The sequence below is a fragment of the Telopea speciosissima genome, chromosome 10 (assembly GCF_018873765.1).
Source record: "Telopea speciosissima isolate NSW1024214 ecotype Mountain lineage chromosome 10, Tspe_v1, whole genome shotgun sequence".
In the NCBI taxonomy this organism is placed as follows: domain Eukaryota; kingdom Viridiplantae; phylum Streptophyta; class Magnoliopsida; order Proteales; family Proteaceae; genus Telopea; species Telopea speciosissima.
Window position 1 is genome coordinate 53,392,464 of NC_057925.1, and position 55,264 is coordinate 53,447,727.

Here is a 55,264-nt window from a genome sequence, read left to right on the forward strand (position 1 = left end):
ACCGCCTATTTTTAGCAACTCTGCCGCCTTTGAGTAAAGCGTCAGCAGTACATGCTCTTGGTGACAAAATTAGTTGGTCTTTTGTCTTTACCCTTCGGCTGTTGGCACAGGCCTCGGCCAAAGAGGGGCAAACTATAGACGCTGATTTTTTGTCACCCCCTAATTGGCGATGATGACAACGGGACATGGACAATGGACGACGCAATCTCCCTCTTTTCAGACCCAAAGATACCTGACTCATAAGACCAAGAACCATACTGAGCACAAAATGACCCATTTTAAGCCCAAAAACAAGAAAAAATGACACTGCGCTCCCACGGCGCCGTGGACTCTTCTCACGGTGCCGTGGACGCCTTTCCACGACACCGTGGGGATGTGTACTAGATTTTCACGGTGCCATGAGGGGGTGTGACATCAGCTTGCTGACGTCACCCACGACGCCGTGGAAAAGTCCCCCACGGCGCCGTGGAGGACTTATCTGGTCAGGAGAGAGAAAGGGTCCCTCCCTATAAATAGGAGGGTCCCCTCCCACATTTCCCAAGGAATTTTGGATAGAGAGACCCTCCCCAAGTGATTTCTAGCATCTTTTCCTCCCTTTTCACTCTCATTTCCCCTCCTTCTCTTATGAGTGTGTGAGTACTTGAAGTTTTCTTGTGGCGGACAGATCTTTCGATTGTCTCTCTGAGTATAGAGCTCCTTTGCTCCTTGGCGTTGTTATCCCGTCTGTGCACGGATAACCATCAAAACTCCTTTATTACAGACGTTATTCTGTCTGTTTACCCCTCTCCAAATCATTTGAAAGAGTCGTTACTCTTCCAAGAAAGATTCGGCGTCAGTCCATTCGTCTATCTCCCCTGAGCCAGGGGAATACAACCATACATGTATAATTACTGCATTTTTGTTGATTCAATGTAGTCCTTTCATATTTCATCGTTTTAGTCCGTATTTATCATGTATGTAATGTAGTTTATTATGCTTTAGTTCAATTCATAGCATCTAAATGTAGTTCATAATATCCCCCATCCCCGTAATAAAAGAGAGAGAACATTCGTCCTAATGTAGCATCTAACATAGAGAGACCGGCTTCGGCCGGACGAGGTGGGTGCCTAACACCTTCCCACACTCGTAACCTGACCCTTTACCCGAACCTTTGATCGGACCATATGAAGTCACGTAGCCCGATTCCGCTCACCACGGGTAGGGCTATACTTAATGGGTCTTAGGCCCTAACCCTAGGTGGCGACTTCTCATTATATTAGCATATTTTAATGTATGATCCCAATCCCCAATTTATTGATATTATACATTGACAATGTTATCCACATCTATACACACACACATGTATCTCCCAAAACCCTATGTCGCCATATACCACAAAGGGCTGAGGAAACCTTCGTCCCGAAGGACCGTGGTACTTACAAATGCATATTGGGATTCATCAAGCAAAGAAAAAATCTAAAAAAGATGATGCCTAAATGATGGAAGCTTGGAAGCAACTAATTGAAACTTTGCAAGATTAAATGCTTGAAGATTTCAAGACTTTGAAGCATATCGAAGGAAAGCATGAAGATGGAAATTCAAATAAAGCTTCTCTAGACAATGAGAGGATCTCAAAGTGATCAACATGAAACTTGAATAAATTTAAGTTATCATTCAATGAAAAACTGAATCATTTTAATTGGATGTCCACAATAGGAGATATGTCCCAATCAACTAGGATGGCTAGTGTCGTCCAAACCACTGTTTTTGCACTACTAAAAAATTCAATGCATTTTAGGAGGTCGTGCATTTTGAATTGGCCCAATCTCAAAACATGAAAGTTGTGACTCTTGAAGTCATATTAATTTGGTTTAATAATAAATTAAATCTAAGTTTGAATAATAATTTACCAAAAAAAAAAGTTTGAATAATAAATTAATGGTCATTTTACTAACTAGGGTTCGAACAACAAGCACGCGGAATAACCTTGGGTTTGACTCTAGGAGTTTGAGGTTGACCGCAAAGCAAAATTTTTGGCAAAAAAAAATATAGAGCTATTTGAGCAACGGTCATATGGAGTTCGACTGCCTCTGACAAAGGTTGCCTACCAATAGTAAAAAATGTATGTAATAGCTAGAAAATGTTCTCTTTTTTATGAGGCTATAAATAAGCCACTTGAGGGATTTCTTGTGGTGTATCTTACAAAACTTTTGGGACACCCCCTATAGGGGATTTTGGAGATATCATGAGGGATACACTTGGAGGACTCGAGAACATTCATGTGCCATATTTGGAAAAATCTACAAAGGGACCTTGAGGAGAGGAACCAAGTGGAGTATGCTTTAATGGAACATCAACCTGTAAAAAGTGTTCCTAATTATGTTTTCTATTGCATATATACCTTATTGTGAAAGATTTTGAAGTTGTGCTATGATTTATATTTTATTCGTATCAACTTAAAAGTATCGGCTTGGTTTTCTCCCATACCCTTGAGCAGGGCACAAGAAGTACTCAGCTCATCCCCGACAAAATATGGAGTTTCTTCTTTGACTTGCGCTACTATGTAGCTTAGTTAAAGATGAACATTCTATAGACACCACATTTTGTCATCCTGAGGGACACTCGCAGAAATTAAGTATAAAGACCCCCTAATCTAAAAGACTAACTAATTTAGTACCCTCCCTTGAAGCAGTTTTGGAAACCTGACCTAAATGACCAAATTGACATTCATAGGGTTTGACTGATCCGATGACCTTAGAATGTGCCTAAACTTTACAAGTAGATATTTTTGTATCATTTAAAACCCAATACTAATAATCAAACAAAGAACGACGCATGTGTATCATCATTTCATACACAACACTTTCAGACGAGCTTTTATGATCCTATGTAACAATGGTTTAGTAGTGAGCCGAGAAAACAACTGGGTTGACGTTGTGAACCAGCCGTGAAAACAAATCCTAACGGGTTTGAGTACGAGCCTTACCAAAAATACTTGGGTTGTTTATGAACCTGTGAAAACAACGCGTAAGATGTTACTGGCACCATTGGAATACCTCTTGGGTTCTTTGTATGCAAGCTTGTTAAATTGCCTTTTATATCTCTCAGTTCTTCCAAGAGAATATCTATTCTTCATCCTTCTCTTCCTTTTCTATTTTGAGATGCAAGAGATCATACTCGAAAACATATCTTCTTTAAAAAATATCAGATTTGATATGAGAAATCTTGTTTGAGAGATCTCTAAAGGCAGGAATTTGATTTTTGATATGGCCAAAGGCAACAGATGCATTGATTGTTAAATCCTCAATCATATTGAATCCCTTTTGATGCTTGATGATAAGTTTGTGTGTTATCTCTTCCGACATATCTCCATATTAAACAACCTTTTCAAATTGATTGATGTTGTACTTTTGAGGAATACGAGATCCTTGATTCTCTTCAATGTAGAATAACCTTTGGGAAGAACAAGAGAGACAATGCCCAGTATGAAGAGTAGTTATAGGAAGGGAGAAAAATCAACGTGGTTTAAGGGATTTTTCTTTTTTGGGAAAGTAAATAGTTCCGTAGGGAATCCTCAACTTTGAAAGTGAAGAATCCTCCATTTCTTTTATATTGTTCTATTATATAATGCTTATTGATTAAGTTAGATTATTTATACTAACCTTTATTTTTACATGTATAGTGGTAAGTTTTCATTCATTCTTGTATATTTTATTTATTTTATGTAGATTATGGCATGGTGTATGTTTAGTTTCATAATTTTTTTTATTTTATAAATTATCAAATAAATAAGATATAACCGGGTGGGTAAGGGAATCTAACATCTCCTTGGTCTATAGGGGTGTCAAAACAAACCCGGCCATCCCGATCGGGCCCTAACCCGCCCTAAGCCTGGACAGGGTTGGGCCAGGCCTTTGTTCTAGACAGGGTGGGACTGGGTTTAGTATTTTGCTGGTCTTGGCGGGGCCTGGGTTGAGGCCTTGGCCCTGGCAAGGCCAGCCCGATCCTATATACACAATATATTATCTGTATAATGATCTTTGTTAAGTGGGTTGGGCTATGTATTCATATATATTATATGTATAATGGGCTTTGTTAAGTGGGCTGGGGCTATGTGTATACATAATATATATATGTTAAGTGGGCTCACTGGGTTGTTATGGGCTGTTTACTATTCAGGGCCAATCAGGGTCGGGCTAGGCTTGGGAAAATCCTGCTAGGGTGGGGCTGGGTTGAGGGTATGCTTGACCTTGGCAGGGTCAGGCTGGCCTTGGGTTTAGGTTAAGACTGCCAGGGTTGGGTTAGGGTTAAGGCCAAGCCCGGTCCAGCCTGAACCATTGACACCCCTAGTCTGTAACCTAGCTTGAAAATGATCTTTCAGTCAAAGCGATTTTAATAGTCACATGTGTTTAATGTGGGTACTAGACCCTAATCTAGATGGTAACTCTCTACTCCTCTAATCTTCACAATGCCAGAATTGATACTAATTATTCAAAATCTATATTCCAACTAAAACAGCAAAGTAAAAATAAATGGAATTCAAATCACAGGTTTCTCCATCGATGACCTTCACAATGCCAGAATTGAATACTAATTGTTCAAAATCTATATTCCAACTAAAACAGCAAAGTAAAAGTAAATGGAATTCAAATCACAGATTTCTCCATCGATAATCTTCACCATGCCAGATTCTACTTCAACCGCATTGGCTTGGATATTAGTTTTAAGATCATTTAGAGGGGAAAAAGTTAAGGTTTCCTACTCCATGCAGAATAAGAAATTTACCTAATATGTGTCCATTTATTACTACATTATAGGTGAGATTGAAAATTTTGTGAATGGGTAGACTTTATGGTCCCAATCACATGTCACATTTAAGCAGAGACATGTTTGCAAAGTGGTAAAATAAAACATTTAAAAACTTAGGATTATAAGGAGGGCAATTGACTACTTATAGAGTGCATGGATGTACATAGGAGAGCATATGATTAAACTGAAGGTTGAAATTTGACATGTAGATTAAGTAAGGTCTTCGTTGTCCAAAAAACTTTTCGCATTTGTTTTTGGGAAAAGGTTCTATGAGCCCCCCAGAGCAGGGTACACTAGCACTTCTATGTTTATCTCTCTCTTCCTCACATAGAATGGCCTTGTTGTCCTCCAATGTATGATAACGTTTTATCGCACCTCATTAGTGCATTCCCCATATGCCACTTTCTAGGAGAACCATCTATCTTTATTTATTGGGGGAAGTTTTATTTCACCATGTAGTGAAGGATTTGCCTCCTATAACATGGGGTTGATAATACAATAATACCCATGTATTGTAGGGGGATCCCCTACAGAGGCCATCCCACATGGAAATGGATTTCCTCCAGCCGTGGCGGGAGCTGGAGGGTCCAACCCCGCAAAACGACAGCAAATATAGGGGTGGGCTGGTCATTTCACAAGTGGGTCCCACCTGGACCCCACCTGTGAAATGACCAACTCCCCTGTTTTTTGGGTGGTTTTCGAGTGTTGGATCCTCCAGCTCCCATCACGGCTGGAGGAGAACCAGATCCATCCCACACCCTGAGTCAAGGGACTAGGTGTGGGAAAACTTGGTACTTTGTTTTTTTAGTAGTTGAGGTCTTAATATCAAAACTGTCACTTATTGATAGGGTAGACAAAAAACTAGTTGGTTGGAAAGGTCATCTCTTAACTCATGTTGTGAGAGTATTATTGATTCGATCAGTATGTTCTCTCTTTGATCATCACTTACTTGATGATGTGTTTTTCTTTTCCAAAAAGCGTTTGTTCCAAACTTGGCTCTATTAATGTTAGATTCTTATGGCGAGGAGATAGTAAGAAGAAAACTAGTGTTAGTTTAGCTTGGAAGAAAGGTGTGTATCCCAAAGGCTGAGGATGGAGTAAGCTTGAGGGATGCAACCACCCATAACAAAGCTCTTTTGTTAAAGTTAGTGTGGAGACTATTAACTGCTACTGAGGGGCTTTGGTCTTCTATCCTTCGCACCAAATATTTTCACAATAAACCCCTCTTGTATGAGGTTGTTTGTAGGAAAAAAAGAGTCTTGGTTTGGAACAATTTAGTTAGAGTTCTTCCCTTACTCAAAAGAATGGTATAAAAAAAAATTGGTAACAGTGAATCTATTAGTGTTTGGACTGACCCATGGATCCCGACCTTACCTAGTTTTTCAATAGCCATGTCGTATAGACGACACCCTTCTGTCTATGAAGATAATGTCATCTGAAACTGTAGAATGTACCCCTATTTCTATGTTTTTGCCTTCTAATGTGGTGAATGCTGTTATTAGAATTCATCTCCTTAATATGGGTTCACAAGAGTCTTGATTGTTTGTTCCTTTTAAATCGGGATGCTTCTCAGTTAAGTTGGATGTCAAGTTCATTAGAGAGGGAATACCACTGATGGGTCCCAAAATGTGATGGAGATTTGTTTGGAAACCTAACATCCAATCAGAGTTCAAAGTTTTTGGGAGGGTCATTCTTAGGGCTGTAAACGGATCGGATTCGGCTCGGATAGTACTATATCTGCATCCGCATCCGATTAGCTATCGGACGGATTCGGATAAGGCTAAACGGATACGGATACGGATACGGACACGGATATGGATCGGATATTTTATCCGTTTACATGTAAATATAGCTTTTCGGATAGCTATAGCCTATCCGTATCCGTTTAGCTTTCGGACGGATTCGGATAGTGCTAAACGGATACAGAAACGGATTTCGGCTATTCATTTACACCCCTAGTCATTCTTGAAGGACCTCTTGTGAAATAAAAAATGGTTAGGACGCTTTGATGAGATTTGCATCTTCTGTAATCGTGACTCTGAAGCTCTCATTCTATTTTATATGGCTGCATAGGAATTAAATTATTTCAAATCCCCCTTAATCCGATGTAGCCTTTTAGAATATTAATAGATGGGTAGGTGTGGCTAGTATGTATCCTTCCCTCTTCCATGGTATGAGGTATGATTTTGATCCTTTATCTTTGTCACACCCAACTCAGACTAACCCGGGTTATGTGACTGAATGTCTCCAGACATCCCCAAAACCACCAGGATCCCAGTTCAGTGGCCTACCTCACAATAATAATATGCATATGCAATATGAAATGAAATCCTACAATGCATTCATCTAATGCAAAAAGAAAAGCTATAAAATTTACATGATTATACTTCTATTATGATGAACGAACAATTGCAATAGGCATAAACAAATATAAGGAATAAACACTCCCAAAATAAAGGCAAACAAAAAGAGTCCAAGGGCGGCCAATCTCCTGTGTGCTTGGCTGATAACCACAACGCCAAGTTGGAGGAGTCGGTCCAAACTTCTAGATGCACGATGCCCTTTGAGATAGCATCATTGACACCTTGTTCAATGGCTTTTGCTTCGGCTTCCAAGGCTGAACATAGTTTGGCATAGTCATATGAAACAATATGTTTTTTAGCGGATACAAAACAACAAGTCGCCCAGTCTACTTCATTTGTTGATTGAAAGAAACTTCCATATGTGATGATAATAGCATGACCATCTGTTGTATTTGGTTGGCCTTGGTCGGCTAGGGAATAAAATTGGGGGTTGAATGCACTAAGGGATCTTGACAGTGACTATTATGCCATTTAGAGATGAGTTGGATAAGATGCATTGGGTTCGGTTTTTGTGATTTAAAAACAACATTATTCCTTTCATGTCAAATGAAAAATAAAACTATAGAACCAAGAATAAGGAAAAATTTCAGGTATGTTTTTGAAAAAACTTGGTTATGAAATAAATTCAGAATTAAGTATTTGAAAGAAGAAGTTGTTAGAAGTTCTGGTCGGAGGACAACAAAACTTGCTGCCCATATGCGTTTTGCATAGGGGCATGCGAAGAATAAATGCTAGAAAGATTCAACATGGTCAATACACAGAGGGCATGAAGTGTCAACATGAATAAACCTGTTAACACAATCCTTAGTGAGTAAACCATTATTGATGCATTTCCACATAAAGATTTTGAACTTGGGATGAAGTTTAAGTTTCCAAATAAAATTTCAAGGGAACTCAGGCATAGAGGAAGAATTAGGATTCCCAGAGCGGAAATTGGCAGCTACTTTAGAAGAAAGTGTGCCTGATTTACTTGAAGGACAAAAAATATGATCCGGAAAGTGTGGGATTGGAAGACGAATTTGTTCAATATGAGAGACAATATCAAGTGGGAAAAGAAAGTGTAAGAAAGAGGAGTTCTAGACTCCATAATGATGAATAAGCCCAGAAACGTGGGAAAGGGATGGATGAGGATGGCATTGGGGGGGGGGGGCAATTTAAAATCAGGCAAAGAAGGGATCCATTGATCTTCCAAGATGCGAGTATGAGATCCTGTGTCTATTCTCCAACATAATAGTTTACAGAACATTGGTAAAATGTCCAAAATTCCTTTCCAGAACAAGGAACAGTTCCATTTGTGAGGAGTAAAAAGGAAAGAATAATTATTGAAGTATTTGGCTTTTAAAGTCACAATTTTTGCTAGAGAGAATGGAACTCTTATCAACATTAATCTGTTGACCAAACACATCCTCAAAGAGTAGAAAGATAGATTTAATAGTTACGATATCATTGTTGGTAGCACAACAAAAGAAAAAACAGTCATCGGTAAAGAATAGATGAGAGACCCTTGGGGCAGATCTAGCAATCTTAATACCTTTAATTAGTCCTTCAGACTCGGCAACTGAAAGCATTTGAGATAAACCTTCCGTGACAAAGAAGAAAAGAAAAGGGAAAAGAGGATCACCTTGACGCAGGCCTCTATAGGAGGAGAAATGAGTGAAAGTAATTTCATTGAGAATAATGGAGTAGGTGCAAGAAGAAAACCAAACTGAAGTAATATCACACCATTGATCATAAAAACCAAGGGATTCCATAATTTCTCGAATGAAACTCCACTCAACAATATGATGATGTTGCTAACTTTGAAGGTTCTCTTTTAAGTTAAGGGGTAATCTCTTTGTGATTAAGCTGGTTACAATAGACGTTGTAACCACTTTTTTTCTGTCCTAGCCCACAAGATAGCATAGCGTTTTAAAATGGGGTTAGTTTTGTAATTGTCTTTAGAAGTTTGGGACCAAACTCGTTACTATAAATCCTTCGTTGCAATTCCCAGTTTTCATCCTCCGTTTGTTTCAACGTAAAATTTTACCTCAAAAAATTGTACATGTTAAAAAGTGTTCCAATGCTTGTTTTTTGATGGAAACAAATTGGAAAAATTGTCAACATGTAAAATTTTACATTTACAAAGTAAAATATTCCGCGTAAAATTTTCCAAGCACGAATGAGAAATCACTAGGGGCTCTGTTTGTTTCCGCTTACCATTCGAGCATGACATCAGTTTGTTCTCAAACAAAACAAAGCGACTACCCTCATTACGTATTTTTATTTGCTCCATTTCCTGCTCGTTCCATTTCTCCAAGTTCCTCTAATAGAGGGGGGGTGGACCCCACTCGGGCAAGAGTAGAGTGGTCATTTCCGCCCCCCTCCATTAGAAGAACTTGAAGAAATGGACCTGCCCAGAAAATGGAACAAATAAAGGTCCCCTTCATTACGATCCAATCCAATCCAATCCCTTTTCACAAGGATCACCGAAGACATGGATGAAATCAAGCTATTGGGTTAGGGTCTCCCACCAAGGACTCGTTATCACCTCCAATTCCTGCCCTCTCCAATTCCCTCCAATTCCTCACATAGGAGCAGAAATGACCACCTTATCCCCTGCCCGAACACACTGCCCAAGGTGGAGTAGGATGGTCATTTCTGCTCCTATGTAAGGAACTGGAGGGAATTGAAACAGGCAGCGAATTGGAGGTGATAAAAATACCCCACGAAGATGGATCTCCGGCACTCATCACAATCACCACCATCACAGGCCGCGAGAAGAAGCATCACCATGCACAGCTACAACGTACTCTCTAGCCTCATTTTTCTTTGGTCATTTTGCGTTCTAAAGCCCTTTTTTATGTGAAATTACCCTATTTACCCATAAATCAAAGTTAAAATAATTTGTTCTAAACCCTTAAGTTAATTTTATCCGGTCACTCAACCCAAACCGACCCGAGACCACTCAACTATCGCAAACCCTAATATATATATATAGCCAGCATCCGTTACAGCAGTAGGCAAACACCATCTGTGACGGGGTGAATTAGGGTTTTGTTGTGCTTCTTCGATTCAGGATTCTTAGTTCTTCCTCGGCAGTAATGGTGAGTTCGAAACTGTCTCTACCTTAATGCATACTCACTCAGTTCACTTATTTTTGTCGATGGCAATACTGTTTTCGTTGTTTTCTCCAGGCGGATGTGGAAACAGATGTTGCCTCCGGGCAGCCGAAGAGGAGAACATTCAAGAAGTTCAGCTTCAGAGGCGTTGATTTGGATGCGCTTCTTGACATGTCAACTGACGATCTTGTCAAGCTATTCACCGCCCGGGCTCGCAGAAGGTAAGACTCACAATCATCGGATTTAACTGCAGGTTTTTTTGCTTTGATCCATCTACAACTCTCGGCTATTTATTTTTTTATTTTGTAGGTTCCAACGAGGTCTGAAGCGGAAGCCGATGGCTTTGATCAAGAAACTGCGCAAGGCGGTGAGATTTCTTTTCTCCCTTTATAATTTTTGTTAAAATTTTTATTTGTTTGAGGTGTTCCTGTTAAAATGTTAATTTGCTTCCTTGAATGGCTACGAGTTCATTTATTTGTTTATTTTTTTGGTGATGGTTGATTCTGTAGCTGCTTTTCGAATCCTGACTAACTAATTTGCTATTTGGATCTGGGATGGATTTATATTAGCTAGTCGATTAGATGTCTCTATCCACTGTCAAGTGATGGCTAAGCTATTGATTTGTACAAGCCATTTCAAATTGATCTTGCATTTTTTTTTTTTAAAGTTTTCAAATGATTTTTGTAGAGCTTCTTTGTCGATGGTGTAGCGTTGGAACCTTTTTAGTTTATACTGTTCTGTAATGTTACCACGGGGGACCTATGGGATTTGGATAAAAGTGTGCTTTGGTGGGTAGAATCAAGGAAAAGTTTTTTGGGCCTGTTGATGGCTTCTATTTTGTAATGGAGTTCCTTATAACATAGTCAGGGGCTTTCTTTAGTTCTTGGATATACAGCTATTGTCTGGCTTCCTTCATTCGTGAGTATTTCTATGGTGAATTGATTTGTCTTTTTTTCTTCACGTGCTTCTCTATTGAATTACTGTAACTTATTGCATGTCTCGCCTTAACCCCCTCCGCCCTCTCCACACGATCTAGGGGAAAAAGGAGGTGAAATCTAACTAGCAACATTATGAGAATTTGAAGCGGCATCATGTAATCAATAAGAACTTTAAAGGGAAAAGCTTTCAAAGGCATGGGTATTTGGTTAGGCATTGACGAGGGTTCGATAAGGCCTTAATACAAATAAAAAGAAAAATTAAAAATTGATCTAATTAAATTTTTAAGAAGTAAATAAACTAAAAAAGACAAGTTTATAAGTTAGGGAAGGATTAAATGTAGGGTTATGACCTCTTGCATTTTAGATGGTGGGCTTTGATTTCTTTATCTCCTTGCATTTTATTGGATGGATTTGGAGATTTCTTTATCTCCATAACTGGGTAGGATGGATTTTAGTTGTCATTTTCTTAGATGAATGGTGATGCCCCCACCCCTCCCTTTCCCTTGTCTGTCATTGTTAAACTTGAGTTGAGCTTAATGCCTAAATTAAGTTTCACAACTTTTATCTGAGGGGGCTGGACAATGTTTGGTACCAATTAGTCAATGACCCAATGTCTTGCCTCATATATGTTGTAAAACAGTAAAACTTGGTTATATTTTGTTATTCCTGGGAATCAAGAACCTACATTTAGTGACCTGATTTTGATTTTAGGGGCTGGAGAATGTTCATTTGTACAAGACTGTTACAAGGACACTTGTGCCTGTGTCAACTGGTCATATTATTTTTTTGGATTTCATTGTCTTGTTTCTTGACCTTGTAGCTTCAAATTCAATGGCAATCTTCTCCAGTTTCATTTGTACTGAAGTCTACCCCTGAATATTCAATTTTCTAAATTCACAACCTGACCGATAACAGAATGCAAGCATGGTCTACTAGCTAATAGATGACCAAGAAAAGCATTGAACCCACAATCTGATAGGTGTTAGATGTTTGGGCAGTAGGCGTCAGTACAAACCATAGTCTTTGACCTTATTTGCAAAATCTAAGAATAGAACTAGTCAAGGGTTTTTTTTTTTTTTTATCACAAATGATTTTCAATATTGGTTTGAAGTTTCAAATTGCAGCTCATGGCTAGCAATGGGGCGCATGGGTAGGGAAAAAATCCTCTACTGTGCCCTAATCTTGTGGTGCATTGTAGTGCGGGCTTGAGAGCTCAACACGTGGAAGATGCGGCATCCAACAGTGCCGAGCTCGAGAAAAAGAACTGCTTGCATTGAGCTCTCACTGTTGGATGAAGCTTCTTCCACGTGTCGAACTCTCAGGCCCACACTGCAGTGCACCGCAAGATGCCCGATCTGTAGAGGATTTTTATCCCACATGGGTTTGGTAGCTTTAGTGTAATGATTTACTTTATGTCTCAATTTGATTTAACTGAATCTACTTGTGAAACTGATACAGTTACACGCAGGGTTAATTAGGGATTATTTTTGTAATTTCCTTTTATTATTCATGTTGATTGAATTGTTGCTCGTAGGAGTTAGTAGCAGATAGAGTTTGAATTCATTCAGAATTTGAGTTAGTTTGTGATAAGGATCCTAGTTAGAGTTATCGTCAGTCTTTTACAAGGTTATTAATAGCAATGTAACCTATTGATTGGGAGAATGAAATTGATTGAATTAAGGTCGGTGGATTTTACTGTGGCAATCTCTGCTATCATGTTTTTCTTTTCTATCGTTCTTCCCTATTTGAATCTCTTCTAATTAGTTATTGTAGCTCTGTTCTTGCAGTGGCTTGGTAATCCATAGCAATTGGTAGAACTGATTGGTTGTAAGCCCAATTATTCTGCAACTTCCTATCCATCTAGCAGAGTTTATTGTCCCCTTGTATAAAGTCTGCTTTGAGAACCAAATCTGGAACTGCCGCTGGCTTTGTTCTTACTGCCAGTTTGTGTTTCAGAGGAATATTGTTATCTCCTGCTAGCTGATTTTAGGGTTTGTTGCTTGGGGTCAAAGGATCGGAGATTATCAACCTTGGCCTCAAATTTGGAGTCGATTGGTGTTGAATCGACTGAGTTCTCTCAACTTAAGTTGAAAGGGTTACTGCTGAATTTATTCTTCTTATTGTGAGTTAGACCTTTTTTTTTTTAATATAATAATAAAGACCCTACTTCTATCATTTACTGAAAATTCCTTTATTCCCTACTTTTGTTCTATTTTATTCCTTGCACTGAATTGAATACCAGATCAATCCTTCCCTTTTAAAGTATTTACAATTGAGTCATAAGTCCTGTTTGCCTGACTCAATGGTTCCAAAAATAATTACGAAACTGCCACTACTCATTCATTTGAGTTATTTGTCATGTACATGTCCATAGCGATTCAATTTAAGGGTGTTGGAACCCGAGATTGCATAGGAAACACTACAGCTATCTTCATACTTGTGGTTATTGCGAGTTCCTTAGCTTGCCTAGAGTGAGTATGATTGCTTATATAAATGGCTTATTGGAATTTGATTGTTTCTGACTTTCTGTCGTGTCCTTGGGAGCTGCTTTTTTATGCTCTCTCCCCCACCACTTTTTTTTTGGGGGTGGGGGGGGGGTGTGGAGAGGGGAAGAGGGCGGTTGATTTTTTTCTGCGTAGGTCGCTTCAGTATGCCCAACAACTTATTTTGTGCCTGAATGTTTATATTTACCACTGGCATATAACTTCCTCTGTGGCTGTTAATGGTTTATCTTATATTCTTGTTTTTATCTCTTTTCATTATGAGTCTTTATATATCGATTGAAAGTTTTCAGTTTATTTTAAACATACCTAATTGTCCTAGGAGTCATACTCATGACAATTGCATTTTAGAATATGCATGGAATTCTTTGATTAGAATATTTAACCCTAGATAACGTCTTCTACTATTGTTAGGGTAGAAGTTTTATTCTTGCTTCCTTATTCATGGATGTTTTCCTGACAAGTAGGGTGGTATTTTTCTTGAAAAACACCATTTTCTCTTGTTTTTTTTTCCCTTCCTACTGGCTTGTAATATTTTTTTGGTAAATTATCTCATGTTAGTAATTCAGTGGAAGGAAATGAAGGTCAACATTTGATTTTACTGTTTTATATTCATTGAACAGAAGCGAGAGGCTCCACCAGGTGAGAAGCCAGAGCCAGTTAGAACTCACCTCCGGAACATGATCATAGTGCCTGAGATGATCGGAAGTATCATTGGGGTTTACAATGGGAAGACCTTCAACCAGGTCGAAATCAAACCAGAGATGATTGGACACTATTTGGCTGAGTTCTCAATCTCTTACAAGCCAGTCAAGCATGGAAGGCCTGGTATTGGTGCTACCCACTCGTCTCGGTTCATTCCTCTCAAGTGAGATCTTCACCTGTACCGTGTGATTTCAACTGATTGTTGTTCTCTGAGAGTTGGTCTGGTGTTAGTTATGTTTTCTTCTTATGTGCCTTATGACTAAATTTTGTCCTCTATTTGTTAGTTATTTCCTTTACTAGTTGGATTTAAAAGCCAAAACAGGGGCAACGAATTTGGACCTTGCAGCTTCAGTTAAGATTTTAGAAGAGTATTTTCCTTTGTGAACTATTTGTTAGAAAATTTGAATATCGTTTGCAAATCTTTGTGATGCTTGCTCAATTTAGAGGTAGGAAAGCTACTCGGGTTCCCTGTTTGATACCTGCTGCTGCTTAATTTTGGTTGGGTGCTCAAATGAATGGTCTGGCTGCCCTACGTTTGTAGGTAGATAAATTAAGTTTGGTGCCATGGATTATTGTGGTTGGTATGTTACGAAGATTGCATTTGTATGGGGTCTCTAGGCCTGGTAGTGTTGTGAGTCGGAGAGGAATTGCTCTTAGAAACAAAGTAGCCTAATCTGAAAGGTAGGGCAGCCAAAGAGACCAATGTGAAATACAAACGATTGAGTTCCTCTTCATCCATGGTGAAGAGAGAATCTTTTAATCAATGGTTCCTGGTGGTTGGATGGGACTCCTATAAACGGTGTATACTAGTCGGGCAGGTCGGATTTTGGTAGGACTTAATTGGGCCCCATCAATTTAAGGCCCCTAACCGATCCTCTAGGCCAGGGCATGGTTGCGAGCATTGTTATCGATCCTTTCCATACTAACTGGTTGGTCCGGTCTTGAAGTTTTACCGGTTTGGACCTATTAAGGGCATTTTGGACCTCATACGAAAGGGCAGAGGGAATAATGACAACCCAATGGCTAACCCTTGTTAGCTAAGCCTGAAAGTGGGCCTGGTTGAATGTTCAATTGGTTTGCAGAGCTTTGGAGAAGTAGCCATAAACATGGGATATCTGCTTGTTACATGCAACTATGTCAGATTTTTCCTGATCAGGAAGACCCAAAAACTGGACCAAATTAATTAGATTTATAAATGTTGTAATAATTAACAAATTTAGACATTGGTCAGGTATCTACACCGTTAAAGAGCCGGTACACAGTGGACAAGGCTCTTGCGTTTTGCAGGGTCTGAGAGAGGACTCAAACCCGTGCAACTACGCTGGCAGTAATGAGACCTTGCCATCGCACTAGGTGGTAGTCAAATTGAGTATTAAGCCCCATTATTCGGATTAAGTTCGTTTTCAATGGCTACTAGTGGTAAAGTTAAAAGGAAGGATAGCAAGATTGCAGGAACTTGGAGTATCCTATCTTGTGATCTAGATTCGTTCTATAAACAGGAAATTGTGTAAAATTTCACACCAGAACAAAGACAAAATTACCAATGGAAGAATACGTTTCCCTCTTGCATGCCTTCTATTAAGGCTAAAGAAGAGAAATCAAATTCAAATTCCATCTACGGTTTGCATGTTGATTGAGTCAAGGCTTATCCCACACAAAGTGCTAATAGTTTATCCTCTTCTTATCTCTTCTCTTCATCTCCTTGTATGAAGGAGTTTGTTTTGCAATCAAACCCATCTTCTCTTTGTTATTTGAATTTCAAATTCAAATGTAACGTGTACATCATATACTATATAAATACAACATCACCGCAAGCTTAAGAGTACGGTGAACTCTTATATCAAATCTCTCCTGGGTTTATTTTATCCTCCTCTATTGTTATCCTTTCATGATATATAGAGCCCAAGACTAACGTCCAAGCAATTATGGCTGCTTCAGATTCCTCCACCACCACCACCACCTCCTCCATTCCATTGATAATTTCTCCCACCAACATCGTTCAACTGCTCCTAATCAGGCTTGAACGAACCAATTACCTTCTCTGGAAGTCCCAATTCCTTCCACTTCTACATGCCCACGACTTGTTGGGCTATGTAGATGGAAGTTTTTAATGCCAGCCCCAAACTTTGCCCCCCATCGATACTGCCTATTCATCTATTACCACTCCAACCGTGAACCTTGCCTACACAACTTGGAGACGCCAAGACCAGATCATACTCTCTTGGATCATCTCGTCTAACTAAGCATTCGATGGCCCACATCATTGGCCTTACATCCTCTCGTGCTGCTTGGAAAACCCTAGAACGCACGTATGCCTCTCATTCATAGGCTTGTGTGATGCAACTTAAGTACCAATTGTTGCAAATAAAAAAAGGCACCAGCTCCATGGCTGACTATCTTCATAGGGTCAAGGAATTGGTCGCAAACCTTGCTGCAGCTTCTCATCCTGTAGCTGATTCAAACATTGTTCTCAGCATTCTCAAAGGGTTAGGCAATGAATATGAGTCATTTGCCACCTCTGTCACTACTAGGATTGATCCACTTACCCTCGATGATTTCACTGGCCTCCTTCTAAGCCAAGAAATCCTCAAGGAATAGCGATCTCCCATATTGGATCTGTCAACCATTGAAGCTAATGTTGCCGCCACAAATCCCACTCTGTGTCACTGCCAACCAATACCAACAGAGGGAGAAGCAACAATTATAGATGTGGCCGTGGAAGAGGACGCAACAATTATTCAAATCAGCCACGACAGAACAATTCGGCCATTACATGGTGTTCAATAATTTGTGAGTGCAATTGGGATAGATGTTTGCAGGCCATCAGCAGACTAACTGAGCTCACTTTAGATAAAAAGAAACGATTGTTGAAAGCAATCATGTCATGGTACCAGGATTTCTAAACTGGAGACCCAGGTTTGGAATCTCGTAATCACTTGTCCGACTTCATGGAAGTCGATCCTCTTCCTCATTGGAATAGTGAGTTAGGGACACACGCTTACAGCGCCTTCGTGGTTACTTTGAAAAGCTAAGCCTCTATATACTGAAAGCGTGTATCAATTATCGGTTTCACTGCTCCATGGAGGTGGGCACTAGATACACCAAGCCTGGATTCAGACGTCCCGGAGCCACCTATCTCGGCAGCAATGTTCGATTACTTACCTACTTGCTTGCTTGCCTATAACTCGATTTTCTTTATTACAGAAAAGAGGGGAAAGTGGTTGTTTCATTGTTCGATTCATACTTTTGTTAGCGTGATTTAATCACAAACTACTTGTGAATTGCTAACTTGCTTACCGCTCTTATACGTTCGTAAGGAGACTGAAAACCTGTCTCTAGGAAAAGGAAAACAAAAATGTACATAAATATCGGTCTAAATGAAATTCAAGGTCTTTTATGGATTAGGTCGAAAACAAGGGTCTAGTGATTCAGAGAATAATGATTCAGAAAATTCAATGGTCGGTCCGTGACTCCTGGAGACTGAAAGCCTGTATCTCGGGAAAGGAAAACAAAAACGTACATAAATATCAGTGTAAATGAAATTCAAGGTCTTTTATGGATTAGGTCGAAAATAAGGATATAGTGATTCAGAGAATAATGATTCAAAAAATTCTATGGTCGGTCCATGAACCCTGGAGACTAAAAACCTATATCTCGGAAAAGGAAAACAAAAACGTATGTAAATATCAGTCTAAATGAAATTCAAGGTCTTTTATGGATTAGGTTGAAAATAAGAATATAGTGATTCAGAGAATAATGATTCAGAAAATTCTATGGTTGGTCCATGACCCCTGGATGCCATAGGCGTCCTTTGGGTGATTTCGTAGTTCCTAAGGGGTGGAGACGATGAGATCAGTCCAGGGATTTTCCTTCCTTTTACGGCATTTCGCTCAAAGGGTTGATAAAATCACCAATTCTCCATCTTAAAAAAACTTCAAAGTGAAAAAAAGTCTCAAATAGCTACTGCATTTAATACAAAAAGAAAAGTCTCAACGGCTTGTAATAATAAAAATAGAAGAGTCTGTAATAGCCACGGCGTTAGTTAGGACTTAGGACGCGTTAGATCTCCGATAACTGTGTGTTTGGAAATGAGATCTTAAAGGTATTTTAGAAAATACAAAAATCTAAGAGGATATTTATGGCAGTAAAAAATTCATTCCACTCCTGGAAAAGAGTTGTGAGTTCGGATCAGCTCCAACCTTCTTCTTGAGTCGAGTCGGCGCCTAGTGGGCCCAATGGGTTGGGATAGTTAGATTTATGGTAGTAGGGCCGAGCGGTATATTTCACCTTGCTTGTGTCACACATGACAGTAGGGGAATCGTCATCGTCTATGCTTCACTGACCGGTGTGGCTCTTTAGTGCCTCTCACAAGCGGGGGTGGGATCCACCAGAGGCAACTGACCGAATACTCTGCCCGAGTGGAATCCACCCTCCTCTTGTAAGAGGCACTAAGGAACTGCACAGGTCAGACGATAAAAATTCAAAATAGGGCCAGGCGGGATCCGAGTAGTGGAGTGGAATTGAGATTTATAAATACTATTCTCCCATACCACTCTCCACCCGCTGTCTCTTCCATCTAAACTGATCTATCTCCTTTGCCTGTCAGGGGTTGGGTTTTGCTGTGAAATAGTGTATGCCCCTGGGTAATGGCGAACAATTACAGAAGGCGAAGGCTGCCATCGCAGCAACGAAACGGTCGACTGGTATGGAAGAATAGTGTTATATATGGGTTCAGCCTCACTATCGTCTTAACCCTTCTATCCATCCAATACCAAGGCAGAGGAGAAGAGCTCTTCCAGAATCACCCTCTTACCATTTCCATTTCATTGTGGGCAATGCTAGTGGCCGTCTTCGCTTCCACTATAGTGAAGTTATTTGTAAAGAGAAAAAAGAGTCTCCGTACATGCTGGGCAAGGCGTTTATTACATCGTACCAGTCTCTTCTGTGCATTCCAGGCCTTGGTCATGCTAGTTTATGTTGTCCTATACGAAGATCGGACATGTTGGGTTCCTTCTCTATTTTCTCCCACTATTCTTGTTACCCATTAATTCATTGAGATCCAGGTGGCTCAACGACAGGTTTCATTGGAGAAGGGTTAAGCTATTTTTTGTACACCTTCATGAGTACCTCTTTGGTACATCAACCACTATTGCTGCTACTCTGCTTCCTCTGTGATGGCAGAGGAACCCGGCCACCATGTTTGTCGGACAAAATCTTATCACATCCTCTGAGATTGTAATCATGCGATTATGTATGTGCTTTTATGTTTATATGAAATTCTCCACTCCACTCCAGTCTTCAATTCGCTGCAAACATGGATCAAATATGGATCAGATCACATTTGCTTTAGATATCCCTAAATGAATACAGATGTAAATCGAATTCAGATTTACGATTCGCTCCCACTCTCTGTGAGGATGCGAAACAGAGGGCATGGGCGCATGGCTAGGCAGGGAGTGGAGTCGCAGAAAAATTAGGTGGATCCCACTCCTTTGATTAGAAGTAAAATATTCATTTCCTAAGTATTAATGGGTTCCACTTAATTGTGGGTTTAAAAAAAAATGAATAAGGGTTTAGAACGAAGCAGTTGCCTGTATTACCTCAGCCACAGGTCGATTTTCTAATGTTGCAGGAAATGATCCGGACTCCATTTTTTTTGGGGGCGGGGGGGCAATTTGGATCCTCTATTGCTGAGCTGCCCGGTAGAACCGTGCTGCCTAGACACGGCGAGGCTTGCAATGACCGCCTTACCCCTGTCCGAGTGGGAGTAAGGCAGTCATTGCATGCCTCACTGTTTCTGGGCAGCACAATCCAACCCGACAGTAGAGGATCTGGATGGAAGGGGGAAGGGGGAAGGGGGGCCGCAAGAATTGCAGTTGATAGAGAGGGAGGGGACATGTAGGGCTGTAAACGGATCGGATTCAGCTCGGATAGTGCTATATCCGCATCCACATCCGATTAGCTATCGAACGGATTCGGATAGTGCTAAACAGATACGGATCGGATATTTTATCCGTTTACATGTAAATATAGCTTTTCGGATAGCTATAGCCTATCCGTATCCGCATCTGTTTAGCTTTCGAACAGATTTGGATAGTGCTAAACGGATACGGACACGGATTTTGACTATTCATTTACACCCCTAGGGACATGGCAGTGTCTGCTTGTTACATGCAACTTTTCCAGGTTTTTTCTGATCGGGAAGACCCAAAAAACTGAACCAGATTAATTAGGTTCACATTCGTTAATTCGCAATTGCTGACATTGATCAGGTAACCACCCATTAAAAAAAAAAACCCACACTAGACCAAAAAAAGAATTTTTTTCTCCCAAATTTGCAATCCGATTAACAGGCCATTGATTAGGAATACATCCAATCTGAACCAGTACATTTTTCTTTTAAATGGGTTAAGTGAGCAGCAATTCATGTTCAGTAGAAAGGGTGTTCCAAGAACCTGTAGGTCAGATAATGCCCCAAGATACATCTAGGTGGTAGCCAAATTGAGTATTAAGCTCCATTATTCGCATCAAGTCCGTTTTCAATGGCTACAAGCGATAAAATCAAAAGGAAGGATAGCAAGACTGCAGGAACTTGGAATAACCTGTCTTGTTATCTAGATTCATTCTACAAACAGGAAATTGTGTAAAATTTCACACCTGAACAAGGACAAAATTACCAATGGAAGAATATAATTTAATGGTCATTTATGAGAAACTTACAAGTTACATCTGATACACAACACTTTGTAAAAAAAAATTCTGAGTAACACTCTTGTAGAGTTATTTGTATCGACATCTGAGTATTTTTTTTTTTTTTTTTGTTGGGATGAACAGCATTCGAGTATTTGCTGGAACTCAGAACCTGTAATTTTCAACTGTCAATCAAACTTTGCAATTCAGGATCTTCTTTCCAACTTCCTTTCACTAGATTTTTTCTCTTCAGCCTCTTTTCGCCTTTGTTGCCTGCCAGTTAAATAGAGGGAGGGGGAAACCCTTAGAACATCCATTTCTTATAGCCATGTTCTAAAACTAGAAAAGAATAAGACCACATAGCATTGTTCATAAATAGGTAATGATACCACCTATCATGTTCATTGTCCAATTTAATAAATTGACCGATCCAAGTATTTACAACAAATATTTTGCATTCACTTTTGGACTATAATAAGCCAACGTTTTTGTTCCCCTTAGCTGTAGTTATGTTCTGAAGCAGCACCATTAAAGCAATAGTGAGCCATCATTAGGTTAGCAATTTCTTTTCCTTTCCCAGTAACAGTGTCTTTGTCACTTCTCACACTCTTTTGTTCAATTAAGTGGAGGACACCATGCTTTAGAAGAAGTTGATTCCCACGTGATTGTGATAAGACACTGAACAAGACCATCAAGAACTTGTTCAATTGTAAATATGAAACAAGACAACCACACAGCAGGCAGATGCTCACACAAGAGAGAGAGGCAACAAGCAAAGCAAGATTGCATGCCCTACCTAGAAGAAAACTACTTACGCAAAAGCAGTATATCCAGCACCCAAATTAGCTGCAGACAACAGTGTTGCATGTGCTCCAACCTTAGATACAGTATCTTGTCCACCAGGGAGCAGAGGATTTCTCTGATCGCCATCAACCTGAAACCGACTACATCTATAAGAATGTAGCGAAGTTGCAGTTATTATCCGCACAGTATCTTACACAAAATAAATCTATCCTTGGTACAAATAGATGCAGACCTTATCCCACTTAGATTTCTTGTTTTGTCTACCATCCCTAGCCAAGGCATCAGAAGCAGTTCCTGCAACAGTAATTCACCAAGATAAGAGTGAAGGACGATTTACAAATAGGATCAAAAGAATATATGAAAAATAACATACAAATATATTTAGAAACAAGATGCAAATACCTATCTATTTGTCTAAATCAAAAGTTATCTCACGATGTACAGAAAGGGGCAGGCTTCCGAACCTGGGATCGGCACATTGATCTTCGGTCCTGCAGGAACAGTCCCAGGTTGTGTCCCTCCAGATGCGAACTCAATCCTCTGATTCTTCTTCGCTCCTTGGTCCTTCCTCTCCAATTCACACCTCATATCAGCCTCTATGATAACAAAACAGAATATCTTGATCAGGAGAAGAAAATCATGTTGACTTGGCACACATTAACCAAAGAAAAAAATCATGTCCATTGCACATATCTAATAGGTCATATATTCTGACTTTTCTACATATTTATATGGTCTGTTGGAAATATTGGATGGATCACTCTAGTAATGGCATACTTTTCTACAGAACGGTAAGAACAGTAGCTTAGAGTCTAAGAAGACAAATAGCAACCAAAAAAAAAAAAACATGTACCTCCAGGAAAAAGGTATAAATACCCATATATTAGCCTAGAAAATGGAAGAAACAAACATAATCTCAGCAATTGGGCTTATATTCTTCATGGTAGAGTGATGAGGACATCACTCAAGGATTTATGCAGCCACATGTCACTTCATTATGGATAAATGACTAGCATTATGTGTAGTTATTTTTATTTGGGGCTAGAATTGTTGTGGGAGTTATTAGGGAGTTATTGCTAGAAAAAGTAGTTATTAGGTTCTTTTTTTCTTTTTGGGGTTTAAAAAGACTGTATTTGGAGATGGAAGATAAGCAAGGAAGGAATGAAAGCATGACTGATTCTATGCAATTCAAGATGGTGTGAAGCCAAGATGGAGTGACCGATTCCGATCTCAATTGGAATAGATACGGATTGATCCCATGCCCGATTCCGGATCTTTAAACCTTGCTAGTGACAGCTTTTCTCTAGATTTATAATTTATCTAGACTCCAAATCTAATTGATGCGATCCCTGGTTCAATAATCCTGATTATGGGTCTCTATGGTTCCACCCATATGATAAACAACTCAAATTACAACAGTAGTGGCAATTCCATAATTTATGGAACAATTCAACACCTAATATGTAAGTAAACAAGTGAAAGGACCCAACAATAAATAGAATTTGGAAAGAAGGGGTTTTTGTGATAATTAAATTGAAGTAGGGGACAAAACAGACATAAAGTTCAGAAGGCTTTTAAGTAATATTTAGAAGGTAGGTGATGTAGATTAATCACCAAGCTGGGCTTCTTTTATTAGGAATAAGTCTAGGGTTGGGTTATGTACATCTTGGGCCTTTCATCCCATGGGTTTTCTATGTAATAGGCCACTTTTATGGGCCTAAAATATGGGTAATTAGGTTGCATACGGGATTAGTTGCTTTAGTTTCTTACTTAGTTTTACTTTATTGTTTCTGTTTATAAATTGAACCGGTTCAACCAATGGTTCAATTTCAGTGATTTTAGTAGTTTTCTTTTTAAGTGTTTAGTGGGGCTGGATTAGGACTTTTTTTTGAGTCTATTTCAGTTTCCTAGTCAGTTTAAGTTACCTAATAGGTTGAGGATTGGGTTAGTCCTTTCTTTTTTAGTGTAGGAGTCTATTTTTGAGTTTTTTATATAAGGTTGTAAGGGGGGCAAGCATGGAAGACGAATTTGGATGTTAATGAAAAGCTTTTGCTGCTCTTCTTCTCCATTGAAGATTTTTGTTTTGTGTTTGATCAAGGCTGTTGGGAAGCTCAGGTGGTCGTTGGTAGGATTGGTGTTTGATCCAATCGACACCTTGCGGTATGAAGCCCGGGTGATTTTTTTGAAGCACTCCTTCAAGTTCTTTGAAGATCTCCTTCAAGATTCAAGATTTATTCAAGATCCTCTAACCAACTGAGCCTGCCCTTGCAACGACAATAAGTTTGATCCATTCCATCAATAGCCTTCTTCTCCTAATCCTCCAAACCACCCCCAAACCCTAATTTTCCCACCCATCTTCCAAAATTCTTAACAACCCATTCAGCTAAACCCACCTTCACATAATTGGATCGAGTATTCTCCTGCCCGATTGGAATACTCGAACCAAGCTGTTTTCCCATTACCCCATTCAAACCACAACATCCCACCTATTTCTGGAGATCATCCCTAATGCAAGAGTCGACACGATAAGGATCTATTAATGGTGTGCAACAGCAGCAATCCTTGAAGATGATTGGAAATTGAATTTGGTCTTCAAAGGGTATCTTCACAAGTCACAGAAACAGCACAGCAGTGTATGTTGAACAGGAAAAGGAGAAGAAGGGAATATAGAAGAGAAGGGGGGGGGGGGTAGGGGAATGACTCTCTCAGCTTGGGTCTCTCACCCACAGCTATGGATGTGGGACAAGTGTTTAAAGTGAGACATCAAACGGTCAAATCAGTCTGCAAGCAAATCGAATAGCCGCAATGAATGAGTCATATGTAATGTCTCACTTGGGAGTGACGGACTATGTCAGACGAGTATTGACCATTGACTTAAGCACTTCTTCTCACCGGGTTCGGGTTTTTGATCAAATTATAAACGATATGATGGGCCCACTTATAAGTTAAAACGTCAGGGTCGATGTTGAAACATGGAATTAATCCCATAATCGATGGCAACATGGCCTGAAAATTCTATTCTCCAAAATCTTATCATTATACCTTAGGCAAGCTTACGAAATAGAAAGTAGAAAATAGAAACTTCCTAAAACCAAAATAGAAGGTAGTAAAATAGCAACTGATGAAAAATAGAAACTACTAAGGCTTTATAGATCAAGCCTTCTAAACAAGCAAGGAAACAAAAGTAGAAACAAACTGAAATTAGAAGCTATCTAATATACTTTCTAAAACTGAAAATAGAAACTAATCTATGGCAGTATTAGGAGAGAATCTTTCTCCACTTGATGGGTCCACAAAATCTTCAAAGAAATATCTCCACACAAGGAAAACATGGGCTGACACTGTTCACGTGAACAGTGTTTTGGTCTTTTAACTTCTTCATGCTTCACTCTGAGCTTGGGCTGAGGCTGCCTTAGGTGATGCTCAACAAGCAAAAACTTGCCACATCATCAGACCAGGCTGCTTCTCACAATAGTCGAATCCACAACCTTGCTGGGCTGGTTTTGGGGCTTGTTCCTGCAGGTACATATGGACTTGTGATCTACATCAATCCCATTACCCAAATTCTTCACAGACCAATCCAACCAACAGAAACACACCATACGTGAATCGAATTTCATTCCCTACACTAGGAATAATCGATCCAAACCCTAGCCCCAAATTCCCATCCTAAACCCTAGATCCCCCTCTTTTCCAAAACCTGAAACCCTAATCCTAACCTGCTGCCCATTCTAGTTTACACACTTCTGCTCATCAAAACATCTCAGGACCTTCACTGATAGACTCCCCTACACTTGCCTAGCATAACCTACACCTCAAACCCAAACCCTAATTTCAACAAAAACCCTATTTTGACCTAGCTGATTCACCTGTTCGTAGCAGATCCTGGTTGATTGGGTCTTAGTTGGTCCTCTACCAATCTAGGACTACATTAGGAGGGTTTAAGTGTAAAGAAGAAGAAGATTATATCAACTTCCGATGAAACAGCAAAGGCGGAAGGAGAGAACTCGCTCGCGATGGCTAAAGCTCTGCACCCAAGGCTTCAAATTTCTCGGAATTCAGGAGTAAGTTCAGAGCTCCCTACTCTATTGATCCCAAGCGACAAAATCCCAACACCCAAAGAATATTTTACTAACAATTTGCTAAACCATAGAGGACGGTAGTTGCAGAACCAGTTCTGGTTGCAGTTTGTTTTCACACAGTAGAAGAAGACTTTGAGTACAATAATTTGTGGTTTGGTTCGCCATAGGGTAAGGAATCAGCATGCAATATTTAAGATTGAAAGGATAAGAATCAAAAGGGATCAAACCACTCTTATATGGACTGCAAGCAACGTTAGAACAGAACAAGAAGAAAGAAGAAAAAATACGAAAGGAAAGGAAGGAGTAGAGGAGAACAAAAAGGAATCTGACCTAGTAGGAGGGATCTGATTTGAGGGAGAGAGAGAGAGAGGGAGGAAAGAACAGCAACACGCACAACAGCGCAACTCACAACCCATGGGTAAACCTCAACTTTCATTCAATATTCCATTATACATAATCTTTGGTTACATGTTTCTATATAAGGACCCTAAACAATCCTATTCCTATCCTAAAACCGAACTGAAGATAGTTCAAACTAACCCGGATTCTTACGACTGCTAAACAAGAATAAAATAAGGAATGCAAATTGACAAAATAATTCTAATAGAAAAAAACCCAGTTATTTATGTATCACTAATAGGACTAGAGTTATAGGATAATCTAAAGGATTCCTTACTTTCACGAGAATCTACATTTATAGTTGCTGGATTTTGATAAATAGAAAAGGTGCATCGGTGTTGTGAGACTAGGGACTTGTTTAAACTACAGATTGTAAACAAAAACTCAGTTCAAGGAAACTTCTACCCGAATGTGGAGATAATCTACAATTCTACATAAACAAGTATTTCTTTGACTAAAATATCAGCTGTTACTTGAAGCTGTTTCCATAAACTTGATGCAGATAAGTCACATAATGGGCTTATTTTATTGGAAATAAGCCTTGGGTGAGGTTATGTATGCATTGGGTTTTTGATTCCATGTGCGAATAAGTTCCAAACCGAGGCAAAAAGCAAGAATGAATTCTCTTTTTTCCTTTATCATGGTTGGGGAGGATGTTAGGTAAAGAGTCAGAGCAGCTATGCAAGCGCACACATGGGCACTAGTCAACGCCCTTGGTTTGGTAAAGTCAGTGCCCTTGCTTTGTTTGGTTCTTAAATGGTGGGTCGATCAGTCTACTCGCCCAAAAGATGAGATGGATGCGCTTTGTAATGGGCCACTTTAATGGGTCTAAAATGTGGGTTCAAGGGAGACATACGGGATTAGGCTTAGTAGTAGCTTATTTTCATTCCTAAGTTGATTAATGTAGTGGGTTTATTTTCCTAGGTAGTATTAATTAGTCTTTTCAGTCTTCTAAGTAGTAGTCAAAGAATCTAGTGCTGAATTTTAATTTAGCTTTGGTCTTTTCACTTTGACTTTCTTGGGAACAGTTTTCTATGTCTTGCGGCAGATTTCTATGTCTAGGATTTGTTATCTATGTATAGGGAATTCCAAAGGGGCTTTGGAATTCTAAGAGTTTACTTTAATGCTACTTGATGTACTCAAGGCTTTTAAAGCCTCCCCCTCCCCCTCCCCCTATATAATGCAAACCATGGGCTGCTCTCAAAGGCACCCAATGAATTTTTACAGCAAACAATCTAAATATTTTCTTGTGTGACTCAAGAGGGCTTAGGTGAAATTCCTATAACGGGCCTAGCTGGGACTTCTATGGCTGGGTAACTAGTGGGACTCTAGCTTGCCAAAGTTATCCTACTACCTTCAACATTCACCATTCATCATCCATCACCATTTGCACCATTTCCACCTTCATCATTCAAACACCAACACAGCAGGATCAGAACTAACCAAATCTGACCCAAGCTGTCCAGCACCTACCCCTATTCTCTTCCAGATTCGATCTTGGTTGCTTACCCATTCGGGTTTGCATCAAAACTTCTACCCGAATGTGGAGACATTCTACATAAACAAGAAATATCAGCTGTTTCCATGTTTCCAACATTTTCTGCCCTGAAAACAAAAACAGCTTTGTTTGAAAACCTTACCAAGGTTTCCTTCTTGAATTTGAAATCTTAAGGTACTGGATGCTCACTGATAGGGATCTCCGCAAGAATTTGTAGTACTCTTTGATTGGGTTGGTAGTAAAGTTGACCAGGCTGAAAACTATGGTTTTTTGCATTTTATATGACAATCATACGACTGGCTATGATGTATGGTGCGGAATGTTGGGCAGTTAAGAAGCATCATATAGATAAATTTAGTGTAGTGGAGATGAGGATGTTGAGATGGATGAGTGGCAACACTAGGAAGTTTAAAGTACGGAATGATTATATTAGAGCTGATTAGAGAGTAGCTCCGATACATGCTAAGCTACGAGAAAGTCGTTTGAGGTGGCATGGCCATGTTCAACGGAGGCCTTTGGATGCCTTAGTATGGAAGACTGATTTGATTTAAAAGAGCCATGGGCAAACCTAAAATGACCTTAGGAGAAGTGGTGAGGAAAGACATGCATAGCTGGGCCTTGTATCAAATATGACCTCAAATAGAGCTGATTGGAGGGCAAGGATCCATGTAGCCGACCCCATTTAGTTGGGATAAGGCTGAGTTTTTGTTGTTGATTTGTCCAAACCCCCCCCCCCCCCTACCAGGTTAATTTGCTCTTTGATGACCTCATTTACTTTTTCTGAGATAACATTTTAGGGGTTGATATTAATTGGCTATATTATATTGTACAGAAATTTCAAAGCAAGAGGAGTAGATTAGACTATTATTTTGATCTAATTTCTGGCTTATGTGCTTGCTAGTTTCAGTTTCTTTGTATTGGAAATTTGTAATCATATTGGTTTGGTATTGATATGCTTTGCTGGCTGGGGGAATGATTGTGGTTATTACTACTATTTAGTACGCCCACAACCTCACAGATTTTGAGTTGGTCCTACATCATTGCCTATTTCATTTTATAAAATGATCACTTTATCCATCACAATATCTAAATGTCAGCATCAATGTTAAATCATATCCTTGTTGAAACATTAAATAAGAAAGACATGCAAAATGTCAGCAAAACATGTATACCAGCTCTTATTTTGAAGGGATGTCAAGCCTATTCAGTTTTGCTATCCTAATGGTCATCACTACAGCAGTGGGCTGACAATCCAACCCAACATCACACATGAGATCCACCCCCTCCAACACACACAGCAAAGTAGAACTGAGAATAAGAAAAAAAATTGAAAAGAAAAAGATCCAAGCCTGCCAACGATTCATCAGCCCATTTTCCTGATGGTGACCATCAATTTAGCACTTTTGAAACCTTAAGGCTCCATTTGGTTGCAAGGGAAATTGAAGGGAAGGGAAGTGAAAATTTTCAAACCTAATAAAGAAATTTTTGTAATCATTACCCCCACATGGTTGTCACCAACTCCAAATCATTCCATATTTGGTTATTAAAATTTCACTTTACTTTGTATCTAAATCCATTAGATCTAAAAAGTAAAAAAAAAAATTTTACATGTAAAAAAGAATCATTACTAAATATGGTAAGAAACATAAGTAGTTTATACAATCTTGTTGGGTAACAGCCTCTCTGCGAAGCGGGGGTAAGGTTGCGTACTTTGCCCCTCCCAGACCCTGCAGCAGTGGGAGCCTCGTGTACTAGGACACTATACAATCATTTTGGGTAATGATTACAAAAATTCCTTTTTTAGGTTTGAAAATTTTCACTTCCCTTCCATTCAATTTCCCTTACAACCAAATGGAGCCTAAAAGAAAATATGATGAAGCATGAAGGCACTTGCAGCATATCCATAAAAACAGAAACATAAGCAAGACAAAGAACTGTTAATGACCTAGTTCTTCATAGTAGTCACTTTTGTCATATCCATGAGGGTCAAACACTTCCTTACTGAAGCAGGAGCCCATCTCTACTATATCTTGATATCTGACTGCATGCCGCAAGAAGTCTGGGTTCCGATAGTCCTTCCTATTGCGCACTTCAGCATTGAAGCTTTTTCCAGCTCTCTTATAAGCTAGAAACTTGTTTATTTTCTCCTGCAGTAACAAAAAAAGGACAAAAAGAATAGTATCAACTTACTGAAATTAAAATATGTACGTATAGGAACTTGCAGCATTTGAGTAAATTGAAATAATTGACCTCGTCAAAGAGGATTTCAAAGGAAGCCTCAGTTGCAGATGGTGTATATTAATTTCCAAAACAAGTACATCGAACAAGTTTGAATGTTTCCAATATTTGATCAAGAGTCTACTTAAAAAAAATAATTATTACATTTTTTTGTATTGTGAAATGTGAATCAATTAGCCACAAGGTCAGTGTCATGGTTGTCACAGCGTCTAGGTGATCCAAGGCATTGAAGGGGTTCTGGATGCAAGGTGACACCAACAAGGCACCTAGAGGCCTAGGCGACACCATGACAACAGAAAGCCACTAATTTCTTCATTGCATACAACAAGGATGACGTCAAGCTTGTAACTTCAAATTCATGGATATGGTGGATGATTGGTTTATTCCTTGCCTACATGGTCTAATGCAGAACTAACTCGAACCAGAGAAGTCCAATATGAGATTAGCTTGCGACAGGATCACAGGGAAAAGAACACGACCAGATTAAAAAATTTTAAATTTCTTGAACAAATCAGATCTGATGAAGCTGAAAATCTAATCGAATAGTCAATTTCTTTTAATATGGCATGCCATACATGTTTCTGTTTTTCTGACAGAGGAGAAACAGTTTTTTTACAGTTTTACCATACAGCATTTGTTGGTATGGAATTGTTCCAAAAGTCCAGAAACATTTAAAAAAAAAAAAAAAACTGTTCTAATGTAAGATTAGAACCAGAATAGGTCTAATCCCAGGCAGGATCAAATAGAAAAAACTCTAGAGTCTTAGGAGAAAGAGGCATGAACCATATATCTCAAAGAGGTCGTATTTCTTTGGGGTGGTAGAAATGGAATGGTTTCATTATCTAAAATGAAGAATGTTTCCCACCAAAAGATCAATCCAATAATACCAGAACAACGGGATCTCAAATTGGTAACCACAAGAGAAGTAATAAATATAAAACCACAAATTTGTAATCTGTTGAAGCAGCAATGATCTTGATGTGGTAATCTTCAAGAAATCGATGCGACAATCAATTGAAAAGAAATCCCAAAAGCTTGTAGCACTCTTGAACTCGATTTGACTGAAACTAGGGTTTAGAATCAAGAACCGATTGAATGGGATGGGGAAAGGTGGGGTTGGCTATCTCAGCCTTGGCATCTCACCCATCCTATCTCAGGATTTTCACAAAGGCTAAAGCCAATATTTCATTAATGAAATTCGTGTACAATGCTGGCCTCCCTTACAAACTTATATAGAAGGCTCAAAAATAGACTTAGACACTAAAGGAAAGGCCTAACCCTATCCTTAACTAATAAGGTATTCTAAATTGACTAAGAAAATGAAATAATAAAGAAAACAGACTCAAAATATGACTCTAACTAAACTAATGAAGCAAATTCCGTTTTCCTACTTTCTACTATATTTTAGGCTCATTAAATTGGCCAATTACAAGGTAAACATATGGGATCAAAGTCCCAATACATATATAACCCAATCCAAAGCAAATTTTCAATAAAATAAACCCTTTATGTGACTTGTCTACATCAGTTTCTGCCTCAGAACCAGTTTCTGACACAGAAACGTTATACAGAGCCTTAGATTCCAGGCTTATTTCAGTTTCCTAGTTCGTTTATTTTACCTATCAGTTCAAGATTGGTTTAGGCCTTCCCTTTTTTGAGTTTGAGTTTGTTTTGAATCTTCTATATAAGTTTGTAAAGGCTACAACCTTGTGCATGAATTTGATTAATGAAATTTGGCTTCAACTTGTTTTTATGGTTATGCGGTGATCCAGAACTTAGTACTGTGGTGATTGAGTCTCAGCCCCTACTATGGTGATTCCAAGGTCATATCCCCTCTTTTCTTCTTATCATTTTTCTAATCAAATATAGGTCAGGTTTTACCTCTTCCATTACTGCACAAGTTTCTTTTTTACTTCTGTTCTTAATTCATATTATTTATTGGCTGTTGTTTTAAGTTCTTAAACTTCATATCTGAATTCAATCAATCATTGTTAAGTTCTGTTTTCAAAAACAGCATCCAAAACCCTATTTTCAAATGGATTTCAAGTAGCACTTCCCACAGTAGGATTTTCTGAAATTTTAGAATTTTCAAAAATGATTTCAAATCAGTTTCCAAACCTCTTAATCGTATCTGAGTCTTAACCCCTTCCTGGTTTCAAAATCTAATTTTGCTATGGTTAAACAGAGTCCTATTCCATAACTGATTTCTCAGTTTCTTCCTATCCTTCAATCGATTTCTGGTACCTGTTGTATTCTATTTATATTTCTGAGTTCTGTTATTATTCTGATCTCTCTTGATTGCCGGTTCGATCCCATTTAGATCTGAGATCAATTCTCTGTTCTGGAAATCCAAATTCTAGAATCCTATCATCAGTAGGATACTTCCTTAATTCCAAATTAGACTAGTAGATCTGAACCAGATTTTAAGGAATTTTCTCCTCCATAAATCTACTGCCCTTAAATGAACTAGGGCAGGCCTAAACTGACCATAGGTGAGGTTGTGAAGAATGACATGCAGAGTCTGGGACTTGTGCCAAGTATGACCTCAAATAGATCCTATCGGAAAGCAAGAATCCAAGTTATCGATACCATGTAACTGAGATTTTCCTGATTTCCTGGGCTATCCTCTTTCCTCTTACTTTCATTTTTCATTTCCCATCACTCACTTTTCTTATCCCTTTTTTTTGGGTGTGAAAGGATCCGTGTAGCCGACCCCATTTATTTGGGATAAGGCTGAGTTGTTGTTGTTGATAAATCTACAGCCCTTCAACCAGAGTTTTGACCCATTCTGATGTTCTGATTCTCTGACATTGAGTTTTCTCTAGGACCTGGTTTCTATAACCCTTCACTGCGATTCTGGTTTTTCAAAAGGTTTCTGAATTCCTAAGCCCTAGGTTATTTAGAGCCCCATCAGGGCCAGTAATCAAGTAATTGGGTGCCCGCAACTCCATGCAAATGCTCTTAATTTGCAAAGAAGCAACTTAAGCAGAGGAGAGTCAGGAGACCCAAGGTTCCATACCACTTGATAATGGATGCACAATTCTACATTTCCAAATTTTAGTGTCCTTATTGTGTACAAAAATATATACTCAAGCAAATCCCCCTTACAAGAAATTGTTGCAAAAATACTTACTTGGAGTTGCTCCGAACACTTGGCTTTTGGTGGCGGTGGGAGAAACTTGTCTAATGGATCAGCATCTCTCGGAACATCTGTGGAAACCATAATAGCTTCCTCAACACCTACATCTTCTGGGTCAATTCTAGAGCCATTAATTGAGATAGTGTTATCAGATTCTACTGTCGGCGGTTGCTCAGAAGGTTGAGGAGTTGCTTGAGTGTCTGTTAATATCTGAACCATTCCTTGAGGTGTTTTCTCTTGGAAGTCACCTGCAAAAGCAAATACATTTGCAAATGAGGAAACATATGGGGAAAATAACAAAATTCAATCCCAGAGTATTTCCGGCATCATAGCAACCAATGTATATAACATTAGTAGTGCAGTATCACCTGGAGAGACCAAATAAGGCATTTTTCATTTATCTAATGGCCACCAATAATTTCAAAATGAGATGAATGCCAAAAAATAAGACCAATTCAATATCATAATTATATATATTGTACTACAAATGTCCTTCAGTATTGCAGTACATATCATGGCAACCAAAGTCAAATCATACAACAAACTGTTAAAAAAAGAAACACCAATAAAGTACTAAGCAAATATACAAGTAAGGACACAAGAGCAACTGCAAAACAAATTGAACTGCTAAAATGCTTAATCCTGGCCAAAAATTGGTTCAACACTTATGATATCATCATAAAAAAATTCCTTGGAATAAGTTTAGAATCTGAAAGTATATTAAAAAAACAGTACACCAGTGTAAGGAATACATACCATTTGCAGTTTCAAGCTCCTCACCAAACATGACACGTCCAGCACTGACTATTTCACCTTCCTGCAAGTAAACATCATAAAAACAATGATAACAATGAAAACAATAATTTTCCATCCATTAACATGGTGACAAATCAACATTTGGAAGGGTAAACTGAGAACACCTTAACCAATATCTCCAGCAGTTAGGTATAGTGAAACCGAAGAAGCGTAAAATTAAAGTCACATACAAATAAAAAGACAAAAGAACAAGTTACCTCAGCTTCAGGAGACATTGCGGTTTCATCATGAGCATAATCCACAATTGCAAGAGTTCCTTTTCTTGTCCTCTGAGCATCCGAAAAGGGGGCAGAAGATGGTGGTGTCTGTGATGGCAACAGTGGGGAGTTCAGTAAAATCTGGGGCTGTTGTGGTGTCAAAGATGCAAATCTGTCACTTTTTGGAGTTGAATCTTCAGTTGGGATAGAAGCTTGAGATTGAACGCGATGGGGTGTAGCTTCAGGAGTAGAGTCCGGAGAAACTGCATCATTGTTAATAGCATCTTCTCTGTTGTCTTCCTCTTCATCAACATCATCCATGTCTTCATCTTCATCATTGTACATGGATAAGAGGGCTATACCTTCCGACTCTTTCCTCTTTGACGCCATTGATATAATGGGATATTTCTCCGAATCTGTTGATTTGAGTAAAAAACAAATGAGGACTGATGCAGATTCATCACCAAATAGGGCTTGTTTCATTGGGAATAAGTCTAGGGTTGGGTTACATACATGTTGGGCCTTTGATCCCATGGGTTTCTAATGTAATAGGCCACTTTTATGGGCCTAAAATATTGGTATATAGGTTGCATACGAGATTAGCCCAATACTTAGTTTATTTTTATGTTTTTTAATTGAACCGGTTCAAATTGGTTGCATCCAATTGGTTCAATTTAAGTGATCATGTGACTTGGTTAAGTGGTCATGTGATGTAAGTTGGGCTGGATTAGGACTCTGTAAGTCCAGCTATGTTTTGAGTCTATTTCTTTTAGTATTTTAGTTTTCTAGTTAGTTTAAGTTGCTTAATAGGTTAGGGATAGGGTTAGGCCATTCATTTTTAGTGTCTAAGTCTATTTTTGAGTCTTCTATATAAGTTTGTAAGGGAGACCAGCATTAGACACGAATTTTGATTAATAAAAACTCAGCTTTATGCTTGCTGCCTTTGTTGCTGCCTTTGCTCCATCGTGAGTGTACCTTGTGAGTAATATCAAGGTTGCCTTGTGAGTAATATCAAGGTGAAGGGATTGGTGGACTCCAATCGAATCCTTGCATCTTGTAGATCGGGAGGTCTTTCTTCTTATTCAATCGAGCTTCTTCAAGCTGCTGCTGCCTTTGAAGGAGATCAAACTAGTAAGTAATCTTAGTTTCCTGCATATATCCTTCCCCTCTTCTTCCTCTAACCTAATCCACACCCTCCTCCATCCATCAAACCCTAATTTCCATTAAACCTGCAACTCCTACTTCAACTAGGACTCCCTCATAACTACAGATCTGGCCATCAATTTCGAACCATACTTCCAGCCTATATTCTCCACACCTCTCCCTACAATCGACCTTAAACACAGCCCTTACTCTCCACTACAACCCCTCCATTCCCCCACTCCATTAAACCTAAAATCTGCAACTCAATTCTGTCCAGAATTGTAGAATTTTAAAACCTTCCCAAATCCTATTATTTTTATACCATATTGACCCCCTAGACCTGCCCATTAAAGCCATATAAGACCCATTCCCAAATTCCCATCCTAAACCCTAGAATTGACCTAAATTCTAGTGCTGTCCATTCGAACCAGCAGCCCCTTTTGTTATTTGATCCTATCGTTTGGCTCCTAGTAGGTCTCCTACCTATCTAGGACTACATTAATTGGTATCAGAGACATGGATGTATGTGGCATTCCAGTTCTACCACCTCCACCAGGTGAACAAGGTTTATTTGCCCTACCCTCATATGATAGTGATGATGGGGCTGATTATTATGAAAACTTGGGTGAAGATTATGAAGATATCTGAGGAGTACATGTCGTAGCACGTATATTGATGGTTGAAACTGAAGGTGAAGATTGGCAACGTAGCTGCATATTCTATACTCGTATGAAGGCTGGAGAACGCACTGCTCAGATTATTGTTGATAGTGGCAGTTGTGTTAATGTGGTTTCTGAAAGATATGTGCAGAAGGCCAATCTGAAGCGTGAAAAGCATCCTCTAACTTACAAGGTTGCTCTGCTGAATGGCAACAAATTAGAGGTAAATGAAAGGTGTTATGTTCCTTTACAACTCCAACACTATGCTGAAGAGGTTTGGTGTGACATCATCCCAATGCAAATGACTGATGTGTTATTGGGAAGACTCTGGTTATATGACAACGATGTTGCTATTTATGGAAGAAAAAATCAGTGTGTGTTTCAACACAAGGGACAACAGATCATTCTAAATCCTCTTAATCTACCCTCCGAGGTGCGCAAACGACAAATTATGCGCACCAACCAGAAGGGGACAGATTGTGAGAGTAAAGTCTTAGCTGTACCACAGAAGGAATTTGAGCAGGCCAGCCATGATTCAGGTCTGATCCTAGACGTGGTTACACAACAAGTTGCTGCCCAGCCTGAGGTCAAGTTAGCACAGCCCATCAAGGAGTTATTGCATGATTTTTCTGATGTAGTGTCAAAGGAGCTGCCAAACGAGTTACCCCCACTGAGAAATATTCAGCATGTAATTGATTTGGTGCCTGGTTCTACTTTACCAAATCTGCCAGCCTACAGAATGAATCCTACAAAGCATGATGAACTCAAGAAGCATGTCGGAGAGCTGCTCTAAAAGGGTTTCATTCAAGAGAGCCTAAGTCCTTGTGCTGATACAACGGGAAATGAAGAAGTGATTCCACAGGAGAACAATGACCTTCAAGATGTTGTTCTTGAAGAGGTGGAGCTTGTGTCTCAAACATTAGATGAGAAGGTTACTAACACTGAAGACTCTATGGATAGGACATTCACAGTTGCTGTTGATTCAGAAAAGGAACACACAGAGTTTGTTATGCCACTATGGTTCTTCAAAGAGAAAGCTCCACGCCTTGAAGATTTTATTCCTAATGTCCCTGCTTCACCAGAATTATGTTTGGGGATGGTTAAAGCTACCGATCACATGTTGATTCCCCTTCATCACTACAAAATTCGAGGACGAATTTTTTCAAGTTGGGGAGAGTTGATGCAGATTCATCACCAAATAGGGCTTGTTTCATTGGGAATAAGTCTAGGGTTGGGTTACATACATGTTGGGCCTTTGATCCCATGGGTTTCTAATGTAATAGGCCACTTTTATGGGCCTAAAATATGAGTATATAAGTTGCATACGGGATTAGCCCAATACTTAGTTTATTTTTATGTTTTTTAATTGAACCGGTTCAAATTGGTTGCATCCAATTGGTTCAATTTAAGTGATCATGTGACTTGGTTAAGTGGTCATGTGATGTAAGTTGGGTTGGATTAGGACTCTATAAGTCCAGCTATGTTTTGAGTCTATTTTTTTTAGTATTTTAGTTTTCTAGTTAGTTTAAGTTGCCTAATAGGTTAGGGATAGGGTTAGGCCATTCCTTTTTAGTGTCTAAGTCTATTTTTGAGTCTTCTATATAAGTTTGTAAGGGAGGCCAGCATTAGACACGAATTTTGATTAATAAAAACTCAGCTTTATGCTTGCTGCCTTTGTTGCTGCCTTTGCTCCATCGTGAGTGTACCTTGTGAGTAATATCAAAGTTGCCTTGTGAGTAATATCAAGGTGAAGGGATTGGTGGACTCCGATCGACTCCTTGCATCTTGTAGATCAGGAGGTCTTTCTTCTTATTCAATCGAGCTTCTTCAAGCTGCTGCTGCTGCCTTTGAAGGAGATCAAACTAGTAAGTAATCTTAGTTTCCTGCATATATCCTTCCCCTCTTCATCCTCTAACCTAATCCACACCCTCCTCCATCCATCAAACCCTAATTTCCATTAAACCTGCAACTCCTACCTCAACTAGGACTCCCTCATAACTACAGATCTGGCCATCAATTTCGAACCATACTTCCAGCCTATATTCTCCCCACCTCTCCCTATACTCGACCTTAAACATAGCCCTTAGTCTCCACTACAACCCCTCCATTCCCCCACTCCATTAAACCTAAAATCTGCAACTCAATTCTATCCAGAATTGTAGAATTTAAAACCTTCCCAAATCCTATTATTTTTATACCATATTGACCCCCTAGACCTGCCCATTAAAGCCATATAAGACCCATTCCCAAATTCCCATCCTAAACCCTAGAATTGACCTAAATCCTAGTGTTGTCCATTCGAACCAGCTGCCCCTTTTGTTATTTGATCCTGTTGTTTGGCTCCTAGTAGGTCTCCTACCTATCTAGGACTACATAAAGGACCTTCTAGAGTTAGAGGATTAGATGTTGGGGAAGAAGAAGCTCTAAAGGGAAATTAGATCAATTTAACTGACTGAATCACAAAAGTCAACTCTAAAATGATCTAGGGCTTGGGCTATTTACTTCATTACTCCTGTTTTGTACTTTATTTGTTACATGGGCTCACTACCCTGACTCATAATAAGCGATAATTGAACTCAATAGACCTAACGCCAAGATAACTAACTAAAACGGTTCAACTGAGTTCCCCAAACGATATATATTGAAAAGGGATGCTTGATTCGCAATGTTAGGCTATGTTTGGTATGCATTCTCATTCTGAGAATTTTGTTTGGATACATATTTGGCTAATCCATTCTTGATTTTAAATAGGGATAAACCTCCTCCCCCTTTTCTTTGGCATTTCATCAAACAACTGATGGTCAGAGGTCCCAGGATTTACGACCAAAGCCTGTTGGACTGAATTTGTTGCCTGAGCCGAGGAAATTAAGTAACACACAAGCACAAAGGTCCCTGGCCAATGTATTCTTGTTTCAACAATTCAAACAAGCATTTGCAAAGAAACATGGGATGGAAGCTCGCTGGACTGAATTTGTTGCCTGAGCCGAAGAAATCAAGTAATGTGTAAGCACCACCCCCCCCCCCCCAAAAAAAACACACACACAAAAACGAAGCTTGCTGGAATGAATTTGCGCAACACTGATGCTTCACACAAATCAAATAATATCTTCGGCTAATGCATTCTTGTTTCAACAATTCAAACAAGCTAGCACAATCTACATGTATGTCCGCTTGGAGAGAAACATGGGATGGAATGCAAGTTGCTAGACCAGTAGACAAAAGAAAGTTCGGTACTTCTTGTTTTAGTGCAGAAAGAAATAAGAAGAAAATACAACCCAGAAAAAGCACATAGAAATGAAATTACTAGAAGCGAAATTGTTCGAAGGAGAAGGGGAAAGGAAAGAGAAGAGTACCGTTTCGTGCGTGCTTACCTTGAAGCTCGATCTGGAACTCAAAAAATTGTTGTGGGAATGAAATCGATAAGGCTCTGGTCGATATTAAAAATCAATCAGGACAGTAGATAGTGGAATGAGAGCTCAGGAGGTGCAACTCGAGATTCAACTGGGAGAACGAGAACGCGGAATGGGAAAAAATCATTCTTGGCTCCATTCCAAAGATTTGAGAATGGAATGTCTACCAAACAATGTTTTTCTATATTTTTCTATATTCTAGAATGCGTTCTTACTCAAGAATGCATTACAAGAATGCATACTAAACACATCGGCTGTATGCGTGTGGTGTTGTTGCGTCCTAAAAGTCGGTTAACCTTTTGGGATTGGTGTATGGTTTGTGTGATTACACTTTCATCCCAAAAAAAAAAAAAAAATGCATACTAAACCCAACCTAAATTTATTTCTAATTCTAATAACACGAAATAGAGCACATTGAACTGAGGTTCTAGCAAAAACAACTAAGTTAATTTCTCATACAAATAATAACACAAAATACATATTATTAAACAGGAGTTCCAACAAAATCAATTCTATTTCTCAGAATTTCTGGTATGGGTTTTTGGAAAAATCAATTCCAATTCCCAGGATTTATGGCATAAGTTCACTGATTTCTGTCATATTCTTCAGGAATAAAAGAAGAAGATAATATCAAGTTTTAAATTACCAAAACAAAGAAATACAGGGAAAATATTATATTACTAAGGAAGGGGAAGGAAGAAGAAGATAATAAACACCTACTCACTTTAGTTGCAGAGACAAATTTTGGGCAGGGAGGAAGGTAAAGACTTACTAGCTCCAATGTTCCAATTCCGCAACAAAACACACAAGAGAAAGCACGAGAGAGACCGAGGGATCCTTATTCCACTTCTTTGATTGAGTTTCAACTTGTAACCATGTTCTTCTTCCTCTTCTCTTCCTTCAATCCTTCGTCTCCTTCTCCTTCTGTTCTGAACAAAGACTGTTGCCGTAACCTACCTCACAGGTAGAGCGGATTTACAGATCGAACTGTGACTCCCAAAAGGGCCAAAACCATTAACGATGTTTTTCCCTTTTTCCGTTTTTCATGCAAATACGGAAACCAGTGGTTTGTGTAAAGGCGGTTTAAAACTCTACAAAGGTTGGGCTCGTCTAAAAACCGAATTTTTTTTCCGTTTTGTTCCCAGTCCGGTACAGTTGTCCAGTGCCTCTCATAGTGAGCGGGAAATGATAACCTAATCTCCTGTCAGAACACTCTGCCCGAAGAAGACAATAATGGTCCCATCCAAACCATAGGTCAATCTTATGTCAAACACTATCTTGGGCCGGTATTTTTCAACCAAAGTATAGGGCTGGAGTCGTAAGCCCAACCCAAGTTTATCATCATGAGTTGATGAGTTTGTATTCTAATCAAGAGAGTCCTAAATTTGGCCCAGACCAAAATCTCTCCAACTCAAGTATTAGTCCAAACGGAATATATAAATATAAAAATAATAATTACTCCCTTTATTATATGAAGTCTGAAATACTCTTCCCAGTGTTTAAGAGTTCATCAAATCACCAAAAATAGTAGGTGAAGAAAAAGTAGTCCAATTTAAAATGTAGTAAATCATCCTTTTTTTGTATAAAAAAATAAATAAAGCCTAATACAAGATTGAGTGATAAAAAGGATTTTAACTAAGGGTGTCAAATGTCAATCGGCCTAGTTCAATTTTTTAGTTCAAGTTCGGTTTAGTTCAAGGTCCAATAAGTATAATCGTAATCGAACGGAATAAAAATCGAATTGATTTTGATTTTATATGGTTCCTATCCAATTTTTTTTATTCGGTTCGTATATGGTTTCAATAATTCGGTTTAAATGAAATAACCTATTGAAAGTTGAAACAAATAAAAATTAAAAAAATAAATAAATTACAACCTCATGAAAATACAGTCCCACAATATCAACAATCATTTTTATACAACTCGACAAAGAAACCTATAGTAGATAATTTTACAAACTCAACAAAGGCACATGATTGTATGGTTCAAAATGTTTTATTTTTGTTAGAATTATTTCATTTAATTTGGTTCAAACTGACAATTTTTATTCTAGCACCGAAACTGACGATTCGATTGATTCAATTTTAAAAAGGACTGATGTAGATTACTGAGTTTAAATCGACACCCTTAATCCTAACCTTGTTGAGTTATTCTAATACCATGAGAAGAGAGTAATCATTGGAATCAGAAGAAGGGCTTAGGTTATATGAAAGTGAGTATGAGAGAGAGAGAGAGCAAAATGGGAATGGGATTGGGGAAAGACTGAACATGTTCATCTTCTTTAGATTTTTTGGACTTCAATATTTGACAACTTCATATTACTGAAATGATTTATGTTTTGGAATGTTTAGATCTTGTAACTTTCTTTTGGTTGCCCCGAGCTTGTCTTATTCTAAAAAGTTACCTAAGTTAAGGATAAAAAGAGATTATCAAACCAATTTGAAAGTGACTATCTTTATGTTATTATAAAAAATTGTCATTGTCCTCGTACATTTTTTGCATATACATGTGAAATGACAAGATTTATCTTCATTGGAAGAAAAAAATTGTATTAGATTAAAAAGTAAAAAAGTAAGGTTATGAATTATGAGAAAGGATCATTTGTCGGATCAATCATGGGTATTTGGGGTTATGGGAGAGAGAGAAAACAAAAGAGAGGGTAGTTTGGATCATTTGTCCAAATAGGGGGCAAACTTTATTCTATATACATGGTTTAGACTCTGGAGCACTGTACCACATTATCCCTTCACTAGTCGATAAATCATAAAACTTTACTCTATAAATTATTTAACGCCGTTTTTTTTTTTTGTAATAAAATGATTTAACACCTTTAATTTTTTGTAATAAAATGATTTTTAATGTCATGGCCGGAATTTCCCCCCTTTAAGAACTTTAACTAGTGGTACCTAGGTAGTAATTAATTTTTTTTACATATGGAAAAGCGTTCTCTGGACATAAGGCATAGGAAACGCCTATTCATATGAGTGTTTTTTATTCATTTTTTAGAGGAAAGAAAATAATATAAATACGATGTGAGTAGATGTTTCCTACACCTCATATTCAAGAGACTTTTCCTAATAGTAAAACTTGAGAATCCAAATCAACCCATTTGAACCTCACCATTCTCAAAATCCAACCAAAACAAGTCAGTGAGTCCATTGCATGTGGAATTGGCATTGGAGAAGGATGTGCCAACATAAAATTAACTTTAATGGCAGTCAATGATTGACTCAATCTTGAGATCCATCTTTCTTCTTGGGCCGAGTTGTTCTTACTCACAATGATCAAATCTTGAAGGTCACAAGCTTTCAATTTAATGATGCTCCCAAAATACAATCATAGTTATGCAAGTAAACCAGATACTCCATAATTTGAAGGGCATAGCCAATAGCAATTGAGCCAACATGTTGGTGAAATTTGATTTTTGTAATCATATATCATTTTTATCACGTGGTAATTCGAATGAGGTGGAAATTTTGTGGATAGGAAGATCTCATGGTCCCTTATTCACATGTTAAGTTTTAATCTAGACAAAAATAAATGGTTAAAAACTCCAGGATACAAAGAGGTTGTACAAGACTATGACAACATGCCTGAACATATACGAGAGGGTATACTATCAGATGGATGGAAAATATTGAGTTTGACATGGAAAATCAATAGTCGGATTTAGTGGGCAAGCCTTGGCGCAATGGTTAAGTTTTGCCATTGCAACCTATTGGTTATAGGTACAAAACTTGGAAATAGCCTCTAGGGGTGTAAGGTTATGTACATTTGCCCCTCATAGACTCTGTAGTAGCGTGAGCCTCCTACACTGGGATGCTCTTTTATCCATAATTTTATCACATTATTTGTTCAGGTGACCGAATGAGAACCATGGTTATAATGCATTTGTCATCGGATTTGGTGGTATCAAATTTTTTTTCTCTTCTTTTATTTTTAATAGGGAAAAAGAACGTTACCCTGATTGTGTGGTTCCTCAACTAGACACAATGGAAGTTAAAACCCCATGAAATAAAATTACATTTGTGTACACTCTCATTGCTCCTGTAATGGTGCAGGTGTTGCATGACTAAATAACGCTTTCTTGCCCATTTTTGTAATATAGTGGTGTTCTTCAGCAAAGAGAGAATGATTCTATAATATATTACATTTAGATAGAAAACACAATCTGTTGTAGTCTAGTTGGTTAGGATACTCGGCTCTCACCCGAGAGACCCGAGTTCAAGTCCCGGCACCGGAATTTGGATTTTTAAAATACTACATTAAATAACCTTAACGGAATATTAAATATTCCAACTGATTGGTTTTGGATAAGGAGTTAGTAATTTGTATATCTAATCCTTTATCAGGACTTGGTCACATACAATCTTCAATGGCGTGGGTCCCACGAGCATGTAATACTTTAATACGCACTTAAAATTAGGCGCAGTGAACACGTGTGGGTCCCACTTTACAGTGGACGGTAGCGTAAGTGGGACCCTGCATTAGAACGAAGAGAAATGGAGTCTAGCTAGATAGACTTTAGAGTCTAGAATCGTAGGTTATAGTAGACATAAACACACTACTGCTGTACGGCAGTTCGACAGAAGATAGCATTCCAGAGTGTACAGAGGTCAAGGCAAACTATAATGACACGTCACGCCGACTTGTGGGACCCACTGGCCGAGAAGACAGAAACCCCTTGACTGGGGGGGACTATCCTACGCTCCTAGGCTCACTGTTCCAACATCACCACCTGTCAATATTGTCGGCGCAACGTAGCCGAAAAGATTGGGACTTTTTCCTCCACTCGCATTAAATGCCGTTTCGCCGAAATCTGAACGTTTGAAGTTTACTTGAGTATTGCATGTCCATGTCTCAATTTCCATAAATACCCCCAGTCATTAATTTGTTAGATTTGTTTAGATTTTAGTTTCGAGATTTGATTGGTCAAATGTGTAATTAGAATGTGACTTAATGCGCTTAATTACAAAAGATTTTATATACGCTTCCCCAGATATGAGGGAAGCATACATGCATCATCAAGTGAATGGTTTTTTAGAGATTTTGGGTAAAAAAAATTGTTTTTTTTGCATTTATAACTTTCTAAAATTACCATTTGCAATCCAGGAAAATATTAGGACAGTAAAAAAAAAAAAATTGCGGTAATAATTTCTCAGAATCGGTGGGCAGCAAGTGAAATAGCTGCGCTGGAAAGCTGGTTTTGTATTTCTCACGAGATTTTATTTTATTTTTGGTTTTTGAGTAATGTATAAGAATTTATCTCATTTGCATTACAATTACAAAGATAGCCTTGAGTTACATTCACAAGCACCCTTCAACAAAAATTGGTCCACCAAAGGAGGACAATCATAAGAGAGTGATTTCACCTTACCAATCAATTTTATGTCTTCAAAATTCGTTCTTTCTTTTGTTAGAAGCAATGTTTCTTAGTAGATTGGTCTATAGAGGTTCTCCAAGTGTGTCTTATTTTTGCACATAACAATCAAATGAGACTAATTTTTTTGGATAGGTGGACATAAGGTCCCATGCTTATATGTTAAGTTTGATCTCAATTTGAATTGACCACGTACAAAAATCAAAGGTAGAAAATTTTAAGGACTATACAAAATAGGTGCACAAGAAGAAAAGATGGTTGACAAATGTAGGAGGCATGGATTTGCATGGGGGGTTTTAATTGAATTTGAGTTTAAATTTGATACATGATCCATTGAAATTTTCAAAACATGCTTCCATGTGGCAAAAATAGGTGGTCCTCTTAAAAAACCTTTCCAAGTAGACTACCCTAGAAAAAATTTCTCAGTTTTTTAAACCACCAATTGTGCTATTGTAATTGTATTAGTTAGAAATTCTTGGATATGTTTGGCCACAAGTTATATTTATGATATTTAACTAACTTGCTAATTAATGGGACTAGTATTTTTGACCATTTTATCCCTTTTCCGTACTGTGCTACTGATATACTATATTAGTATCGATGACTTACAAAATTGATACGTATTACCCATATCAGGCGATGCAAAATCGATACAGTACCGATACTTAAAACCATGGTTCCTACCCTAACTCTATCCACATTGTAAAATTTTTGTGCAAACCAACTTGAAGTAGAATATATGCATTGTTAGCAAGCAAGCAAGCTAGTGATTGAACTTGTCCTTCAAGCCAAGGATAGCTAAAGCCCAAGTCCCACTAATAAGAGCAAAAGTACAAAGGGGCTATTATGTCATTTCAGGTCACTAAGTCTCGGCTGTCTAGCACTCAGGCTTCTTGTAAGACTAAAATATCTGCCACGTAATGAGAAAATGAACTCCTGAATCAAAACAAAACTCCCCCCGAGAAATAGAGACATGAATGGATGGATGGTACACATCAGATATCATTTTATTTTTTTGCCCTTTTAATACCTTCCCTGCATGGAAGCATGCATTTAATGACACGAGGTAAGTCTCGAAAATGGAAATAAATCCACAGGAAAAAAAACAGTAAAAGAAAAGAAAATTAAATAAAACCCCTGTCGGGCTTCACAAAGACCAACTGTTGCGCTATAAATACCTCTACCCTCCGCCACCCTTTTCTCAACTCTCTCTTGCCCTTTCTGAGTCTAAGTCGTCTGTCGTAACTCGTAATAAGGGACCACTGCACCAAAGCAGGGCAGTTATTCTCCGACTGCTCAGTTGCGAACCAATGGTGGTAGAAACTTTTCAAGTTCGTAAGCGTGGCTTCGCCGCCGCCGTAACTGTCGGCGATAAGGAGACGATGAAGGTGGTGCCGGATTTCAAGCCGGTTCAATACAGAGGCGTGCGGAAGCGACCGTGGGGGCGTTACGCGGCTGAGATTCGAGATCCGTGGAACAAGACAAGGAAGTGGCTGGGGACATTTGATACTGCAGAGGAAGCTGCCATGGCTTACGATGAAGCTGCGAGAACCTTCCGTGGATCCAAAGCTAAGACTAACTTCGGTGATGGAGGTCTCGCCATCACCGGATCTGCTGTTGCTGCTGGTTCTGAAATGTTTCAAAGGCAGCTGAAGGAATGGCCTCCCGCCTATGTTACTGGTGACGGTCGGAGCTTATTTTCCTCCGTCGGAGTTCCGGCGGCTACTCCGGTTAGTTCTGGTTTTACAGGATATAAGTTTGTGGCAGTAGAGGTGGTGGTGAGAAACGAACAGGAGAAGATGAAGGAGGAGAAAAAACCGTTGTCCATCGATCTTAACCTCCCTGCTCCTCTCTTCTGATAGTAAGTTCGCCGGTATATTCTGGCGGTCGTTTAGTTTCTTTTTTCCGTTTATGGTTTAGATCTAATTAATTTCCTGCTGTGTACAGTTATAGAGAAGCTTTTAAGATGTGATTTAAGACAGGAAATTTGAATAGAAAAAATTCAAGTTATACCTTTGATCAGTCGTTAGTTCGATATCTAAGTCCATGAATTAACATTTTGGTTTTGTGTTTTACAATTTACGTCGAAGAAGATTAGATTCAATTTAAATCCACGAGTGTCCGTACAGGTAGAATGACGGACAGTGCGGAGGGTAAGGAAGTTCGAACCGACCAAATCTCTCCATGTGTTGTGTTGTACCTCTTTTAATCTGACAACTTGAAATTGCAGTATTGTCGGTCGCACTAACAGCTCCGGTCCGGCGAGTCAAAGATAAACTGAAGAACTCAAACAATCAAATCTTTGCGCACTAATTTCTACTCGGGAAACTGTCTCAGCGAAGTTCGTAATTACAGGAGTCTTCCTTAAATTAATGGCTAAAACGGCCACGGCCAGCCTAGCGTTTTTGTTTTTTTGAGAAAGGGCAAAAAATATGGAGACAACTTTGGGGCTTTGGCTTAATCAGTGGCGGCGGAGGAGAAAAGGGACAGTAAAGTAATTACAACTAGAGAAAGACAGAAAAAGTAATCTGGCGAGGCAGAAGAGAGGAGCATGGAAGATAGGAAGCGAAAAGGACAAGCGACATAAGGTGGGTGGGGTCCTTGATGAGAATGGGGACCCACCATGGGAAGGGAGACTGTGGTTGTGGTGAATTGAGGAGCAAACGTGATATCAAAAAAGCGGCAGAGGAATCCCTGAAATGCGGCGCCCACCACCCGCACCACCTCCACCGATGGCTGAGTGACTGAGTCTCTTCTTCACAGCCATCGCTATATGCCGCCGCGTAAGTCATATCACTCTTCTTTAATGAGTGTTACTAGTGAGTAAAGCTACTAAACTAGAGATCTAATACCTATTTTACCACGCTCAGGTCTCTATGTTTTGACACGTGTCACATCTTTACGGTCTCTGTCTGACAGATGACTTTTCTGGTAGGTTGCGTGAATGGGAAGACGAAATGACCGGCCAATTAAGATACTGTGTTCACAGGTGAGCTCCATTGCAAAACCGTCTGATTAGAATATTTTAAGGAGAATCGGAAAATGATAGAACAGGTTGGGACCCACATTGATAGTCATAGGGGACGAGAAATTTATTCGTCTGGATAAACGTAGACAACAGCGTATGTTAGGGATATGTTTGGATGCCAAGAAAAGAAGAGAAAACTGAATATCTAGTTGGTTGGGAGGTCACGCTCCCTCTGATGTGGACATTATGGGACATGGGTGGCCTTAGAAAACGTTACAGCCAGGCAGTGCGTGGTGCGTACTATTGGTAGTTTAAAACTGACTATCTAGTTGGAAATCCACAATCCACGTGTACAGTTTTGATTCAAAGCCTGCAGAGGATCACCATGCACTGGCAAGGTTGGCCCTGTATCTGCAACGCAAACCTTTTCTCCGTCAATTTCAAGGAAAAAACATAACCTCAATATGTCTGCTAGTCAATTTCCTCAATTCCCTCTAATAGAGGGAGGTGGACCTCACCCCGGGTTAAGGGTGTCAAAACCTAATCGAAATTGAAAATCGAGCCGAATTAATCAAACCAAGCCGAACCGAATTAATTTGGTTTAGTTTCGATTTTGGTATATGATATTATAATTCGATTTGATTTCGGTTTCATGCCAAGATCCATTGGTTTTAATCGAAATCGAACCAAATAAACCACTTAATCCAAAGTCATATATCTTTTAAATTTTTTGGCAACCATATCTAATCAAATGACTTTAAATATTCCACTTTCCTATATTTTCATTGTTTTTTTTGATAACTATCCAACGGAATGAACTTTGTATTATTGGTAACCATCTAACCTAATGACTTTTCATATTCCACTTTCTAAGTTTTCTCTATTTTTCTTTCTCAGTCTCCCTTTTCAACTCTTCAGCGTCAACTCTTCAAGTGTGCAATCGAATTAGAATCGTAACTCGAAACCGAATTGGAACCGTATTTGGAAACCGAATTAGAACCGTAATCAATCCGAGCCGAGTAGGTTTGGATTCAGTTGGTGGCCCCAGAACTGACTTGGTTTTCTGTTCGATTTTGGGTCACACCCTCAAGTCATAGAATCGAACTGAAATCGAACCAAATATCCGAAACTGAACCATTTGACACCCTTATCCCGGGCAATGTGTTCGAACAAGGGGTAAGGTGGTCATTTCTATCTCCCTATTTGATGGAATTGAAGAAATTAAGGGTAGGCAAATTGAGGGGATAAAGATCCCTCACGTTCAACCATCCCATCCCAATACAGTGCGTACCCCGTATCCTTCAAATCCTAGGCCAAGGACTCACTCTCTCCCGCTTAAAGATGTGTACAATATAAATCAAACAAGATCTCGGCCATTCGTGGCCACATGGGCAATTACTTATTACTCCACTCTGTCAATTTAATTTAATTTTCTTTTAAAACAAACTCATGAGGGGAAATTTTACCAAAGAGGTTACAACTTACAAGAGATCGGACTCGGGAATAGAATGACACACTACAAGTCTACAACTAAGGGTGTCAATACGAATCGAGATTCGACTCGGTTCTAGAATTGGATTCAAATCCAAACTTGCTTGGTTCGGTTTGATTTCGGTTCCAATTCGATTATAGAATATAGTTCCAATTTGGGTCTTGATACGGTTTTAATTCGGTTATGGACAAAAGAAAGAAATGGTGAAGGTTGTAATAGAGAAAAATATATTCATAATTAAAAAACACAAATTTATTGCAGGTGACATGTGATAGGAATCTCTCCCTCAACAATGGTGAGTAAGGCAAAGATGTGGCTGGTGTACACTCCGAGGAATATAAAGTCTGGTTAAGCTTCCTCTACCCATAAGGGTATATCTTTGAGCGGAAGTGTTGTGGGTTTTCTTGAATCTAGTATTCTGGGAATTATGGTACAGCACATGCGACATTTTTTTCATGAACATTATATGCTGGATCTTAATGTTTTGTGATTCTCTGTTGCATGTGGTACTCTGTAAATTTGTAGTTTACAGACTGTAAATTGAATTGAGAGTTGGAGCTTGTGACTTGGGAGTTGGGAGAGACGAAGAGTCATAGAGAATAGAGATAGTAAAAGGTTGGAATTTGAAACTTTGGAAAATAAAGAGTCTCGGCAAAGGAATGAAGGAATAAACTAATAAAGCATTAAAGCCTAAAGCTAAAGGTCAATTGTCAAACGTACAAAAAAATAGGGATTTAGCCATTTAGATTCGGTCATTCGGTTCGGTTTTGGTTAGAACCGACGGTTCTTGCATCAAAACAGTATCCGAACCGAACTGAATAAAAAACTTACTTCCAAATTTGAACCAAATTAATTCGGCTCGGTTTTGGTTTAGATATTCGGTTTCAGATACATTTTGACTCCCTTATCTACAACATAATAACAAAGCAAAGGGGTGGCCCTTGCACCAGTGTTAGCGCCAATTGGACCGCGTGAGAAAGCATAGAGGTGTGATTTCTGCTTTTTACGGGCAAGGTGGTTATTTCATGTTCTAATTAAGGGTGCCAATTTGGGATCAGAATTGCGAATCCTCCAAGAACCATCTCGCTAAAATCCGGTACTAAATCTTCCCATTAATAAACGAGATGGTACTGAGATCTTATTTCGGCACCGAATTATAAACGGGACGGGATTCCCAATGGTACTAGTATTGAAACACCGGGTACCGAATGGGACTAGAACTATCAATACCTTTTCAAAGGGTATATTTCATGTTCTTTTGTTCAAGTTTTATGATTAGAGTTTGATGTATTTGGGAGGTATTTTCTCTTGTGGAGGTTTCAGCTAAAAGACCTTCAATTCTATTTCTATAAATTTGTTTAGTGATAGCATTAAAACTATATATTGACTTTGTTTATTTCATCATTATTAATTCTTACGTTTTGAGAAGTTTATATAGTAATATGTGATCTTAAGGAAATTGAAGAAGTAAAACCATGAAATTCAATTCATCATGGATTCGTATTCTAAGTTGCTAAAATAAGGAATGCCTTAGATCTTATAATAGTGAAAAGATCCACAATACTACTAATGAAACCATTTTGTTAGAAACCATTAGAGTTCTTCTCCCTATTGTCTATCAGGTTTAGAACCGTTTAGGAACCGATACCATCTTGTTCCGTTGATAATCGAGACCGGGACCTAGGTTTGGTCAAATTTCTAGCCGTTTAGTTCTCTAATGTTTCTATTTTTGAATCACTGATTGACTACTTAACAAAGCCAGTCAGCCACTACCATGTAGATTGAATTTGAACACCTCTTGCATTCTATCGGTGGTTCGTCCAATTGGCCACTGCAGCGGCTGCATAGGTGTTCTCGCTAACCAATGGTACATGTACTGGTCAGCCGTTCAATTGACCATTAGTGTTATTTTGCCATTTTGGGCCTTTTACCAAAATCAAGTCATATTACTTGGACATACCTTCCAGTTCTTCATATACAGCCAAATGAACCAATACAAGGTTTATGAAAGGTTACCAAAGAGTTAAGTCAAGGTTCATGATGAATATAACCATTAGTCCATTTTGACTTAGTCAGTCTATACTATTAACCACCTATCATAGGTATTCCGATTTGGGTCTTTAGGTGAATAGATGAGCTTGAACATTTGGGATCTTTACATCCTAGGATCATCTAAATAATCACAAAATAAAAACTTATCTTAGGTACACATTCAAGCAAATTTGGAATGTCGCCAAGTATTGGCTCGAGTTGCTTGAATCATATGGATAGTTTGGCTTGATCTTCAAGTTGTGCCTTACCACTCGATGACAGAGATCTCTTGAGTAGCTTGATATTTTCACTTTGATGCTTGGATTCAAATACACACTTCTCAATAATTGGTACCAGAAAACTCATTACAATTAATAGAATAGAAAATAAATTTTTCACAAACAAATAGATTATAAGCATCAAAGCATACAACCATTAAAATCAAGGATTATTCACTTATTAAAATTTTGGATTATTTACTTAACAATCTTAACCTCAACATCCTGTTTCACCATTCTATTTTTTCTGTTTAAAGATAGGTTTGTTTTCATCAGCAACCCATTCTAAATTCCTTTTGTTACTGCTACCTTAAAATTAAACCAACCTATTGTACGACATAAATACAAATTAATTGATTAGAGGTGCAAATTTGGCACGGGGAGCCCGAGCTCGCTTAACAATTTTAGTGTGGGTTATGCCAGGGTTGGGATTTCTAGGCCCAGACTTGGGCTGAGGCCTTGGGTTGAGCCTCCCCCAATCCCGTCGTATTACTCGTATAGGTCTAGTGCTACATTTTCTTTATCATTGGATTTTGAAGATTGGGAGTCTGGGACATTCCTTAGCTATGTTTGGACGCCAAGAAAAGAAAAGAAAAGCATATAGAGGGAGAGTTTTCATGTATGGCCGCATGAGGGAGGGGAGGGTCAAGGGTGACGATTCGTTAAATAGAGGGGTCATTTGGTCATTTCAGTTTTTTCTTTGAGTTTGAGTGAATGTTTCCATTGAGTATTATTACTTTGTAAGCTTTGAGTGTTACCTAGTAAAATTTTCTTCCAAAAATTTTTTATGCATCAAATAATCCTTCTACAAATCTTGTATGTGTTTTATATCTTGGGTCTTCTCTGGTACATATGTAGAGGCCATAAATTATTTATCATAATATATATTTAATATGCAATATTAATTTAATATTGAAGATACATATAATTTTAGGTACTTAGGTTTAATCGTAAATAAAGAAAAGGAAATATTCTTTAAAAAAAAGAGAGGAGAGATAGAGTGTGATGTTTCACAAAGAATTAAAATTAGATGGAAAAAATAGAGAGATGCATTTAGAGTTGTGTGATCGGTGTATTCCTTTAAAACTCAAAATTTTAATAGATAGTGTAGACATCTCATTTTATCTCACTCGATGATGCTCATAAGGACGATGAACATCACTAATGGAAAATTTTATTTTAAGGTTTGAGAGATCCATCATAATTTCGAAGATGTTGCAGATCATTCAAGTGAAATGACTAAAATACCCCTATATGGTAAACAAGTTTTAAATGTGTTTAATTGACCTCAAAATTCCTCCAAACTTCCAAATAAAATGATTTTCATATTATACTTCATCATACTTAAATTTGGTTTGAAAATGAGTTTATTTGACCCTAATTTGGAGAAGATTCCATTGTAGCCATGTGAAACCCACTTCGAAGGTAATTTTTGTTGACCAAAACAATCCCGAATTTTATATCTTTGAAAAGATTTGAAACATTCTTAATATGGATTTTGAATCATCTAATTTGGATTTTTTGAGCCAAAATAAGCTTTCAAAGTTTTAAGTAGTTTAGACTCGGTCACGCCCATACCAGTTTAAAATAGAATCCTTTACCCCTAAGGCCTTTGTGGCAAAATTTTACCAATTTCAATCCGAATGTCGATTTGATTCGGATTGAAATCATTGGATTGGAATCGGCCGGGACCAATCCAGATCCCGATTTCTGGTTTTTAAATCCTGTCCATTGGGGATGGATATTGCAATGAGTATACATTAACGTAGACTCTGTAAGCCACAGACATATATAATAGTTTTTTTTAACTAAAATATTAACATCTAATAACAACATTAACGAAGAAATGTCTAAAACAAGCCGAAACAAATCCCAGAATTTTTTTCTTGTCAGGTTCTTTGCCCCGTCTGGTTGTTCAGTTTCTCTCATAGGGGGACGGAAATGACAACTTAACCACACTTGGGCAGTGTGTTCGGGCAGGGGGTTAGGTCGTCATTTTCACCCCCCTATGAGAGGAACCAGACTACTGCACTGGACAAGGAACCTGAGAGGATAATGATCCCAAATCTCATGGCCATCCATCTTTTTGCCCTTGTATCGATCATCGCGCTAGCTTCTCATCACCCACCCATTCCTCTACTCTTCAAAACTCTTTGCCAGTGGTAGTTATAAACTTTGCATGATGCTTCTGGCATTCAGTGTCAATATATGCCCTGAAATGTCATAACTCACCATAACACAATGAAAATGTAGAGTTAAATAGACATACAAGGCTCAAAATAATCATCAAAATCAAAATTGGTTGATCTCTAGAAGGAGTATCCAAGTATTCAGTTAGAGACATATGCCCCTAGAAGGACAATCAATCTCAAGTATTGAGGATGTCAAATATCTACACTGCGATTGCACGGAAGGTTGACTCTTTTCTTAGTGGCAAGGATGTCATTATTCAGAATCATAGAGGATCTTTTATTGCAGCTAAATGTAAGCATGGTTCTAGTTTTTTTTTTTTGTTTTTGGTAGGAAATAAACTTATTTATTGAAGCGTGTCCAATGCAAGGAGTCCGAATTACATAAATCCGAAATCTAAGGAGTAGATGGCGGCCAAGCTGTCTCACACGCTAGAGACAGGGCTTTCCTAACAAGAGAGTCAGCCACGCTGTTAATCTTTCTTGAAACATGATGAAAACTGCAAGCATTAAAGCAAGCGACCAAAGTACGGATGTCTTGCATGATGTTAATCAGCTCGATGGGAGGGGACATGGTAGTATTGGAGAGGTATGAGATGAGCTCCTTACAGTCCGACTCCACAAGGACATCATCAATACACTCCGAGATGTAATATAGAAGACCCTCACGAATTGCAATGGCTTCCCCTTGGAGAACCGAAGAGAAAGGCGTAGGCTTGGAAACTGCTGAGATAATCCTTTGCCGATGAGATTGAACCACAAATCCAATTCCTTGCTTTCCTTCCTTGGAGGCTGCATCTGTATTGAGCTTAAAAAAAGGGGGAGAAGGAGGGGACCAAACTCCCTACCCAGGAGGAGGAGAAGAAGCCGAGTCTGTAGAATAAAGAGGGCACTTCAGGGGATTGGTAGCCATAAGAAATTCCATGGAGAGGTTCTCTGCCTGTTGAAGGACTTCTAGTTCTATTACAACAAAAATGGAAGCTGAGGCAATAAGGGATGGTCTTCCTGTAGTGCAGAGTCTTAAGCTTGATCATGTTACCATTTTTTTATTACTGCAAGCCCCTTGTGGCGTTTTTGAATGGCTCATCTTTAGCCTTAGCTTGGGCTGCTTCAATTCTTGCTATTGATATTTTGTTATTTAGATAGTTTTTCTCCCTTCTTGTGTTTTTTTTATACGGGTACCCAGGACTTTAAATAAGGAAGCCAATATCTTGGCTAAAGGGGCTGTTATCTTGAAGCTGTCTTTTGTTTGGTGGGTGAATCCACAATTTTTTGTTGTAAACCCTACTCTTCTTGTGAGCAAGAACCTCTCTTCTTTGTTTCAGTAAAATTCTTTTGGACGAAGGATGATTTGATTCAGATTGAAAAAACTTAAAGAACTAAAGATAGACCTAAAATGACTCTAAGAGAAGTGGTGAGGAAGAGACGACACGCATAACTTAGGAATACTAACAAGTA

The 55,264-nt window shown here is 38.7% G+C and overlaps 3 protein-coding genes and 1 non-coding gene across 4 annotated transcripts; 3 read left to right on the forward strand and 1 right to left on the reverse strand.

Moving 5' to 3' along the window:
* The first annotated feature begins 10,198 nt into the window (after nt 1-10,198).
* On the forward strand, nt 10,199-14,683 carry LOC122644147 (40S ribosomal protein S15). Its single transcript, XM_043837763.1, has 4 exons — nt 10,199-10,235; nt 10,326-10,470; nt 10,559-10,616; nt 14,312-14,683. The coding sequence occupies exons 1-4, from the start codon at nt 10,232-10,234 to the stop codon at nt 14,558-14,560; spliced, it is 456 nt and encodes a 151-aa protein (XP_043693698.1). The 5' UTR covers nt 10,199-10,231; the 3' UTR covers nt 14,561-14,683.
* A 6,583-nt stretch (nt 14,684-21,266) lies between these two features.
* LOC122644220 (SAP30-binding protein-like) lies at nt 21,267-40,414 on the reverse strand. The gene is made up of 10 exons (XM_043837835.1): nt 40,241-40,414; nt 34,257-34,672; nt 34,000-34,060; nt 33,238-33,491; nt 29,812-30,013; nt 25,607-25,609; nt 22,352-22,483; nt 22,120-22,181; nt 21,899-22,017; nt 21,267-21,356 (listed from the first exon to the last, which is right to left on the reverse strand). The coding sequence occupies exons 2-10, from the start codon at nt 34,644-34,646 to the stop codon at nt 21,290-21,292; spliced, it is 1,290 nt and encodes a 429-aa protein (XP_043693770.1). The 5' UTR covers nt 34,647-34,672; nt 40,241-40,414; the 3' UTR covers nt 21,267-21,289.
* Nucleotides 40,415-43,638: 3,224 nt separating this feature from the next.
* Nucleotides 43,639-43,711, forward strand: TRNAE-CUC. The gene has a single exon. It is a non-coding gene; the product is annotated as a tRNA-Glu (tRNA).
* A 2,360-nt stretch (nt 43,712-46,071) lies between these two features.
* LOC122642968 (ethylene-responsive transcription factor 12-like) lies at nt 46,072-46,724 on the forward strand. The gene is made up of 2 exons (XM_043836593.1): nt 46,072-46,089; nt 46,125-46,724. The coding sequence occupies exon 2, from the start codon at nt 46,159-46,161 to the stop codon at nt 46,705-46,707; it is 549 nt and encodes a 182-aa protein (XP_043692528.1). The 5' UTR covers nt 46,072-46,089; nt 46,125-46,158; the 3' UTR covers nt 46,708-46,724.
* The last annotated feature ends 8,540 nt before the right edge of the window (nt 46,725-55,264 follow it).

What these genes read in the sequence shown, in the direction of transcription:
- LOC122644147 (XM_043837763.1), top strand. An exon ending in ACCGCCCGGGCTCGCAGAAG is followed by an intron (nt 10,471 to 10,558) that starts GTAAGACTCACA and finishes TTTATTTTGTAG; the next exon opens with GTTCCAACGAGGTCTGAAGC. An exon ending in TCAAGAAACTGCGCAAGGCG is followed by an intron (nt 10,617 to 14,311) that starts GTGAGATTTCTT and finishes TTCATTGAACAG; the next exon opens with AAGCGAGAGGCTCCACCAGG.
- LOC122644220 (XM_043837835.1), bottom strand. Translation starts at nt 34,646, where the DNA reads ATGGCGTCAAAGAGGAAAGAGTCGGAAGGTATAGCCCTCTTATCCATG. An exon ending in GGAGCTTGAAACTGCAAATG is followed by an intron (nt 33,492 to 33,999) that starts GTATGTATTCCT and finishes TTGCTTTTGCAG; the next exon opens with GTGACTTCCAAGAGAAAACA. An exon ending in AGTGTTCGGAGCAACTCCAA is followed by an intron (nt 30,014 to 33,237) that starts GTAAGTATTTTT and finishes TTGTTACTGCAG; the next exon opens with GAGAAAATAAACAAGTTTCT.
- LOC122642968 (XM_043836593.1), top strand. Translation starts at nt 46,159, where the DNA reads ATGGTGGTAGAAACTTTTCAAGTTCGTAAGCGTGGCTTCGCCGCCGCC.